We start from the raw sequence: 72089 nt of genomic DNA on the forward strand, positions 1-72089 counted from the left end.
GAATTTCCAAGAGTTGAAGGATAGATTGACAAGTGCCCCGGTTTTGACTATACCTAATAGTTTTGGGGTTATGACAGTCTATACTGATGCGTCGAAGATTGGTTTGGGTTGTGTACTGATGCAACATGGTAAGGTCGTAGCCTAGGCTTCTCAGCAATTGAAAGATTATGAGCGGAATTACCCCACTCATGATCTAGAACTTGCCGCTGTTGTCTTCGCTTTGAAGATTTGGAGACATTACCTCTACGGTGAGAAGATTGTCATTTTCACGGATCATAAGGGTTTGAAATAGTTCTTTACCCAAAAGGAGTTGAATATGAGGCAAAGAAGATGGTTGGAAGTAGTCTCTGATTATGATTGTGATATTCAGTATCACCCTGGAAAGGCAAACGTTGTTGCTGATGCTCTTAGTAGGAAGAATCAGAAGAAGACTTTGGATTTGAATGCTTTGAGTCTACCATTGTTGTCTTCTATTGAGAGTTTTGATTTGGAAGTTGTTCCTGAGAATTCTGATTTTGTTCTTTCTGCCATGACGGCAAGATCTAGCCTCAGAGATAAGATTGTTGCCCCGCAGAGTTCTGATCAAGAACTTAAGGACAAAGTTGAGAAGATTTCTTCAAATTCTGAGTTGGATCTCGACTTCGGTATATCCATGGATGGTGCTTTATTGTTTAGAGGTAGACTGTGTGTGCCAACAAATGAAGAAATTAAGAAGGAAATATTGAAGGAAGCACACCATTCAGTCTTTACAGTACACCCTGGAAGCACCAAGATGTACAAGGACTTGAAGGAACATTTTTGGTGGATTGGTTTGAAGGCTGATGTTGATAATTTTGTTGCCAAGTGTGAGACTTGCCAGCGTGTGAAAGCCGTTCATCAACCCCCATCTGGATTACTTCAACCCCTTCCTATACCTAGTTGGAAGTGGGAGGATATCTCTATGGACTTCGTGACTAGCTTACCTCGAACAAGTAAAGGCAATGACACTGTGTGGGTGATTGTTGATAGGTTGACCAAATCAGCCCATTTCATTCCTATGAAGATCACTCATACTCTGGATAAGCTAGCTAGGCTTTATGTGGACAATGTGGTTCGTCTGCACGGAGTGCCAATGAGTATTGTCTCTAATCGTGATTCTAGGTTTACCTCAAGGTTTTGGAACAGTTTGCAGAAGGCCTTGGGAACCCAGTTGAATTTGAGTACAGCTCATCACCCACAGTCGGATGGCAATCTGAGCGAACAATTTAGACCTTGGAAGACATGCTCAGGTCTTGTGTGGTGGATATGGGTGGAAATTGGGACGAACACTTAGCTTTGGTTGAGTTTGTCTATAACAACAGTTATCAAGCAACAATAGGTATGGCTCCATTCAAGGCTTTGTATGGTAATACTTGTAGGACACCATTGTATTGGACTGAGACGGGTGAAAGAAAGGTCTTAGGTCCTAAGATGATTGAAGCTACGAGTGCAATGGTTGATATGATCAGAGAAAGGATTAAGTCTGCCTCAAGACAGAAATCTTATGCTGATAAGAGAAGGACTGATCTAGAATTTCAAGTTGGAGAGAAAGTTTTCTTGAAGGTTTCACCAATGAAGGGTGTGATGAGATTCAATGTTAAGGGAAAGCTTAGCCCTCGTTTCATTGGACCTTTTGAGATTTTGGAGAAGGTTGGACCTGTTGCTTATCAATTGGCATTACCTCCGCCTCTTGCTGGAGTTCATAATGTGTTTCATATTTCGATGCTTCGGAAATACATAGAGAACCCTGGACACATTTTGCAGCAAGCACCTGAAGGACTTAGTGCTGATCTTACCTATGATGAAGAACCAGCCGAAATCATGGATAAGAAGGACAAGCAGCTATGGAATCACACCATTCCCTTGGTGAAGATTCGGTGGAAGAACCATACCCCTGAAGAAGCTTCTTGGGAGAAGGAAGAAGATATGAAGGAGAAGTTTCCTCACCTCTTTGGAAGCACATGTATGCTTTCAATTTCAGGGGCAAAATTTCTTTAAGGGGGGGAGAATGTGAAACCCAGCCCTAACCTTGACTCGGAAACCCTGTTGTTTGTAGGTCCGACAACCCGAAGTAAAGCAAGAAGTCAGCTTTGGGCCATTTCAGTTGAAGACTTCGTGACTGGCTTAGAATCCACGAGTGTTGATGTCAGTGTTCCATTTATGGAAACTACATCCTGATGAAGATTGAATTAGTTGATAGGCTTGGAGTGCTCTCTGTCTTGGTTCGAAGGCATTTCTACCTACTAGGTAAGTCACTTGGTGTGTGTGCAAAACCCCTTTATGTTTGGATTTGATCTGAGCCTTCATTTCCTTGTTTTGGACTTGCTGTTCTGATTGGTCGACTCATTGGTCAACTGGACCAATCGACCAATGGGTTCTGTTTTGCTAATTAGGTCATTGCTTGCTCTATTTAAGTCCAATCTCGAGTCTACTTCGTATTTTCTGCCTCCAAACTCTTTGGAACATACCAGAGCCCTCTGCAAGTCATCTCCCTTGAGTCCTTGGTGATTATCTTGACGGATCTTCGTCAAAACACGTGCTTTTACACAAAAAGGTATGTGATCATCCTGTTGTCACATCCACCCAGCCGGTACCCTATCTGGCATACCCAGGAATGTGATCCACAATCCAAGGATCAAGAATCGAGGGACCATGCCTCCCACATATGCGATAACACAATCATGAACAATAATAATCAAGGTAAAAGAAACTAATAATAGATATCATGAATAAGATAAGATTCAATAAAAAGAGTGCGGAAACTGGATAATGTCAATATGTAAGTGCAATTATAAATATGAGAGAATAAGTGAAAATCATTCTCTCGAAGCAGCAGAAAAGAAGTATAATCAAGTTAATTACAATCCCATGTTTCAAAAGATAATTCATAGGAAGTTAATTACATAACCAATTGTTCCATAATAAACCAGGGAAATGGGGCACTAGACTAGGGTTTCTTCTATCCTAATGATCATCTCCTCATAGGTATGGACGAAGAAAGCCCAGCTCTGCCACTCCCGCACTATCGTGGGGCTAACCCTGGTACGAAGAATAATCCTCTTCGGCACCAAAACTTTGATCTTCACTGAAGCTACCACCCAGAGGGTAGTATGCGGGATCAAAGTCCGTCTCGAAGGAGGCGCCATCAAGAATCTTCGGTACCGTAGGATAGTCTAAAAACATTGTACAAAAGGAATGAGTTCGAAGAACTTAGCAAGGTAGTTATTCCATAATTTGAAATCATACATATACAAGACATAACATAAATGCAGTGTGATATGAAGCATATGATGCAAATATGATTCTAACTCTATGAATGCCAGTCTATATGGTAGACATGCTTTAAGTCATAGCACCGTACTTCTTTGGGTTGTCAGTCACTCTCCCTCAACCTATTCCGTATCTTGGGAATGCCATGGTAATTGGGTAAAGTCATCTTAAATCATGGTAGGGGAATCGGTCACCACTCTCTCACATCACCATTTGGTATAAGTACTGGTGCATGTCACAATAAAGCCTAGCCCAATGCAAGTCATCTACTCAGTTGTATCAAGTCAGATCCAGATACGTCCATTCCTTGCCCCTGGCAATCCTTTCCGGTATCCTTCACACTAGAGTCAGCGTAATCCAGATTACGGACTCATCAACCCTATTGGTCATCCACAAATAGTAAACGGGAAGCTCTCACGTCCTCTCACGGATTGGTTACCGGTCTTGAGCGCCCGTGAGCCCAAGTCTAGCTATTTGCAACCCTACCAATAAATGGCCCCTTTCGGGTATCCGTAGCATGGTTTATGTCCCCTACCGGATTGGTTACCGGCCTAGAGCGCCCATCAAACCATACACTACCACGGGTCGTTCGGTCTCAATGCCCTTCCGATTCGGGTCTGACACGACAAGGACAATCCTAGCCACACAACTAGACAATCCTGTGTATGTCATCCAATAACCCGGGAAAGTGTCGATAGGCACCTTCGGAGAACATCCCATACTATTCCCTCCGATGCCCAAGGACAGAAGTGTCAATAGGACACTCCCCAATCCCAAGTTATATGTAGGCAATCACATATTCAAGTTCATCATTTCTCACGCATTCAATACATCTCATGATAAAAGTAAATTCATGATATTGAAATGATTCATCATAAACACAAGTAATCAAGAATAATAAATTAATATGACAAGAGTATATGAATCGCAATACTACTGTCCTAACACATGTATAACAATCTTATAATAAATAAAAGGAATCAAGAGACTATGTTCTTTAAGTATAAGCACAAATCATAAGTTTATGGCCTATATGTTTATGGAGATAACCATCCTTACCTTAGATTGAGTTGATGATGAATTGAGAATTACCAAGAAATGGTCCAAAAGAAATGTTAAGACCCTAAACAAACATCAATAATAAGTTAGAGAAGAAATCGGGAAGATCGGATGTTAAATAGGTCAAAACTGGCTAAGGTTGCTGTCAGCAACAACTTTGGTCGATGTCATTGACCAAAGAGGATCGACCAAAACTTCTTCGGGACTGAATAGTGGATTTTGGGGGTTTTGATCCGAAATTGGTTTTTCGGGGTTCGGATCGATCCGGAACTTGGAGGAATGCTTAATAACAGTATGAGGACACTACAAAATAAGAAATTAACATAATCCAATGGTCTAAATAGAAAGCCCCAAATTGAGCTATCAAGTTCAAGAGACAAGCATCATAGCATGATTTGGAATTGATTGCATTGGCATTGAAAAGGCATGCATTAGCTAGGGGAATTTATAGATTTTCGATTAGAATCATATGCTAGTGATAAACATGTACATAGCATACCATACAACTCAATTTTGTACAAAATGGCATGATGTTAAGAGGAAAATCAAAGAATACATATACTAGGCTTGAGATGGGGGCATAGCATCAATAGATAGCTAAGAGGATCATAGGTTAAGCAAGAGTGGACACTTGGAGTGATGGTTGCAAGGTTGCAGCACCATCTCCAAGGTCTCAACAGCAAAAGAGGGAAAGAAAAGAATAGAAAAAGGTAGAGTAGAGAGTGGAATGATGAATCATACCTTGTAGTTGTAGATGGAGACAAGAAACAATGATTAACAATGAGTTTTGGTGGAGTATCTTTCACATATGCCTAGGAGTTGCTTTGGGAAGCTCCCCCCACGTTCTCAGGAATGAAAATGATTGCAATAGGGCTCAAAACACGAGGCTTGTGAAACCCAGCCCTAACCTTGACCCGGAAACCTTGTTATTTGTAGGTCCGATGACTCGAAGTAAAGTAAGAAGTCAGCTTTGGGCCATCCCAGTAGAGGACTTGGTGTCTGGCTTTGAATCCATGAAAGTTGATGATGAGGTTCTATTTATGGAAACGGAATCCTGAGGAAGATCTAATTAGTTGATGGACTTGGAGTGCTCTCTATCTTGGTTTGAAGGCATTTCTACCTACTAGGTAAGTCACTTGACTTGTGTGCAAAACCCCTTTAGGTTTGGATTTGATCTGGGCCTTCAATTCCCTGTTTTGGCCTTGCTGTTAGCATTGGTCGACTGATTGGTCGATCGGGCACCGACCAATCCACTCGACCAATGAGTGCTGTCTTTGGCAATTAGGTTGATTCTTGCTCTATTTAAGTCCAACCTCGAGTCCACTTCGTATTTGCTGCCTCCAAACCCTCTGGAACGAACCAAAGACCTCTGCAAGTCATCTCTCTTGCATCCTTGGAGTTTTCTTGACGGATCTTCGTCGGAACTCTTCTTTTTGCATCAAAAGGTATGTCTACTCTCTCTTCTTCTCCTCCATCTTTGTTTTTCTTTCCTTTTTGAGTTGAGACAGTAGAAGAGATGCTGCATTCTCTGTTGCAAACATCTCTGAACATGTTCTCATGATCATCCTAAGGATTTAAGGCTAGAACAATGATCTTAACCATGATCATTGCAAGCTTTTGAAGGATTCATGATCAAACCATGATTTAATCTCTCGTTAATCTTCTAATCTGAATTCCGATCTCTTTGGATCTTCTTTCATAGATCATGTTAGTGGTTAATGGTTGTGTTTTCTTTCCATGATCCATAATCCATAGAATTCTAGTTGTTCTCTTCTACCTTACTATGTGATCTTCATGATGCATGATAGTTACATATATGGTAGGTTTTATTTCCTTATTTAGATTTATGCTTCTAAGCCTTATTCCATGAAGACCTATGCATGTTTTCATGTTTTCATTACCAAAAGCAATGATCCATCCTCCTATAGTTCTTGTCTTTGTTTTCTATTTCAAATTCATCAAGATCCATGTTTGAGTTAATTATGGTAACTTTTTGTTTCCTAATTTGGATCTTGATACCTTGATTTGATTAGTGTTTTGAGGTCCCCTATATGTTAGAATACTACTGATGTAGTCTACCCCTTGATTAGTACCCTTTTGAACCACCAAATTCGGATTTCATATCTTAAAAACTCTGATTTTATAAGCTATCGTCCGCATTGGTCGATCGATTGGTCGATCGGACCACTCGACCAATCCACTCGACCAATGAGTACAAAGAACTCCAATTGGTCTGCTTTGGATATTTTGATATATTTTCTGTTAGGGATCTTTCCTAATATGTTGTATATACTTGTTTAGGACCTTCTTCTCAAGTTTGCCAAGATCTTACTTGATTTCTTAGGATTCTTTGCGAGTTATAAAAGGTAAGGATGGTTATTTCCTTAATTACATAGATAGCATGAATCTAGTTTCTATATTTGAACATCATTAATATGTTTCCTAAATTAGATTTTTACAATGATATACTACTGTTGCATAACTTTGATTACGAGTAGCATTACTTATTCATATTGAATTGATTCATGTATGATTTACTTACCAATGTTATACAAGTGATTGTAATTATTGATTTCTTTCCATATATGTAGTTACCATATATGTGATGATATGAATTGATGCATGTGTATGCTTACGTATGGTTTGGAAAGGAGAGGTGTCCTTTCGACACTTCTGTCCTTGGACTACTACGGGAATATTATGGGATGTTTCCGGAGATGCCCTCTGGGACACCTTCCTAAACTGTTGGATGACATATCTAGGATTGTCTAGTAGTGTTTGGCTAGGATGTCCTGTTATGTCGACCCTAATCGGAGGGGTATTGAGACCGAACGACCCGTGGTAGCAATGGGGATTCATGGGCGCTCAAGACCGGTAACCAACCCGTGAGAGGACAGGAATCACATTGTGGGGGCCATTTATTGGTAGGGTTGCATATGGTTAGACTTGGGCTCACGGGCGCTTAAGACCGGTAACCAACCCGTGAGAGGACGTGAGAGCTTCCCGTTTACCATATGTGGATAACCAATAGGGTTGATGAGTCCGTAGTCCGAGTTGGTCGGTGCCATAGGATACGCCGACTCTAGTGTGAAGGATACCGGAAAGGATCGTCGGGACGAGGAATGGAAGTATCTGGATCTGACTTGATGTAACCAAGTAGAAGACTTGCATTTGGCTAGGTTTTACCCCGACATGCGCCAAGACTTATACCAAATGGTTGTGAGAGAGTGTGTTGACTTAACCCCCGCCAAGGTTTGTCCCGAGGGATGAAGGACCCATTACCAATCGGCTGCTCAAGACCGGTGAAATGATCCGTGAGAGAATCCAAGATATCTTAAATGGTTGAGGATGAGAGTGGACTTTCCTAAAGAAGTACGGTGCTATGACTTAAAGCATGTCTCGCCAATAGAGACCAGCATACATAGAGTTAGAATCATTCATTCATTGTTTGTCTCATATCATATTGCATTTATGATTGTTCTGGAATCCCGCCATTTATGTTATTATGGATTTTAATCGCCTTACCGAGTTTCTTTGAAACTCATTCCTTTATTGTACAATGTTGTTAGACTATCCCGCAGTGTACCGAGTACTATGACGGTCCCTATGAAGAAGCGCAAGGCGAAGAGGCATATCTCCGGGGAAGGTGATTGCGGTTACCACAATTACTCGAAGATCCCGCGAGTGGTTATGCTCCGTACGATGCTTAGTCCGACCATTGAGTGGAAGCGTCCTTGTGCTATTTATGAGATCTACACCTACAAGGATGTCGTCTACAAAGTGGAGAATAATTTAGTTACCCAATGTACTTGCTACTGGGATTAGATTTTGTCTAGTTTATTCTTTCGAGCTACTGTTCCGCTGGATGTAAAGTGGGATTTTTGCTTCACTTTACTTATCTGTTTGATACTCTGATTATATCTATTATTCCGATTCGGTTATGATTCATTCTTTCATTATTGGATCTATGATTTATCTTCCGCACTCATGTTATGATTGTTCATGATTATGTTATTGTTTATGTGGGAGGTTGATCACTCGATACCTGATCTTCGGGCTGTGGATCACACTCTCGGGTATGCCAGATAGGGTACCGGCTGGGAGGGCGTGACAAGGCTAGTATAAATAGATTAGGGAATATTCCAAAGAATCATTAACTTGGCTGACTGGGAAACTTTGGTCGATGGTCCTTGGTCGATGGCATCGACCAAAGAGGATCGACCAAAATATTTCTCAGCAGAAAAACAGGTATAGTTCATCAACTTCAAGCAGGGATTTGGAAAGCTATACAAGGTCAAATTGAATGGGGTTTTCTTCTACAATTCAATCAAGAAGTCTAGTTTCGGGGAATACCTTTGGATTGTGTACGGGAGGTCATTAGGTACTTCAACTAAATCAATCTTCTCTGATGCGCAGACTTTCATGAAACACCGATAATGTACTCAAGCAAGGGGTATCATCGTCAATGTCCATGGGCTCGGTCTCCGACTCATAGTTATCAATCAAAAGGGTCCATAAGTCTCTTCTACCACCGCTTCGGGTCTTCGGACCTAAAAACAATAGTGGATCCGGGTTAGGGTCAGGGTTAGAATAGGACTGGATATTACACCTCTACTGTGTTTCATCTTTGATTCTTCGTTGTTTTCTTTCCTTTTCTGATTGAGGACAGTAGAGAAGATGTTGTATCTATGTTGCAACTATCTCTTTACTCATTCTTTCTTTTCCTAAGGATCTAAAGCTTGGTGGATGATCTTCATCAAGATCATCACTCGCTTTTGAAGGAAAACTTGTATTCATTCACTTTCCTTATTTAGATTGTTGTTCTTTAATCTTAGATCTAATTTTCTTGAAGATCTATGCATGTTATTCATGATTCCTTTGTCACAATCAGTTATCCATCATCCTATTGTTCTTGTCCATGATTTTTACTATGAATTCTTCAAGAACCATGATTGATCTAATTATGGTAACTTTTTGTTTCCTAATTTGTAACTTGAAGACTTGATTTGATTAGTGTTTTGGAGTCCTCTATATACTAGTATGCTGCCATTGTAGTTTCCCCCTTGTTTAGTACCCTTTTGAACCACCAAATTCGGTTTCATATTCTAAAAACTCTGATTTTTGAAGGCCACTGTCTCTGTTGGTTGACTCATTGGTCAACTGAGGCAGTAGACCAAGTCAATCGACCAATGAGTACAATAACTTCATATTTGGTCTGTTTTGGATGTTTTGATATCTTTCCTTCTAGGTATCTTTCCTAATATGTTGTATACACTTGTTTAGGACTTTCTTCCCAAGTTTAGTCAAGGTCTTACTTGATTCCCTAAGATTCCTTTGCGAGTTATATAAGGTAAGGATGGTTATTTCCTTAACTACATAGATTGCATGTTCTAGTTTCTATATTTGAATCTTGTTAGTTTATTCCCTTAATTAGATGCTTACACTGATATACTACTCATGCATTACCTTGATTACAGTAGCATTACTTGTTTATACTAGATTGATTCATGTGTGATTTACTTACCAAATATATGCAAGTTGGATGTTATTATTGATTTCTTTCCATATAAGAAGTTGCCATATATGTGATGCTATGGAATTATGCTTGTGTATGTTTAAGTATGGTTTGGAAAGGAGAGGTGTCCTTTTGACATTGTCCTTGGACTACTACGGGAATATTATGGGATGTTTCCGGAGATGCCCCCTGGACACCTTCCTAAACTGTTGGATGACATATTGAGGACAGTTTAGTAGTGTTTGGCTAGGATGTCCCGTTATGTAAGACCCTGATCAGAGGGGTATTGAGACCGAACGACCCGTGGTAGAAATGGGGATTCGTGGGCGCTCAAGACCGGTAACCAATCCGTGAGGGGACAGGAATCACATTGTGGGGACCATTTATCGGTAGGGTTGCATATGGATAGACTTGGGCTCATGGGCGCTCAAGACCGGTAACCAACCCGTGAGAGGACGTGAGAGCTTCCCGTTTACCATATGTGGATGACCTATAGGGTTGATGAGTCCGTAGTTAGGGACTATGAGGACTCTAGTGTGAAGGATGCCGGAAAGGATCGCCAGGGGCAAGGAATGGACGTATCTGGATCTGACTTGATGTAACTAAGTAGGAGACTTGCATTTGGCTAGGCTTTGACCTTGACATGCGCTAGTACTTAGACCAATGGTGATGTGAGAGAGTGGTGACTTAACCCCCAGCCATAGAATGTCCCGAGGGATGCCGGACCCACTACCTAATGGCGTTGTGTGATGAGACCTTCCTAAAGAAGTACTGATAAGCATGCATTTATCATTATTTATTTGATTTAATTCCCCATACTTATTTAATTAAAGAGATCTAATTGAGTATTTTTGTGTATTTTTCAGGAATAAAGAGAATTTGGATATTAGAGATAATATGGAGTAAAGTTGGCAAATATATTAGATATTGGTGGATTTTAAATCATGGTATTCAATCTTGTTGCTCAAGAAATCATGAAAAGTGAGATCTTAGCCAAATTGGAAATAGGTGGAGGTCTAAGGAACAAAATTGGTAATAAATCTGAAAATCGGGTAAACAGACCTACCTTCATTATTTTGGGCATATCTCTCTCGTATGAGCTTGTATTTCGATGATTCAAGATTTTATGAAACGATATTGAAAATATCTACAACTTTCCAGTTTTGAGTTTTCCCAAATTTCGAAAGAATAAAGGTCGAACCTACGGGTAAAGAGAAGGGATTCATTGTGTACGGGAGACATAAAAGAGAAGCCAATCACAAAAGAAGACGGCGAATGCGGTTCTCATCTCTCTCATTGCTGAAGAAGAAAACCACATCTCTCTCTCTCTCCCTATGTTTCATCTTTATTTTTCTTATGAACTTTATGATAATGAGTAGCTAGTTCTTTTCTTTGGGATGTAGATGAACCATGCTTATTTCATTAATTTGATTGTTCTATCTCTTCTAGTTGATTGTGTTTGAGTTTGGCCAAAGATGTTTTATAACTCAACGAACTAAGCGTGCCAAGCTTCTGCGAAGGACGATAGTCTTGCGAAGATAAGGCATACCTAGGAAGACCATCCCTAATTTGCTTTGAAGTGTAGAGTTATATCGGTTAAAGAAAAGCATTGGGGATTCGAAATCCCAAAGATCTTCACATATTCATAGTTTAAGTTTTTGCATTAATTAATAGATTTAGTTTAAATTTAGTTTTGTTAAATTCAATCTTAGTAACTTAGCCTTTTAGTTCCCCATAGTTCGACCCCATACTTTCTGCTTGCTAGATTAGTATAGGATTTTATTTTTGATTGGTTAGCGACACGATCAAATTTTGGCGCCGTTGCCGGGGAACCAAAGCACAGTTGCTAGGATTGATTTTTGTCAATTAGGCATAATTTTTAGAGTAATTTTAGTGTTTTTAATTTTTAATTTTTCTTTGCTTATTTAACTAATCTCTTTTTCTTTTATTTTGTAGGTAACTGCAAAAGTAGCGATTTGATAAGTAGTTTAGGTTGTTATCTTTTCTTTCTTAGATATAATTGTATTTAAGACTTTTCAATTGTAATATTTGCATTAGATTGGGTTGTTTAGGTTAATTTTTAAAAATCCCCATCCCTCAGATCCCACATGTATAACTTTTGTTCGAAAGATCACGTGGATTGCGCTTCAGGTACGTCCTAAACTCTCCCTTTTGCTATAGTTATTTTATTTTAATTTTCCTTATTTAGCTTATTCTTTTTTTTATTCTTCTGTGTGCATGCATGGTCGTCGGTCCCTAAACCCTGAGTTGACTCCACTTGACTTAGAGTTAGAAGAGACTTTGGCCAACCTTAGAAGGCAAAGAACCATGGCAAACTATGAGCATCCAATGAGGCCCTTGAGTGAGCATTTCATTCCTACGATATATACTCCGGTTTCTTGTATTAAGTTGCCTAACATAGAGGCAGCTCAATATGAGATCAAATCTAGTGTGATTCAAATGCTACCATCTTTTTATGGACATGCCAATGAAGAGCCTTATAAGCACTTAGATGAGTTTTTAGAGGTGTCTTCCACGGTTAAAATTCAAAACCTCTCAGTTGATGCTTTAAGGTTACTTCTTTTCCCATTCTCCCTTAAAGATAAAACTAAGCATTGGCTTTAGTTTTTGGACAATGTTAAAATTTCTACTTGGGCAGAAATGCAACAGGAGTTCCTTAAAAAGTTCTTCCCCATTGGCCGTACCAATAGCATTAGGAGAGCGATAACGAGTTTCTCCCAACAAGAAGGAGAACAATTTCATGAGGCTTGGGAAAGACTAAAAGAATTACCTAGAACGTGCCCCCACCATGCTATTCCTAAATGGCAATTGGTTCAATGCTTTTATGATGGCCTTAAAGACTGACATAGGCAAATGGTTGATTCTCCTTGTGGTGGGACTTTCATGCACAAGAATGAGAATGAGGCATGAGAACTTTTTGAGACCCTTAGTGAAAACTCCCAACACCATGCTTCAACAGCTAGGAATGAGATTCCATCCATTAGGCAACCAAAGAGGAGCGGTCTCTATGAGATCAATCCTACCATTGAGATGAGCACTAAGGTTGACTTGCTATCAAAGAAATTGGACCATCTCTTGTCATTAGGACAACAAACCCCATCTCCACTTCCTACAAGTTTCTCTCCACCTAATCAGATTGAAGCATGTGCTTTATGTTCTAGCCTATCGCATCATGTCACTGATTGCTATTTGGCTACACAATACCCTGAGTTTGTTAAGGAGCATACACATCTGGCCCAAGGAGTCTCTAAATTTTGCAATGATCCATATTCCAATACCTATAACCCAGGATGGCGAAACCACCCTAATTTTTCATGGCGAAACTCAATGCCCAATCCCTCTAATCAAATACCTTATAGGCCACCTCCATTTAATATGCACCAAAATGCCTATATGAATGAGCAACCATCATCTTCACAACCCTCACATATTTCATCATTTGAGGATAAGGTACTAAAAGCACTTAGTGGATTAGAGCAAAACACTCAATTGTTGCATTCCCATTCTCAATCCATTAACAAATTGGAAATCCAAATTGGTCAACTAGCTGATGCCATCAGTAGGAGGGAGGTTGGTCAGTTACCTAGTCAACCAATAGGTAACCCTAATCATCAAATTGGGTCTAGGAAAGAACAAGTCCAAGCAATCTCTGTTGTGACATGCAGTGGGAAGGAACATTATGCACCTTTTCCTACTCCTAAGCCATTGCCCATTGATCTTGAGAGTTTAGAAGGTGTTGATTTGACCCATGAGACTGGCAATGATGCACACAAGCCTAGTAAAGAAACACCACCTGTGAGTATTTTCCATCAATTTCCTTGTAAGGGGTTGCACATTCCGATTGTAGAGGGTCCTACTCCGAAATCTTACACTCCCAAAGCCCCCTTCCCTGAAGCTCTTGAGTCCTCAATTCCAGATTCTAGAAAGAATGAATCATTAAGCCCAAATAGGGGTGAAGAGTGCTTTGCAATTAACTTTATTAATGAGGTAGTGGTTGATTATATTCCAAACATGCTTATTGATGATCCCCTACAACATTACTTGCCATTTGGGGAATCTAACCTAAATATTGAGGAAGTCAACACATTGTTGGACTCTTCCACTTCTTTGGAGCAGTCACCATTCACATTTAGATTTGAGCTTCCACCTCCATTGGCTGCTTCTTACTGAGTCTGGCTGAAGACTCTAAACTTAGCGCTTTATGGGAGGCAAGCCATATGTTTAGATATTATTTCTTGTTTTTTTTCCTTTATTTTCTTTGTTTGTTGTTAGGTTTTACTGTTGCGTGCTCTATCATGAGTTCAAACATCGGGTACACTCTTTCCTCTATTTGCTTCTATAGGTCATTGCATAATTTAAGTGTTGGGGGGGGGGGGTGTCAACTCAAGTAAGACTTGTTGATAGTTGGTAGAGCATTGTCACAAAGATAAAAAGTGCCCAATTTTTTCTGGCTTTGGTAAGATAAATGTTTTAATTCCTTGCTTAGATACAAAATGAGTGTTTAAGTGTTTTAGAAATCCCATCTGATGTAATGAACACCCTCTTGAGAGAATAGTAATGGGTTTTACATTTTGAGACCGAGGTTGAATCGGAAAATAGGAATTCCAGGTAGTCCAAAAGGTTTGACCATCTAGTTATCTTGTATTGCCTTGTGCTTATGGTGACAAGTTGAGATTGATTTTAGACTATTAAATGTGAAGTAAATTGAAGTATAATGTGAAAAAAAGAAAAAGAAAAAAAATGCTGAAGTTTAAAGGTTAGACCTCCTTCTTAGTAACCGGGTCTTGGTGTCACCAACATCGTGCTTCGCGTCAAACAGTTGGGGTGTCTTTGGTCTAGTCTTGGCCTGTAGCCTAGTTGGCTTGAGTAAGTAAGTTCGAGGGGTATTCTACACGTAGTCCCTTAAAGCCATCTGACTTGAGAGCGGCTGACCCAACACTCGTTACATAGGCCATGTAGAAAGCTTAAAAGGCAAGACATTGCACGGACTAGAACTGTGATAATTAAAGAAAGAAGTGAATTAATGTGCTTATAAAGGTGAAATGTCTAAGAAGGTCAATATTGCTTAGATCTTGAGTTCTTGGTATTATTTGGTATATAGTTTAGTCTTATCTGAGGGTGAACTGGTAGACTGAAGATAAGAAGAGACTTCTCGATTGAATTGTTTGCCTAGAGCTAGACTCAAGAGAGGGTGTAAGAGCTTAAGTGTGGGGGTGCCTATATTCCCTTTAATCTTTAGTGGAATGTCTTTGTCTTGGAATCTATCTTTCTACTCTTACTACTGCCAAAATAATTAGAAGAGCACTTAAGAATTTTGTGTGTATATTCTCTGCAAACACTCACGAGACACAACTCGTCCACTAGGGTAACCTAGGGGTTTAAAGGCTTGTTGCACATGCTAAGTGCAACCGTGATTCCTACGAAAGTGAGTTAGGTTTTTCTTTATTTATTTTCTGTATTAGTTTTTTTTTTTTGCTCGAGGACTAGCAAACACTCAAGTGTGGGGATATTTGATAAGCATGCATTTACCATTATTTATTTGATTTAATTCCCCATACTTATTTAATTAAAGAGATCTAATTGAGTATTTTTGTGTATTTTTCAGGAATAAAGAGATTTTGGATATTAGAGATAATATGGAGTAAAGTTGGCAAATATATTAGATATTGGTGGATTTTAAATCATGGTATTCAATCTTGTTGCTCAAGAAATCATGAAAAGTGAGATCTTAGCCAAATTGGAAATAGGTGGAGGTCTAAGGAACAAAATTGGTAATAAATCTGAAAATCGGGTAAACAGACCTACCTTCATTATTTTGGGCATATCTCTCTCGTATGAGCTTGTATTTCGATGATTCAAGATTTTATGAAACGATATTGAAAATATCTACAACTTTCCAGTTTTGAGTTTTCCCAAATTTCGAAAGAATAAAGGTCGAACCTACGGGTAAAGAGAAGGGATTCATTGTGTACGGGAGACATAAAAGAGAAGCCAATCACAAAAGAAGACGGCGAATGCGGCTCTCATCTCTCTCATTGCTGAAGAAGAAAACCACATCTCTCTCTCTCTCCCTATGTTTCATCTTTATTTTTCTTATGAACTTTATGATAATGAGTAGCTAGTTCTTTTCTTTGGGATGTAGATGAACCATGCTTATTTCATTAATTTGATTGTTCTATCTCTTCTAGTTGATTGTGTTTGAGTTTGGCCAAAGATGTTTTATAACTCAACGAACTAAGCGTGCCAAGCTTCTGCGAAGGACGATAGTCTTGCGAAGATAAGGCATACCTAGGAAGACCATCCCTAATTTGCTTTGAAGTGTAGAGTTATATCGGTTAAAGAAAAGCATTGGGGATTCGAAATCCCAAAGATCTTCACATATTCATAGTTTAAGTTTTTGCATTAATTAATAGATTTAGTTTAAATTTAGTTTTGTTAAATTCAATCTTAGTAACTTAGCCTTTTAGTTCCCCATAGTTCGACCCCATACTTTCTGCTTGCTAGATTAGTATAGGATTTTATTTTTGATTGGTTAGCGACACGATCAAGTACGGTGCTATGACTTAAAGCATGTCTGCCAATAGAGACCAGCATATATAGAGTTAGAATCATATTGCATCATGTGTTTCATATCATATAGCATTTTACTTTGCTTTGAAATCCTGCCATTTGTGTTGTTATGGAATAACTGCCTTACTAAGTTTCTTTGAAACTCATTCCTTTTGTACAATGTTTTGTTAGATTACTCTACAGGTACTGATGACTATGAAAGTCAATATGAGGAAGCACAAACTGAAGAGGCGTACTTCATACAAGGTGCTGGCAACCATGAAGATTACATTGAGGATTCCTCAAGTGGTTTTGCTTGTTACCAGGATTAGCCCTACTGTGGAGTGGGAACGTCTGAGCGTCGTTGATGAAGTCTATGTTTATGAAGACGTTCTTTATAAGATAGAATAGACTTTAGTTTAGTTCGTTATTTCTTTCTTATCTTAGAAACAATTGTAATCTTTCTTTTGATTTGTGATCTACTTTCCGCTGGTTGTAGAGTGGGATTCTGCCTCACTTTACTTTTTGATTTAGACATTCTGGTTGTCTTTCATACTCTGATGATATATGATTTAATCTTTCCTTATTTGGATCTTTTGTTTATCTTTCGCACATTGATTATTATTGTTCATGATTATGTTATTGTCTATGTGGGAGGTTGATTACCTCAATACTTGATCTTCAGGGCTGTGGATCACACACTCGGGTATGCCAAGTAGGGTACCGGATGGGTGGATGTGACAGATGAAATCCACTATTTTGAAGATGTCATCTATAGGATAGAAAACTCTTAAGTTTAGTTTGTCTTTCTCATTCTCTTTTGTTTCAGTTGTTATTCCTTTTAGACTTACATACTACGTTCCACTGTATCTGTGGAGTGAGTTTCCGCCTCTCTCTACTCTATTTTGATATCTTCGGATATCTGGTATCATTTTCCGCACTCTGATTATATTAATTATTCATTTCTTGATTTTAAATATTTTGTTTATAATATTTAAAACCTTGATTATTCCTGTTTATGATTATGTTATTGTACATGTGGGAGGATGATTTCCTAGATACTTGATCTTCGGGGCTGTGGATCACACTCCCGGGTATGCCAATTAGGGTACCGGCTGGGTGGATGTGACATCAACACAACCAGCAATGCTTATATGATGGGAATGATATGCAATAATATGAATGCTACTAGGATCTAACTATGCAAGTCTCTAGATAGTTGACATGCTTTAAGATATAACACCAGCCCTCCTCTGGGTAGGTCTAGTCACTCTGATCCCTCACGGACTGGTTACCTCTGTTGGGATCCTGAGTAAAGGGGTAAAGTCCACACTAGGTAATCCATGGTTGGGGATTAATTCAACACTCTATTACCACGACCATTGGCAATGAGTACTGGTGCATGTCGGGGTTTCTAATCCAATGCAAGTCATACTGGTAACATACTACATGAAGTCCAGATACTTCCCCTATGGCACCAACCAACTCGGTTCCATATCCTTCACAACTTAGGAATGAGAACCCTCATGGACTGGCTACCGTTGTTAGACTCTATTCCCTAACCCTATGGTCATTCACATATTATTGGGGCGGATGCTCTCATGACTTCTCACGACACCCGGTCCGCTCCTTGGAAGTCTATGAGGCCAACCCTAACATATGCAACCCTACCATCGCATGAACAATAGTGGACCACTGAATCCTTGCACGGACTGGTTACCGTTGTAGGATGAAACAGTCACATTACCATTGTCACGGGTCATCTGGCTCCAATTCCCCTACCGAAAGGGTAGTAGTATGTGGGGTACCTAGCCATGCAATTCTAGACTCCCTAGGTATGTCATCTAGTAGTCATGATAGTACTGGAGGCATCAGTGAGCATGTATCCCATACCACAACCCTCTAATATCTCAAGCTAAGATATCCCAATGGAACCCTTTCGATCACAACTACACTACATCATTCACCATCATACCACAACCAGTTGTTCAATATCATAAATGATAAAGTACATAAAAGAACATCACAAACAGAAAGTATACAATAGGATCAACACACTTTATACAGTTACATCAAGATACATGATTAAATAATCGTAAAGAAAGCAGCGGATTCATCATGTATATGTAATTGCGTAAGATAATAATGTATGTCCTTACCTGTAATTAAGTAAAAGCTTACTAAAGTGCAATCCAATCACAATTATAGGGCCTTCAGTAGACTCAAAGAACACCTAAATATAGGTTTACAAAAATACACAAGAGTCATGAGTCGAATCAGAGCAACAAACAACTTCACACAGCTACTATGAACCAGCCGGTTGCTTGGGTCAAGCGACCTCAACAAGCGACCGCCCTTGTTACAGATAGTTTTCCAACTCCGAAATTCAGACTTTTGATCATCTGATTTCAATCCGTTTTGGGATGATCTATGTTCGAATTTCATTCTTAATTAATCTATAACAAAGGTGCAAATCAACAACCTAAAATTGATACAGATACATAACCCAAATCATCTCCCTTGATTAGATCCATCCTTTATTCGAATGTAGGGATTCATTTTTGGAAAGGATCTTCTCAAACACATTGATTAGGGTAACCAGCCAATCATAATTAGGTCACTCGAACATGATGGAAATGAATCCAACACCAATCCAAATTTGAAAGAAGGGAAAGGAGTGAAGGCGATTCACTTACCATAACCAGATTTGCAAACAGACAAGGGAAATAGATCCAAATAGCAATCCACGCTTTCCTTACCTTCCAACACATGTTCTTTGCATCCAAGATGTCCATAGCAGCAATCCTGAATATAATAATGAGTTAAAAACACGGGATTTTCTATTTATAGAGGACAGGGGGCAAATTAGGGCAAAATCCCGCAAGCAGACCATGGCTGTTGCTTGGGGCGGTTGATTGGGCCAATCAACCACCTTAAGCAACCGCCCCCTAGTACATTATTGTACTTGGGTGCTTTGCTCAAGGGGTTGACTCCCAGCCTCAACCTAACCCTAATCAACGCATGGAAGAGGTCTTACCTTCATTCCGGACATCTCCAATTACCACTTTCCTTCTACCAGAGATCCCACTTCCCAGTAAGGCAGGTTCTTCAACAAGAGAATCCAGATCCATAGGTTATGGGTATGGATCATAGACTTCTATTCGGACACTCCACAACTTAACCCGGTTTGACCTTCGAGTTATCAGACCTGCAATACGGATTTCGGGTTAGAAATACGGGGGTTGTTACAATAGGTTTGGTAAAAGGGTCAGCTACCATTTGACTAGTAGATATGTGCTTAAGTACAACTTTCTTCATTGATATAATGTCTCTAATAAAATGATATCTTAACTATATATATTTGGTCTTTCTATGATACTTGGGGTCCTTGACATAGCTAAGAGCTGCCGTACTATCACAGTAGACAAGGGGAACCTCTTTGGATGTAATCACAAATCCAGTATGTTGTAGGAATCTCCTCAACCAAATAGCCTCTTGAACTGCAGTTGAGCAATGCCACATACTCTGCTTCCATGGTCGAGAGTGTAATACAAAGTTTGCTTCTTGCTACACCATGAAATGTCCCCGCCATTCAGCAAGAAACCATATCCAAAGGTCAATTTGCACTCATCAATGACTCCAGCCCAGTCAGCATCGCTATAGCCAATTACTGCAAATCCAATCCTTGGTAACACAACATGTAGTTACTCATTCCTCTGAAATATCTCAATATCTTCTTGACCACTTTCCAGTGCTCTATGTCTGGGTTTGATTGGTACCGACTAACCAAACCCATTGCATAACAAATATCTGGCCTAGTACACATCATAGCGTACATAAAGCTACCCACTGCACTGGAATATGGAACTCTTTCCATCTTGGTTTTCTCCTCTGGAGTCTTAGGACCCATATCAAGGCTCAAATGCAAACCCTTCTCCACTGGAGTATCAATTGGTTTGCAATTGTGCATTTGGTATCTAGTCAAGACATTGTCAATATAGGTCTCTTGAGATAAACCCAGTAATCTCTTTTGCCTATTTCTAACAATCTTGACACCAAGACATAGCTTGCTTCACCCATGTCCTTCATATCAAATACGGAGGACAACCATTTCTTAATGGTTTCCAATAGCTCCTTGCTATTGCTGGCCATGAGTATGTCATCCACGTACAGTGTCAGAATGACATAATTACCATTAGATCTCTTGGTGCAAACACAATGGTCTTCCTCAAGAAAGGAAAACCCATTTTCCATCATAGCTTGGTGGAAGCGTATATTCCACTGTCTAGATGCTTGCTTTAAGCCATATATAGACTTCTTGAGCGTGCACACTTTGCGCTCAAGTCCATTAGCTTCAAAGCCTGAGGTTCATTCATATAGATCTCTTCCTCAAGTTCTCCATTGAGAAAAGCAGTTTTTACATCCATCTGATAAAGCTCCAAGTCCAATTGAGCAACAATGGCTAGTATAAGGCGAATGGAGGCAAACCTAACCACAGCGGAAAAAGTTCCCTCATAATCAACGCCCTCTCGTTAGGTGTAGCCCTCAGCCACTAAACGAGCCTTGAATCTCTCAATAGTTCCATATGCCTTTCTCTTGATCTTGAGAACCCATTTGTCCCCAATTGCCTTTCGGCCCGACGGTAAGTCAACCAAGCCCCAGACATGATTAACTTTCATCGACTCCAACTCTTCCTTTATCGCTGTCAACCATTCCTTTGAGCTTGTCCCCACAAGAGCTTCTTGCACACTCTTTGGTTCATGCTCATCGATTGGAGTCATCTCATAGTTGGTCTCTTTAGGAGTTACCATCTAGGCTTCATCCTCTATGTCAAAACGTCGACGATGAACTAGCCCGCACCCACTACGACACAAGTGCATGTTAGATTTCTCACCGTCTGAGATAGCTATCACATATGTACTCCCACTCCTACTAGGATCTTCTGGATGAACCTCAGGTTCATTATCCAGAGTCTGAATCCCTGGAGTGACAAAATCACTATCTTGTATCTCAAAGAATTCTGATGATTCTTTGTTAACTCCTGAAAGAGATGGAAAATCATTCTCCAAGAATGTTGCATCCCTAGACTCAAGTTTCGTTCTCCTCTCACTCTCATCTAGTCCAATAAAGACATGGCCCTTTGAGAGTTCAGAATATCTTACAAAGATACACTTTCTTCCTCTGGGTCCAAGCTTCCCATATTGGTGAGAAGTAGAGTGAACATATGCTGCACATCCCCATGCATGCAAGTAACTCAAATCTGGCTTCCTTCCGGTCTACAACTCATATGGTGTGGAAGGAACCGATTTGGTTGGAACTCGATTGAGGGTATAGGCCATCAGCAAAGCATCTCCCCAATAAGAGATGGGTAGGTTTGCTTGCACCATCATGGATCTCACCATGTCTAGCAAGGTTCTATTCTTCCCCTCAGCAACCCCATTTTGCTGTGGAGTCCCTGGAATAGTAAGTTGCCTAGATATCCCCTTTTCATCACCCAACCCTTTGAACATATTGGAGAGATACTCTCTACCTCTATCCGTTTTAAGAGTTTTAATCCTTTTATCTAACTGATTCTCAACTAAGCTCATGAATTTCTTACAACATTCTAGAGCTTTTGACTTATGAGAAATTAGATAACTATGACCATATCGTGTATAGTCATCTATGAATGTGAGGAAATAAGCCTATCCTTTTCTAGTATGCACATTCATGGGTCCACGTACATTTGAATGAATAAGTTATAGAGGAAGAGAGGCTCTCAAAGCCTTTTTGAATGGTTTTCTAGTTGCTTTTTTTTGCTAGACATGACTCCCAGGTTGGCAAATCAAAGAGTGAACCTTGGCCTAAGAGACATTCTCTTGCCAACCTGTTCATCCTATCTAAGCCAATATGTTCTAGTCTAGCATGCCACATATTAGAATCAATACACGAGTATTTTGGCGAAAAAAAAGCATTACTAGAATTAGATAAATTATCAATTATATCCAATACAATAAAACCATTCTAAAGAAAACCATAACCATAAACTGTATCACCTAGATACAAAACCAAAGAATAGTTCTCAAATACAACTCTAAAACCATGTCTCATAAGAAAAATAACAGAAACAAGATTCCGCCGAATTTTTGGAGCATACAACACATCATGGAGTAACAGCGTCCGGCCACCTCGCAAAACTAATTTGCATGTGCCAATGCCATGAACCTTCACACTTGAGCTGTTCCCCCATCCTTATTCTTATGCTTCCTCTTGGAACACGGCGGTATTTCATGAAGCTCGAGCGTTCCCTTGTTATGTGTTCTATCGCACCTGAATCAACAATCCACAAAGGATTTAGTTCAACAAGCATAATAGAACTTGTTACATAACAAGATGAGGTATAACACACAATACATACCTCCTGCTTAGTGCAATCACAAGCAAAATCACCAGGCTTTCAATAGTTGAAGCAAATCAATGACGATTTCTTCTTGCTAACACTAGTCCCCCTTGAACGCTTGGGGCCACTTTTGTTTCTGTTCCCATGTTGGTTACTTTGCTTGGATCGCTGAGGTTGAACTTTCTCCTTCTTGTGCTTAAAGCCTCCACTCTTACTAGTGCTAGCTTCAGCAGCAAGTACTTCAGTGTGAGGAGCATTAGCCAACATCCAATCCTCCTCCAGCTCAAGGTGCTTGGCAGCCTGATCAAAAGTCTTGACCTCATCAGTATGAGTCAAGAAGATCTTCATATGCTCCCAAGTCTTAGGCAATGACCTGATGATTGCAGAGACTTGCTCCTCATCAGTCTTTTGGCGCCCACATGCACTCAACTCACTAATCATGTTGGACATGATGGTTATGCTGCCTCATAGTGTGACCCTGGTGCATCTGACAATCATCAAAAGTGAGTCCGAGCTGGTGGCCTCTTGTGGTGGAAGTCCCTCTATATTGGAACTTCACTACCTCGCACAAAGACTTTGCAGTCCTATGCTTCTCAAAACGAAGATCAGATCATCCCTCATGGAGCTTAGGATAGTAATCTTAACTACCCGGTCTTTCCTTCTTCCAGGAATTGTATAGCTCAAGGTCCCTACGATGTGCAGTGGTACCTTCCTCAGGTGGGGACATGGTCTGGTTTATGGTTTCCAGCATGTCCTGCTCTTCCAGGAGATATTGCACCTTTCGGTGCCAGAGGTCATAATTCCTCTCATTTAGTTTATCTCTTTTCATGACGTTAGCAACTATGCTCTTGGTAGCAGCCATTAAACTAGAGACAATATATACAAGGATGAGTTCAACTATTCTAGCATAAAACACAACACAAACAACAACAAATCACACTAGCATAATCAACCTATGGGATAAGCATTTCAACCAAAAGAGATGCTAACAAACATTCAATCAAATTCTCATGCAAACCCACATAGACTTATACACTAGTTTCATTCTGTGCTAGAAACATGATTAAAGACCCATAATTAAAACAGTTTTAATAAAATAAAACATCCAATCATGTTTATGCTATGAGGTGGTTCACACAGAACGCTTCTACCTCACTAGCTCCTACTAGGCCCCATTAGGCCCTCAATGCCTAAATATCACACAAATTGTCGGGCCACTGGTATCCAGTAAGTTAGAAACACATTCTAAACTGGACAGACCAAGAATCTCATAAAATCCATCTCCCAGATGGATTGCCGTATGGCCCAGACGGACTTCCGTCTCCCAAAAGGAAAATCTGTCTGGTCCACTGTGATCAGACGGACGTCCATCTGGTCCTTAGTGACCAAACGACATCTGCAATTATTCATAAACTACAGAACTGGTAAAAAAGGGGGAAAAAATTGTTTTTCACCAAAAATTTTCCTAAAAATCGCACGAAAAATCCAACAACCACTAAACAAAAATGGATTCTCATAGATTATCAATTCATGCAGTTTTTTACAGAAAGGAAATCACAAGGATCCTCCCACTTGGATTCAAACCCAAAAATTAGGATTTCTTAAAACCCTCTCAATTCTCCCATGGGTTTCCTATTAAACCTTGGATTCTCCACGGGTTTCTTTAAACCCTTGATCCTAAATGGATCCATTCAAGAAAACACAAACAATAGGGAGGAACCGAGAATTGTGGGAACTTGGCTCTGATACTAATGTTGGTAATATTCTATATATCTCTATTCGATAATAGAAGGGGAAAGATATTATTACCTGTATTCACTTTCCTAATAATATAGAATATCTTCAGTGGAAGTAATTTGGATGCACGTCCTCGTTCCTCCACAATCTTGTCACCAGTTTGATTCCACAATCTCTAAGAAAGGGAATAAATTCCACAACCCAAATGCCATGTGGAAGTATGGTATGGAGATCTAAAGCAAAGGAGAAGAAACTATCAAAGAATAACTCCTTCCTGTGTTTTCTTGGAGAGAGAGAGAGAGAGAGAGAGAGAGAGAGAGAGAGAGAGGGAGCTGTCCTTTTCTGCTGAACTCACGTAGTGCAATCACACTCACTTATGCGGTGGTTACCAAAATATATAACCCTATATTTTGTAACTGCTCTAAAAGTGATTCTCAAGTTTTATCCTTGGGCATATAATTATATTAATAATTAATAAACCCTAACAGGCTGAAAAACCATTGAAGGCTACTATACAACATTGGAGTTAGGTAGTTCTTGTTGTCCTCTACCTGATCATATCTCTTGCTTCAAAATCCTACTCGGTAGTGCAAGGGAATCAACCTGCAAAAATGTGCTCGACTGGTTTGATTGGGTAACGCCTCTAACAATTAAGTCAGTGAAACACATAGCTTTAGAATAAGAAAGCAAGTTGAAAATCTCAATGCTAGATGAAGTAACTCTAGAAGGCCTTCTTGTTTATGGTGAACGTATGATTATTTATAGACCCTGATGTGAAACCCCTCACAAACCTAACCCGAAAATCTATGTTGTAGGTCCAAAGACCTGAAGTCAAGGTAGAAGACAACTGTGGACCCCCTCATTTGAACCCATTGAGCCTGACCTAGAACTAATGGAGGTTGATAATGAAGACTCCATTATGGAAACCTTGAATGACTTTGAGAGAATATGTGATGCGTCCAAAATCTGCTCAACCCTTAGATCTCCTTAGAATGACCTGCAAAATGAAAGCGTCAGATGTGGCCCGACCACTGGGGTCTAGAGTCCACCTCCAAAGGCTAAGTCAGTCGATGAACTTAATCACAAACGGCTCTGCTAGAAGCGCAGAGCTAAGGAATGAATAACTGGAATACGATTTAGATCATAAGTGTCACATCCACCCAGCCGATACCCTATCTGGCATACCCGGGATGTGATCCACAACCCCGAAGATCCATAGTCCAGGGACCACATCATCCACATCGACGATAACACAATTATAAACAATTAATATTAAACTAACAATTGATAATAACAGAATTCGGAAGTGAGATACCAAAGATAATCAGAGTGCTGAAGTAAATATCTTATCAGATAAATTAAGAAGGTAGTGGGCGGAATCCACTCCTTCAATCAAGCAGAAAGTGAGGTCAAAACTGGTAAATTACAAATCCCAAGTTATGAAAATAAATTTAAAGTTATTACAATTCCTCCAAGTTTAACTGTCACAAAAGAAGGGGGTGGGCAACTACGCATAAGTCTCCTCCACAATAAATAAATTTTCTTCAAAAGTGAAGACCATAGAGATCCAATATGGCTGCTCCCAAACTATCCAAGGGCTAACCCTGATACGTCGAAGGATCTACTTCGGTACCGTCACCACAGTCTTCATTGTAGCTAGCCTCCGGATAGTAGTATGAGGTATCCGGGTCCGCCTCAAGGAACATACCATCAGAGTAATCACTTGTAGAGTAGTCTAGCAAATATTGCAACAGAAAAGGAATGAGCTCAAAAGAACTTAGCAAGGTAGTTATTCCACAACACATAAGCCACAAGATAATCATAAAATGATGCAGATGATATGAGACATATGATGTGATATGATTCTAACTCTAAGTATGTTGGTCATCTAGGGTAGACATGCTTTAAGCCGTGGCACCATACTTCTTTAGGTAGTGTTGCTTGTATCTCAAGATATCACGCAAGTATATGCATCGCAATCAAGTAATAAATGATAAGTAAAGTATTGATCCCACGGAGAATTATATCCTTAACTTTCAATGTAAAAAATAAAATTGATTTAAATGAAATTAACAAGGTTGATTGGTGTTTGTCTAACTAATTAACCAAATGACAGGTAAAGAAAACTAAGGAACTAAAATGTAGATTTGAGCAATGGAAGAAACTTAATGAGTGACAAGTGTGTTAGGAATCAAGTTTCCCTTCCCCTGAATTTTAAAACACAAATACTAAAGCAATACTACAACCCCAAGATAAATCAAGAACTTGGAATGAATGGCAATATGGTATTTTCCAATACACATAAGCTAGCATCCTAAATCAACATCAGCATATTCCTATGAAGAATTGAATTAAGAATGCAATTTAAAAAAAAAAAAAAAAAAAAAAAAAATATATTATTTTTTTTTTTTTTTTTTTTCTACTCAAAATAAATAAATAAATTTAATTATTTTTTTTTTTAATTAAATAAAAAAAAAAAAAACATTTTTTTTTTTTTTTTTTTTTTTTTTTATTATTTTTTTTTTTTTAAGAAGGGGGGGGGGGGAAAGTTTTTTTTTTTTTTTTTTTTTTTTTTTTTTTTTTTTTATGGGGGGGGGGGTTTAAAATAAAGAGAAGGTTTTTTTTTTGTGGGGGCCCCCCTTCTATTTGGGGGGGCACCCGATCTGTTTTGGGTCAAGTAGGGTTTGTTTAATGTTGACTTTGAAGTTTGACCGTGATTTCAGTTTTACTATCTTTGAAAATGAAGGAAGATGTCTTTGTGGGCCATCTCAGTAGAAGATATGGTGTTTGACCCAAAACCCATGGATATTGATGATGGTGTTTCCTTATGGAAACCTTATTTGATTTGGTGTTGAACTATTTATTTGTGAAGAAGAACTTGGTTGATGGACCTAAAGCTTAGTTGGACCTAGTTTGAAGACTTCCCTCCATACTAGGTAAGTAGTACGATGTATTGAAAGAAGCCCATCCAAAAATATTGAAGTTTGGCCCATTAAATCCTTTGTTTTGAATAAGCTGTCCAGGCAGTGGCATTTTGGTAAATATCTGTTTTGAAGGTTTTCAAAAGCTTTATTTCTTTTAATTTCGTGGTAAACTATTCCCACCATGTTTCTAAACCTCTAGATAGTGTGGGATCGACCTTTGAACTTCCTCTTTGGCAACCAATCAACTACCGGGGTCAGTTTGGTCAGTTTGGTGAAACCCTAGTAACTCTTGAACTCTTTGTGCTATTTAAAAGGGGGAACTCCATGTGTTTCACTCTCAATCTGTTTCTAAGCCTTGGGAGAACGTGGGAAGATCCCTAGAACCTCTCCTTTGAAGCCAAGAAAGATCCTCAAGCATCTATTCAGATTTCTTCATCGGTTCCTTTTCTAAAAGGTTGGTATTCAATTCGCTTCTTCTTTAATTCATTCTTTCTTCTCTACTTCTGATATTCTGATTTTGAGAAGGGTGTTACACTACTGTAATGACCTCTTCTTTAATTCTTTTAACCCTAGAGTGAATCCCCCAATTCACTCTATGATCTTGAAGCCATATGGCGATGATCCTTGATTTTGATTCCACCAAAGCTCTTAATGATACTTTCCCTAATTTCCTACCTATCTTTATTATTGTGGGGAAGGTCTCATATTATTACCATGACCTTCCCTTGTGTCCTCATGATTGAGGAGTTGATCCTTGTTTTTCTTTGGAACAATTGGCAACCCTTTTATTTTCTATTAATTCATTGGACCCTCCCCAAAACCTTTCTTGATTGTAAATTCCTTGCCCTAAGGGTGAATCTTTATTCTCCTTAGTCTTTTCGTGGGATACACGGATTCTTGTTAGTAAATCCCTAATTGTATGATTTGAATTTGTTTCCCTTCACTTTAATTGAGAACCTTATTTTCTCTCATTAGTAGACCATTTCTAATTCCATTCTTTATTTTGAAATACTAATGAGATTTTCCTTTATCTATCTTGGGTTGTTTTTGTGAGAATTAATTATGGGTAACTCTCATGAGAGGTAACCAACTCTTATGAGAGGTAACCATATATGAAACCCTATTGTTCTTTTATTTGTTGGAAACTCCCCAACACCTTTTTCAGATTGTGCATTCTTTGTTTCTCTTTCCCATGGGTGAATCTTGATTCGTTGTTTCTCTTTCCCTTGGGTGATATTTGTGTTAACCTAAACTTGATCACTATATTTTCTTCATGATCCATGTTTAACCTAATTAGGATTTCTAATTATTCTTTCTTCGTTCTTGTTCTTTTTGAGATCAGGAAGAAGATGATGCATTCTTGCAACCATCTATTCCATGATCTCATTCTATTCTTTGAGATCTATGATCATCATCATGATCTTAACCCTAGCCAAATAAATTCCTTGAAACCCTAACCCTTGAATGATCTTTCTGGAAACCTCTTGTAACCTTCCATGTGAGGGAAACCTCATGGGTAATGTTTCTGTTAACATAAACTAGATTTCCTATGATTTCTCGCTATTTTCTTGATAACAATCATTCCCTCTCTTTCCGTGATCATAACCTTTTCATGAGCCATATGTTATGATGAAACCCTAACCTCTTGGTTACAAACCTATTATGATTGATTTTTCGGACTATGATCTCCCCCATGTCTTCATTTGGGTTTGGTTGTACTTGGTCTTCAACCCCATGAGCAAAGCACCCTTGTATGACAAATTTCATGGGGGCGGTTACTAGTGGCGGTCGCTTAACCTAAGCGACCGGCCCAAGCGACCGCCCGGTCTGTTTTCGGGGATTTTGCCCTATTTTGCCCCCCGCACTTCTATAAAAGGCAAACTCCGTCTCTTTAACGATTACTTTATTCGTTATTTCTTATTTGGGAGTTAAGACGGCTGCGGGGAAGATCCGAAAGAGTCTCTGGAGTACTGATAGTGGTTTGGAGGATCAGTTCTCTTCTTCTCTGGCTTTCTGGTGTGAGGTATTGAACTAACCCTTCGTTCTCTACTCTTTTATCTCCGTTAGTTTGGTTTTACCCTTTTTCCTCGTCACTGTGATTACCCCTTGGTTATTCTTTACCCTTTTTTTATCTCGCGTGAGATGGAATAACCATAAACGGAACCCCGCTTCTGTGAGATGGAAAATTCAATAAAGGAGAGGGTTAGGGATAATCCACTGATGATAGGGGATTGCTTTCTCTTACCCTTTTGTCTTTGGGAGTGTTTAATTCGAGACTTAGGATGAGATTACTCGAAAACCGGATTGAAATCGAGTAATCAGAAGCCTGAGTTTCGGATTGAAGCTCATCATTTTAGGGGCGGTCACTAGTGGCGGTCGCTTAACCTAAGCGACCGGCACAAGCGACCGGCTGGTAAACAGTGACCAAATAGATTTCGGTTTTGATTCAATTTGGTTTATGTGACTTATACATTCTTGTAACCCTATGCCTAGGTGTTCTCTGTTTCAAATAAAAGTCTTATAATAGTTTTTGGATTGCAAGTTAGAGGACTTCTACTAAATTACAGGTAAGGACATGCATTCTTATTTATATGCAATTACATATACATGATGATTCTGTTGTTCTATTTACTATTCTTTGATCATGTAACTTGCTGTAATTGTATAAAGCATGTGTTTGTGGTATTCCTTGATGTACTTCATCTTTTATGATATTGCACAACTGTTCATGGTATGATAAAGAGTGTTGTAGTGTGATTGTGATGGAAGGGGTATTCCATTGGGATATCTTGGCTTGGGATATCGAAGGTCTGTGGAATGGGACACATGCCTGCTGATGTCTCCAAAGACTATCATGATTACTTGATGACATACTTAGGGAGTCTAGAATTGCATGGCTAGGTACCCCACATGCTATTACCCTTTCGGCAGGGGAATTGAAGCCGGGTGACCCGTGACAATGGTGACGTGACTATGTTTCATCCAACAGCGGTAACCAGTCCGTGCGGAGACTCAGTGGTCCACTATTGGTCATGTAATGGTAGGGTTGCATATGTTAGGGTTGGGCTCATGGACGTCCAAGGAGCGGACCGGGTGTCGCGAGGAGTCATGAGAGCATCCGCCCCAATAATATGTGGATGACCATAGGGTTAAGGAGTGGAGTCCAACAGAGGTATCCAGTCCGTGAGGATTCTTACTCCTAGGTTGCGAAGGATACTGAACCGAGTTGGTTGGTGCCATAGGGGAAGTATCTGGACTTCATATAGTATGTTACCATTATGACCTTGCATTGGATTAGAAACCCCGACATGCGCCAAGTACTCATTGCCAATGGTCGTGGTGAGAGAGTGTTGACTTAACCCCCAGCCACGGTTTTGAGAGCCGGTGTGGACTTACCCCTTTGCCCAGGATCCCTACAGAGGTAACCAGTCCTTGCCGGATCAGAGTGATGAGACTTACCCAAAGGAGGGCTGGTGTATATCTTAAAGCATGTCAGCCATTTAGAGACTTGCATAGTTAGATCTTAGTAGCATTCATATTTCTGCATATCATCCATATCATTTCATATGTGCATTCGTGGATTGTATTGACATATATATGAGAATTGCTTGTTCCTTACTGAGTTCGTTGGAACTCATTCCTTTCATTGTATGTATTATATAAACTGTACAGATGGTTGCACAACGTCAGAAGTTGGAGATGATTCGTATAAAAGAGCCTTCTTGTTTGAAGCTGATGTGGCACAGACAGCACTATACATGAACTTGCTGAGCATGAAGCCTCCTGAAGATGAAGACTATTTAGTTACTTATTTTGCTTCCGCTGAACTCGATATTACTTTTGATTCTTGATCTTCCTTCTTTGATTATTTCTTGGATATTTATCGGAGTATTTGGACTCATGTAACCTGTTTATTAACTATTGCACTATTCTTGCTCTTGATTATCTGTATTTGTATTTATTATTATTGATAGACTAAAACCATGGATCTTGTGACGGTTCACATCCGCGGGTTGTCGGGCGGTTAACCGGGCCTGGCGGGCGGGGTGTGACAAGTTACATATCAAAATTCAGGTTTAGGTACTACTATCATTCCAACACAGCTAAGATTTAGCCCATAACATAATTCAAATGCATAAAACCAAGTATAGTTCACATGAGACTAGAAAATAAGAAGATAGAGTTATAAAAACAAGAATAAACTAAGGCTTCAATGCTTCCACATGAGCTCCAGCTTTCTTCTTCAGCAAATCAGCAACTCCAGCAGCTCCTTGCTTCCACAAGAGCTCCAGGATTCGTTCTCTACCTCCTTCCTCTCAGCCGAGTCTCTCCTCCACCCCTTGGTCGAATTTCTCCTTTTGTCCTCCTTGCCTCTCTTCTCTTTCTTCCATAAATGTCTTCAATCATTAGGTTAGATTCTGGCCATAGGATTAGAACCTTCCTCCTGAGATCAAGGGCTGAAAACCATCATGTATTTACAAGAATTTAGTCCACTTAAGTTAGCCCTTTTTGGTCAATTCCATTTGAATTGGATCTGAGAATATTCTGCTCCGTTGTTGTAGCAATGCAGCAACAACTCTAAAACAAAGTTAGAGGACATGTTCTTCTATTATGAATCTTCACCTACATGTTCAAGAGAAAGAGAAACAGTCAAATTCATCCATAAAAAGAAGGGAAATTCATGCAATGTGACAAAAATGAACTAAACAAAATGCAACATGTTGAGACTAAATAAAACAACACCTAATGAATACTATCACTAAAACAAAGACAAAATACTCCTAAATCAAGCCATCTCAAGTATAAAAGTTATAAATCTTAACTCTATTTCATAGAGTTATCACACCCCCAAACTTAAGACATTGCTTGACCTCGAGCAATAAAGACAAATGAAAACAACAACTAACTACTAATGAAAGCATGAGGAAATCAAAAGAAAAGAAAAGCAAATAACCTGGCTTAAACATGCAATAGGATGAGTGTTAGACAGAAGTTGCCTCTCAATCTTTTTCTAAATTTTCAGATCCAACACATCTGGCCAATAACACTTAGATGTCATACTTTACTCATCAGGATGCTCTCAAGTGTGTGTGTGAAAGTTAAGGATCTTGCCCCGCATCACCCTAGTATAGCTGAATCATGGTCATCAAGTTTAGTTCATTGATCTAATATGTTGACCAAATGATTACCTCTCCACTAATTAGGAATCCATATCTTTTTACAACCCCAAGAACTTGTTTCATACTCTTTTGAGCATTTGACCCCCAAACTTATTATTTATGAACTTTTTTTTTTTTTTTTTTTTTTTTTTATGTTGTCATCTTGCCTTTTTACGCGAATATCGCTCATTTGTGATGAAGATACCCGGTTACTCAACAAGATCACAAACAAGAGTGCCTTGCATGCTCATATTTCGGGCCACTGTTGACGTCAAAAATACACATGGGTTACATGCATATTCCTGGTTACTAGGTTGCCCAAAACAAATGAACATTATTCTCCTTTTTTTTTTTTTTTTTTTTTTTTTTTTTTTTTTTTATTAATGCTCATATTTCAGGCCACTGTTGACGTAAAAAATACACATGGGTTACATGCATATTCTTGGTTACTAGGCAACCCAAATCAGCGGAGCATTATTCTTTTAGGGAAGGGAAGGGGTCAAACCTCAATCAATATTCACAATGCACAAAGTTCTTGGAAACAACCAAATGGGGATCCCTAATGTGTAAGTCTTGAGGTTCTCATTTAACCAATTCTAAAATCCTAAAAACTTTCACATTGATCCAGCTTTCCCCAGGTTCTCTAGAGCTTGAAACATCACGTGGTGCATCAATAGTATGGCATCACAAACATGAGTAAATGCAGACATCATATCATTATAGCAAAATTGTGCTAAGATTTCCAACAAAACCAAAGTAAGAGGCACTGACATTCACATTACTTAACAATCATCCAAATTTCATGAAAAGCCGATTAATTACACAAAACATCTACCCAAAACAGCTACTCTAAAACTGGACAAGCAACTTTAAACTATACAATCACAAAAAAAAAAAAAACTAAGAAAATTAATCGTTAACTGGGACATCCATATCATGAAGATAACATATGCAATTATTGGAACATTGCCAAACTTACCCCCAAACTAAAGATGAGCAAGTGTCCTCTCAACGAAAGAAAGGAAAAAAAAGTAAGGTAATAAAAGGAAAACACAGTAAAAGAAGAGAGAGAACAGAACTTCCCTGAACAAGCTAGGCCTCATCATCATCATCGAATGAATGGAACTCATCATCAGCAGCAGCTTCAGCTTCATCCTCCTCATCTATATTAGGAATGTAGTTCCCATCTTGGCCCCAAGGATTAGCGAAGAGGTAGTTGGGAAAAGCTGGAAAAGATTGGAACCGGTTGCTATTCATCCTTAAGTTAGACTCAAGGGCGCGATCACGGGCAGCCACATAACGCATATAACCAAGGAAGAGGTCACGAGAGATTTGATGTTCCAACATCATTTGAAATTGGGTGGCTTCTACTTGACTGAGGCGTTGTTCCAATTGAGTGTTACTAGAGGATGGAGCACCAGAGGTAGAAGAAGTGGGAGGAATGGCTGATGCTTTGCAGAGAGGTGGTGCACTGGAAGGGGGAGCTGAACTAGGTGTAAGCATGCGAGTGATACTTGAAGTGTGTAATGGCACCTTTGTTGAGTGTATGGACATCAGAAGCCTGCACATCAACATGGTTAGCCAAACATAAAGCAGTAATTAAACATGGAAAAGCTAAACTACCACCTTGCCTAGCAGCACAAGCACAAATGGCCTCATGAATGCGATGACCCACATTAACCTGACGCCCTTCCAAAATAGAGTGGAGGAGCAAAGCTCTATCCACTAAAACAGTCTGACTATGCGTGGAGGGCATCAAGTGGGTCTGTAAAAAATGGTACCAAATTTTGGCTGCCGGTTGCAAGGTGTGGCGGGCAATAGTTAATGCACCTTGGGTGGAGGAGGACCACTCCGTGCCATGAGAACATAAAGTCTGGATAATGTTATGCATGGCGGTTGGATCTGCTTGAAGCAAGATAGGCATTGTGCTCATCCTCCACATTGTCCAATGCATAATAGGCATTAATGGATGGTCCATCTATAGGTATGTGCATCCCCCTAACATAGACTTGATCCCGAGATGGGGCAAGTGAGATTGGCATAAAATTCGTAGACTAGGGAAGGGATGTAGGCACCAGGATGGGTGCAAAATTGTTCCCAATGATGCCTAGCTATAATGGATGGGATGAATGGAAAGGCTTGTGCTTCATTGGGTTTTAATTTGAACCCCTTCTCCGGAAGAAAGTTCTTGGTGGAGATGGATGTGAAGCGGTTCTCAGCTATGGGAGAGGCAAAATAAGAGGGACTCATTGAAGCACTAGAACTAGGGTCTGTTCTGCTCTTCTTCTTAGGGGCCATTTCGAATGGAGTGCACAAGGTTGGCCCCTAACAACCAATATTGAAGTCAAACAAACACTAAGACAGACCTTAGCTAACAAAAACACTACAACAACTAATCAAACAAATTGTAGAAAATAAAAAAAATAAAAATAACTAATCAAACAAACACTAAAACATACCTTATCTAACAAAAACAGAGACACCATAAAAAGTAGAAAACAAGAACAAACAATTAACAAACAATGAACTATAACTAAGCAAACAAAAACAAACACTAACAAACAAATTCTATGTTGTTTTAGGTGCAAATGGCAAGCACAAAAACAGAGGATATGAGCATAGGGTAACGATGACCCAGAAATGCTGTATTGGTGTGTGCAAGTGATTGTAGCTCCAAAATAACACCTAAACAAATAAGAAAAGTTGTATATACCCTAACGAAAACATACACTAAGACAGCATAAGAACAAACACATAACCCACAAACCACAAATTGAACATTCAACAAAAACACAACGAAATCGGAAAGTTCAAAAATATAGAATGAAAGAAAAGAAATGGGGAGAACACTTAGCTGATGTGGTGTAGGGAAGATGGAAGGTCGAAATACCACAAAAACATGCCCGAAACCCAGTACGGCACCGGTAGTCCTCTGAGAAGTGATTCGAGGATGGAATGGGGGAAAAAGTTAGGGTTTTTGTGAAAGATGGGCTATCGGTGAAGAAGAAGATTGCTTTGGTGGGTGAATGTAGGTAAATGGAGGTGTGAAAATCTTTGAAAAACAGAAAATGGAAGAGAAGAGGAGGATGAGTTGCAGTGGAGGAGACGATGGAGCCGTGAGAGTCGACGAAGTGAGCTGAGTGTTTCGTTGATTTGGGTTTGAAATGAGAGGTTTTATGGGTTTGGGTTGGTATTGGTTTAGAAGGGTTTAAAAAAAATGAAATTGGTTCGAATCAGTATGGGTTCAGCATGGTCTGATAGAAGTTTGAAGTGTATTTTTGATGGGTTGGTTGGGTTTGAGATGAAACCGGGTCGGGTGAGTGGTTTAATCGTTGTTGTAGCTTTGCTGCAGCTTTGCTATAGCAACGAACACGTAATGTAAGTTTCAACAGAGAATGGAATGTGTTAACAGAACATGCAAGACCCGTAGCTGAGGGTCAAAACTTTGTAGTAGCATTGTGGCCACATCGCTACTACAAAGATAGTGAAATTTGCTGGATATTGAAACATGCTCTGTTCAAATGAGTTTGATTTAATGATAAGTTTGGCAAAACACCCAATCACTCTCTTTTTGTTCCCCACACTCCTTGCACATCAAAATATACATGTTAGCAAATTATCTATCATTCATTTTTTTTTTTTTTTTTTTTTTTTTTTTTTTTTTTTTTATTCAACACCTAATGAACTAATAGCACACAATTAAACTAAAAATAATGAAATCTAAGTGACCTCCCTTCTTTTTAAGCCTCTTGAAGGTTGATTGAAGATTTGTCCCGCTCCAATGGTGCTCCCCAATAATGCTTGATTCTCTGCCCATTGACTAGAAATTTCCTGTTAGAGATGCCCTCTTGCAACTCCACTGCTCCATGTGGAAATACTGTCATTATTGTAAAAGGACCCGACCATCTTGATTTCAGCTTTCCTGGAAATAATTTGAGTCTGGAGTTGAACAGCAGAACTTGCTGACCTGGTTCAAATACCCTCTGCAAGATTTTCTTGTCATGCCATTTCTTCACTTTCTCCTTGTAGAGTTTGGCATTTTCATATGCTTGGAGCCTGAATTCATCAAGTTGATGGAGTTGTAGCATTCTCTTCTCACCAGCCAAAGTAGAGTCAAAATTGAATTTCTTAATTGCCCAGTATGCCTTATGCTCTAGTTCCAATGGTAGATGGCAAGCCTTTCCAAACACAAGTTGATATGGTGACATTCCAAAAGGTGTTTTGTAGGCGATCCGGTAGGCCCAAAGGGAGTCATCTAACCTTATGGACCAATCCTTCCTTGTTGGGCATCTTGTTTTCTCCAAAATCAACTTGATTTGTCTATTAGAAACTTCAGCTTGTCCATTTGTTTGGGGGTGATAGCTTGAGGCAACTTTGTGACGAACTCCATATTTAGACAATAGAGCTCCAAGATATTTGTTGCAAAAATGTGAACCTTCATCACTGATTATGGCTCTTGGAGTACCAAATCTAGTGAAGATATTCTTTCTCATGAAGTCAATAACCACCTTTGCATCATTAGTTGAACAAGCAGCAGCCTCCACCCACTTGGATACATAGTCCACTTGCTACTAAAATGTAAAGTTTGCCATATGAAGGAATAAAAGGCCCCATGAAATCAATTCCCCAAACATCAAACAATTCTACTTCCAAGATATTGGTTAAGGGCATTTCATTCCTTTTTGAGATGTTTCCCACTCTTTGACATCTATCACATTTTTGAATGAATTGATAGGCATCCTTGAACATACTTGGCCAATAAAACCCCGATTGCAAGACCTTTGCTGCTGTCCTATCTCCTTGATAATGTCCACCATATGGGGAGTCATGGCATTGCCTCAACACATCCTCTACTTCTACCTCAGGGATACAACGCCTCAATATTTGATCTGCACATAGCTTGAATAAGAATGGTTCATCCCAGAAATACCTTTTAACCTCATGTAAAAATTTCTTCCTTTGTTGAGTGGGCATCATAGGGGGTAGAAGTCCGGCTGGCTAAATAATTAGCAAAATCAGCATACCAAGGTGTTGAGAGGGAAACAACAAAGAGTTGTTCATCGGGGAAGACTTCTTTAATTTCAAATTCAGCTGCTTGGTTTGGATTTTCCAACCTAGACAGGATGGTCAGCCACTTGATTCTCGGTCCCCTTCCTATCTTTTATCTCCAAATTGAACTCTTGAAGCAATAAGATCCATCTAATCAGCCTTGGTTTAGCATCCTTCTTGTGTATCAAATATTTGATGGCTGAATGATCTGTGAACACAATGACCTTTGCCCCCACTAGATAAGCTCTAAATTTGTCAAATGCAAACACAACTGCCAAGAGCTCTTTTTCGGTGACAGTGTAATTCAGTTGTGCTCTCGATAGGGTCCGACTAGCATAATAGATTGAATGGAATACCTTATTCTTACGCTGTCCCAAAACTGCTCCTACAGCCCAATCACTAGCATCACACATGACCTCAAAGGGAATAGACCAATCCGGTGCCACAATGATGGGTGTAGAGATCAGCTGCTTCTTCAACTCTAAAAATGCTGTCATACATGCTTCACTAAAGCTGAACTGACTTTCTTTTTCAAGCAGGCTACACAATGGTTTAGATATTTGTGAAAAATCTTTTATGAACCTTCTATAAAACCCAGCATGTCCAAGAAAGCTTCTAATCCCTTTCACACTTGATGGTGGTGGTAATTTTTCTATAATGGCAACCTTGGCTTTATCCACTTCTAGACCCTGTTTGGAAACCTTGTGTCCAAGAACAATCCCTTCTCTAACCATAAAATGGCATTTTTCCCAGTTGAGGACTAAATTGGTTTCTTCACATCTCTGTAGAACTTTTGCCAAGTGAGTGAGACATTCATCATAAGTTTCTCCAAAAACCGAAAAATCATCCATAAACACCTCTACAAATTGTTCCACCATATCAGTGAAAATGGCCATCATACATCTTTGGAAAGTGGCTGGGGCATTACAAAGACCAAAAGGCATTCTTCTAAAGGCAAAGGTACCATATGGGCAAGTGAAAGTGGTCTTATGTTGATCTTCGGGAGCAATGGCTATTTGATTGTACCACAGAGTATCCATCTAAGAAGCAATAATACTCTTTTCCAGCCAATCTATCAAGCATTTGATCAATGAAGGGTAGAGGGAAATGATCTTTCCTTGTAGCCTTGTTGAGCTTCCTATAGTCCATACATATTCTCCACCCACTCACTATTCTTGTAGGTATCAACTCCTTATTATCATTCTCCACAACTGTCATTCCTCCTTTCTTGGGGACACATTGTACTGGACTCACCCACTTGCTGTCTGAAATTGGATACACCACCCGAGCATCTAACCATTTAATGATTTCCTTTTTGACCACTTCCTTCATAATTGGATTCAGCCTCCTTTGATGCTCCACAGAATTATTACAGCAGTCTTCCAGCAGAATTTTGTGCATGCAAATTGATGGGCTGATTCCCTTGATATCGATATGGTCCATCCTAATGCTTTGCTTTGTATTTCTTCAGCACTTTAATTAACATATCTTCTTGCTCTGCTTTTAGCACTTTGCTGAAATGATAACTGGAAGTGTCTTTCCTTCACCCAAATAGGCATACCTAAGGTGTCCTGGAAGAGGCTTCAATTCTAACACGGAGGCTCTTCAATTGATGGCTTAGGAGATTGAGTTGCATGCTCGAGATAATACAAGAGGATCAAATCCATTCTTTCTTAATGTCTCAGCTGGTCTTGCATCTAACCATTTAATGTAGCTACCTGCTTCATCACCCACTTGTGAAATTTCAGATGTTAATGAAAGCTCTAATGGATCTTTACTACCCTTTGTCTCAACTTCTTCTAAAACCAGCTCCTCTATGATATCTACCATTGAGCATTGCTCTATCTCATCTGGAGATTTCATTGCACGGAGAACATTGAAAGTGACTTGCTCTCCATTTACCCTCATAGTTAATTCTCCTTTATGCACATCAATCAAAGTCTTTCCAATGTGGCCAAGAAGGGTCTTCCAAGAATGATGGGCACATCTCTATCAGCTTCAAAATCAAGAACAATGAAATCAGCGGGAAGATGAACTTATCAACTCTTACCAAGACATCTTCAATTTTTCCTTCGGGATGAGCTAAGGATCTATCGGCCACGGTGAAGTGTTACTTGTAGTTGGCCTTGCTTCTCCCACACCAAGCTTCTTGAAGATTGACATTGGCATAAGGTTAATGCTAGCTCCAAGGTCACAAAGGGCTCTCCCAATATAATTTTCTCCAATAGCACAAGGAATGGTGAAACTCCCGGGATCCTTTAATTTTTGAGGAAGCTTGTTCAGCAAGAAGGCACTACTCTCTTGTGTCATGGCTCTTGTTTCAAACTCTCCAAATCTTTTTTTTTAGAAAGGATGTCTTTCATGAATTTCACATAATTTGGCATTTGTTCAAGTGCTTCTACCAATGGTATATTGATGTGGAGCTCCTTCAAAACATCCAAGAATTTCTTGAACTGATGGTTTTGTTGCTGCCTTTGAAATCTTTGAGGAAAGGGGGTGGTTTATAAGGCACTTTTTCTGGAGAACCCGTTGCAATGGAGCTGTAGCTGGTGGTTCAACACTTTGGTGTTCAAAATCAGATTGGTCTTTTTGAACAGCCCACTTTGGATCTTCCTTTTCCCTTTCTTCTTGGACAGGATTAGTTTCCTTCGGTTGATTGGACTTAACATGAGGTGGCTCTATATATTTCCCACTCCGTAATGAAATAACCTTGCAATGCTCTTTGCCTTCCCGCCTAGGATTTTCAGTATCACTTGGCAGTGATCCTTGAGGTCTGTTGCTTAAAGCATTAGCTAGCTGCCCAACTTGATTCTCCAAATTTCTCAATGAAGCTGCTTGGCTCTGAATAATTGCATCATTCTTTGCCATGTATTCTTTCAATAGGAGCTCAATTGATGAAGAAGGTTCTATAGGCTGAATCTTCACTTGCTGTGTTGAGCACTTGGAAGTTGATAAGGTCTAGTTGGGGTAGATGATGGGCCTACATTCTGTCCTTGACCATTCCAAGAGAAGTTAGGGTGCTGCCTCCAACCAGGATTATAAGTGTTGGAATATGGGTTATTAGCTTTGCTGAAATTACCAACATAGTAGGCTGATTCTGGGTTAGATGGACAACTATCAAAGACATGCTCCCCACCACAATATGTACAAGAGACTGCTAGATTTTGTTGTGGTTGTACGATTTGCAGCCAAGTTTACTGATTTTAACACACTAGTGAGAGATGAAACTTGTGCGATTAAAGGCTGTCACCTGCATCCAACTCATAAATTCCAGCCACCCTCTTACTTGCAGCAGACTCTTTCAGCTGGCCATTGGTAGTTGTTGTTGGCCATCCTTTCCAAAATTTCATAAGCCTCATTGTAAGACTTTGCCAATATAGCCCCATTGGCTGATGCATCAACTATGGATCGAGTTTGTCCACTTAAACCATTGTAGAAAGTCTCCATCTGAATCCAATGAGGAATGCCATGATGAGGACATTTACGCAAGAGCTCCTTAAACCTCTCCCATGCCTCATATAAAGACTCACTATCCAACTGTTGAAAACCAGTTATGTCATTTCTGAGCTTGGCATTCTTTGTTGGAGGGAAGTACTTCATCAAGAACTTCTCTACCAAGTCATTCCATGTAGCTACTGATTGGGGAGGTAAGGAGTTCAACCACGCTCTTGCTCTATCCCGCAATGAATAAGGGAATAGCTTCAATCTCAAAGCCTCTTCGGTTGCTCCGGGTATCTTGAAAGAGTCACTTACTTCCATGAAGAGTCTAAGATGGAGATGAGGATCTTCTGTTGAAAGCCCACTGAATTGTCCCACGGTTTGAAGCATTTGGAACATCACCGGCTTAAGTTCAAAATGTAAGGCTTGAATATCTGGCCGTACTATGCTTGGATTCAGCTCATGCAACATGGGGACAGCGTATGCTCTGATGGCTCTATCTCTATCATCACCCTCAGCTGCCATATTAGTCTCATTATTATTCAATCCATTTCTCACTGCTTCAGCCATTGTTGGAACTGCTGCTAGGCCTCGTTGCTCCCTTCTTCTAGCTCGAAATGTCCTTTCTATTTCGATGTCAAAGGGTGCCAACTCTTGATCAGGCAGCGTGTTCATACAAGGGTAAAAGCACCTGAGAATAAAAGGAAACTAATATCAAAGTAAAGAAATTTCAGTAGATAAAACAAAAACTTACTTCTACACTAATTATCAAAGACAAAATTCCCCGACAACGGCGCCAAAAACTTGTTGCTTGTATCTCAAGATATTACGCAAGTATACGTATCGCAATCAAGTAATAAATGATAAGTACAAAATCGATCCCACGGAGAATTATATCCTTAACTTTCAATGTAAAAGTAAAATTGATTTAAATGAAATTAACAAGGTTGATTGGTATTTGTCTAACTAATTAACCAAATGACAGGTAAAGAAAACTAAGGAACTAAAATGTAGATTTGAGCAATGGAAGAAACTTAATGAGTGACAAGTGTGTTAGGAATCAAGTTTCCCTTCCCCTGAATTTTAAAACACAAATACTAAAGCAATACTACAACCCCAAGATAAATCAAGAACTTGGAATGAATGGCAATATGGTATTTTCCAATACACATAAGCTAGCATCCTAAATCAACATCAGCATATTCCTATGAAGAATTGAATTAAGAATGCAATTTAAACCCAATCCAATCAATGGTAATGTGAGGTAATTGGGTATTCCTACCCAACCTACTAATTAACACAACCTAATTAAAGATGATGCTAACTCACACAATTCAACAAACACCTAGACTTCATTAATTTTCCAATTAATGAAATCATAACATTCATTCAAGAAAGATCATTCAAGAACTGAAATTAGTCAATATAACATGCTGAATTCATTAACAATAAAGTGGATTGCAATAAAACTAAAGAACACATGATTAATTACATATCAAAATTCAGGTTTAGGTACTACTATCATCCCAACACAGCTAAGATTTAGCCCATAACAGAATTCAAATGCATAAAACCAAGTATAGTTGACATGAGACTAGAAAATAAGAAGATAGAGTTATAAAAACAAGAATAAACTAAGGCTTCAATGCTTCCACATGAGCTCCGAGCTTTCTTCTTCAGCAAATCAACAATTCCAGCAGCTCCTTGCTTCCACAAGAGCTCCAGCATTCGTTCTCTACCTCCTTCCTCTCAGCCAAGTCTCTCATCCACACCTTGGTCGAATCTCCCCTCTTGTCCTCCTTGCCTCTCTTCTCTTTCTTCCATAAATGTCTTCAATCATTAGGTTAGATTCTGGCCATAGGATTAGAACCTTCCTCCTGAGATCAAGGGCTGAAAACCATCATGTATTTACAAGAATTTAGTCCACTTAAGTTAGCCCTTTTTGGTCAATTCCATTTGAATTGGATCTGAGAATATTCTGCTCCGTTGTTGTAGCAATGCAGCAACAACTCTACAACAAAGTTAGAGGACATGTTCTTTATGAATCTTCACCTACATGTTCAAGAGAAAGAGAAACAGTCAAATTCATCCATAAAAAGAAGGGAAATTCATGCAATGTGACAAAAATGAACTAAACAAAATGCAACATGTTGAGACTAAATAAAACAACACCTAATGAATACTATCACTAAAACAAAGACAAAATACTCCTAAATCAAGCCATCTCAAGTATAAAAGTTATAAATCTTAACTCTTTTTTTTCCTTTTCTTACCCACCCCCCCCCCCCCCCCCCCCCCCCCCCCCCCCCCCCCCCCCCCCCCCCCCCCCCCCCCCCAAAAAAACAAAAAAAAAAACTTTTTTTACACCCCGTCCCCCGGGTTTTTCCCACCCCCCCCCCCTAAAGGTATCTCGATCCCTCTGAGAGATCACCTTCTTGTCCTTAAAATATTCACTACTATAACACATACAGTTGGCGCCAGCAAACACTTTTTAGGGTGCAGTTGAATCAAACCTTTCCTTTCGCCCCAGACCATCACTACACTTAGGATTGACTCCTTTCCCGGTAGTGCCCCTTTAGGTCGAATCTATCATGACCATAGGTAACACCCCAAAGTAGCCACATCAACCCTTCGTTTCATGATGTCGTCGAAAGTCACTAAGAACACTAATGGACCATAAGGTCTAGGACTCACACAATGAGAGGAGCAGGATCCATCCTCTTATTTCCAATGATCGCTAAGCACACATAGTATGATATATGTGCTATAGTGGAGCATTCTATATACAATAGAACGTATGTCCATCTCAACACCATACGGGTCTTAGTCCAAATCACAACCCCTTGCGCCTAACCCGAGTTTCTTTATTGTCGCCACCCTAGCGCCACATAAAGTACTCGCACTGGCTCCTATAGGCAACATGAATAGTGGGAACATTCATGTCGATTCTCTTCACAATAGAGAAACTCATCTTGATTCCAAATCAAGGCGACATCATGATTATGAATTGACCTACACAAAGTCATTCACAATCCGTCTCATCTCTCGCTCGCCTCCAAGGCGCCGGAGGTGAATGCTCGTGTGAGTGAGCCATTCTCTTGCCTATTGACATATGTTGTTTTATGCTAGAAGAAACACAATCACACGGAAAGTGAATAAAAAAATGCTGGAATGAACTCATATTATTCATTAATAAGAAAGTCTCAAGACAAAAATAAGTCACAATCTACGCAAGCCCAAGGATTTTACATGAGAAATAAAAACATCCTTGGCTATAGGTTTGGTAAGAGGGTCAGCTACCATCAAACTAGTAGATATGTGCTTAAGTACAACTTTCTTTCTTGATGTAATGTCTCTAACAAAGTGATATCTCAACTGTATATGTTTGGTCTTCCCATGATACTTGGGGTCCTTGACATAGCTAAGAGCTGCCGTACTATTACAGAGACAAGGGCAGCCTCTTTGGATGTCATCACAATCCCAAGATGTCGAAGGAATCTCCTCAACCAAACAGCCTCTTGAACCGCAGCTGAGCATGCCACATACTCGCTTCCATGGTCGAGAGGGATATACAAGCCTCGCTTCTTGCTACACCACGAAATGGCCCCGCCATTCAGCAAGAAAGCATATCCAGAGGTTGATTTGCGCTCATCGATGTCTCTAGCCCGCTCGGCATCACTATAGCCAACTAACCGCAAATCCGATCCTTGGTAACACAACATGTAGTTACTCGTTCCTCTTAGATATCTCAATATCCTCTTGATCGCTTTCAAAGCTCTATGCCCGGGTTTGATTGGTACCGACTAACCAAACCCACCGCATAACAAATATCCGGCCTAGTACACATCATAGCGTACATAAGGCTACCCACCGCACCGGAATATGGAACTCTTTCCATCTTGGTTTTCTCCTCTGGAGTCTTAGGACCCATATCAAGGCTCAAATGCAAACCCTTCTCCACTGGAGTATCAATTGGTTTGCCAGGTTGTGCTCGGTATCTCGTCAAGACATTGTCAATATAGGTCTCTTGAGATAAACCCGGTAATCTCTTTTGCCTATTTCTGACAATCTTGACACCAAGCACATAGCTTGCTTCACCCATGTCCTTCATATCAAATACGGAGGACAACCATTTCTTAATGGTTTCCAATAGCTCCTTGCTATTGCTAGCCATAAGTATGTCATCTACGTACGAGTGTCGAATGACATAATTATTATCGATCTCTTGGTGTAAACACAAGGTGGTCTTCCTCAAGCATGGAAAAACCATTTTCCATCATAGCTTGGTGGAAGCGCACATTCCACTGTCTAGATGCTTGCTTTAAGCCATATATGGACTTCTTAAGCTTGCACACTTTGCGCTCAAGTCCATGTGCTTCAAAGCCTTGAGGTTGATCCATATAGATCTCTTCCTCAAGTTCTCCATTGAGAAAAGCAGTTTTTACATCCATCTGATAAAGCTCCAAGTCCAACCGAGCAACAATGGCTAGTATGAGGCGAATTGAGGCAAACCTAACCACAGGGGAAAAAGTTTCCTCATAATCAACGCCCTCTCGTTGGGTGTAGCCCTTAGCCACTAAACGAGCCTTGAATCTCTCAATAGATCCATCCGCCTTTCTTTTGATCTTGAGAACCCACTTGTTCCCAATCGCCTTTCGGCCCGGCGGCAAGTCAACCAAGTCCCGGACATGATTAACTTTCATCGACTCCAACTCTTCCTTTATTGCTTTTAACCATTCCTTTGAGCTTGACCCCGCAAGAGCTTCCTGCACGCTCTTTGGTTCAAGCTCATCGACTGAAATCATCTCACAGTCGATCTCTTCAGGAGTTACCATGTAGGCTTCATCCTCTATGTCGAAACGTCGACGAGGAACTAGCCCGCCCCCACTACGGGCGCAAGTGCATGTCGATTGCTCACCGTCTAAGGTAGCTATCACATCTGCACTCCCACTCCCACTAGGATCTTCTGGATGAACCCCATGTTCATTATCCAGAATCTGAATCCCTGGAGTGACAAGACCACTATCTTGTATCTCAAAGAATTCCGATGATTCTTTGTTAACTCCTGAAAGAGATGGAAAATCATTCTCCAAGAATGTTGCATCCCTAGACTCAAGTTCCGTTCTCCTCTCACTCTCATCTAGTCCAATGAAGACATGGCCCTTTGAGGGTTCGGAATATCTCACAAAGATACACTTTCTTCCTCTCGGGTCCAAGCTTTCCATATTGGTGAGAAGTAGAGTGAACATATGCTGCACATCCCCATGCGCGCAAGTAACTCAAATCTGGCTTCCTTCCGGTCCACAACTCATATGGTGTGGAAGGAACCGATTTGGTTGGAACACTTGTTGAGGATATAGGCCGCGATCAACAAAGCATCTCCCCAATAAGAGATGGGTAGATTTGCCTGCGCCATCATGGATCTCACCATGTCTAGCAAGGTTCTATTCCTCCTCTCGAGCAACCCCATTTTGTTTGTGGAGTCCTTGGAATAGTAAGTTGTCTAGATATCCCCTTTTCATCACATAACCCTTTGAACATATCGGAGAGATACTCTCTTCCTCTATCCGTTCTAAGAGTTTTAATCCTTTTATCTAACCGATTCTCAACCAAGCTCATGAATTTCTTAAAACATTCCAGAGCTTCTGACTTATGAGAAATTAGATAAATGTGACCATACCTTGTATAGTCATCTATGAATGTGATGAAATAAGACTGTCCTTTTCTAGTATGCACATTCATGGGTCCACACACATCCGAATGGATAAGTTCTAAAGGAAAAGAGGCTCTCAAAGCCTTTTTAAATGGTTTTCTAGTTGCTTTTCCCGCTAGACATGACTCACAAAGTTGGCAAATCGGATAGTGAACCTTGGCCTAAGAGACCTTCTCTTGCCAACCTGTTCATCCTATCTAAGCCAATATGTCCTAGTCTAGCATGCCACAAATTAGAATCAATACACACAATATTTTGGCAAACAAAAGCATTACTAGAATTAAATGAATAATCAATTGTATCCAATATAATGAAACCATTATCAAGAAAACCATAACCATAAACCGTATCACCTAGATACAAAACCAAAGAATTGTTTTCAAATACAATTCTAAAACCATGTCTTAAAAGATAAATAACGAAAACAAGATTTTGCCGAATGTCCGGAGCATACAAAGACATCATGGAGTAACAGCATCTGGCCACCTCGCAAAACTAATTTGCATGTGCCTATGCCATGAACCTCCACGCTTGAGCTGTTCCCCATCGTTATCCTTTTGCTTCCTCTTGGAATACGACGGTATTCCACGAAGCTCGAGCGTTCCCTTTGTTATGTGTTCGTCGCACTCCGAATCAACAATCCACAAAGGATTTAGTTCAGCAAGCATAGTAGAACTTGTTACATAACAAGATGAGGTATAACACACAAGACATACCTCTTGCTCGGTGCAATCACGAGCAAAATGACCAGGCTTTCGGCACTTGAAGCAAATCAAAGCTGATTTCTTCTTGCCAAAGCACTAGTCCCCCTTGAATGCTTGGGCCCACTCTTGTTTTTGTTCCCACCCCGGTTACTTTGCTTGGACCGCTGAGGTTGAGCTTTCTCTCTCTTGCGCTTGAAGCCCGCACCCTTACTAGTGCTAGCTTCAGCAAGCAAACACATCGCTTTGAGGGGTATCGGCCAACATCCGATCCTCATCAAGCTCAAGGTGCTTGGCAGCTTGATCGAAAGTCTTGACCTCATCGGCATGAGTCAAGAAGATCTTCATATGCTCCCAAGTCTTTGGCAATGACCCGATGACTGCGGAGACTTGCTCCTCATCGCTCTTCCGGTGCCCACATGCGCTCAACTCACTAATCATGTTAGACATGATGGTTATATGCTGCCTCATGGTGTGACCCCGGCGCATCTTATAATCATCAAAAGTGAGTCCGAGCTGGCGGCCTCTTGTGGTGGAAGTCCCTCCATACTGGAACTTCACAGCCTCCCACAAAGACTTTGCAGTCCTATGCTTCTCATAACGAAGCATCAGGTCATCCCTCATGGAGCTCAGGATTGTAATCCTGGCTACCCAGTCTTTCCTCTTCCAAGCATTGTATATATCAAGGTCCCTGCGATCTTGTGCGGTGGTACCTTCCTCGGTGGGTTCATGGTCCGGTTTATGGTCTCTAGCATATCCTGCTCTTCCAGGAGATATTGCACCTTTCGGTGCCAGAGGTCATAATTCCTCTCATTCAGCTTATCTCCTTTAGTGAGGTCAGCAACAATGCTCTTGGTAGCAGCCATTTTTCTAGAGATATTGCATACAAGAATGAGTTCAATAAATCTAGCATAAAACACAACTAATGCAACAAAAAAATCACACTAGCATAGTCAACCTATGGGATAAGCACTTAAACCAAAAGATATGCTAAAAAAACATTCAATCAAATTCTCATGCAAACCCACATAGACTTATACACTAGCTTCATTATGTGCAAGAAACATGATTGATAGACCCATAATTAAAAAAATAGTTTTATTAAAATAAAACATGCAATCATGTTAAAGCTATGAGGTGGTTCACACAAAACACTTCTACCTCATTAGCTCCCACTAGGCCCCAATAGGCCCTCAATGCCCAAACATCACACAGATCGTCGGGCCATTGGTGTCCAAAGAAGTTAGAAACACATTCTCGAATCGGACGGACCAATAAAAAAAAATCCATCTCCCAGACGGACTGCCGTCTGCCCAGACGGAATTCCGTCTGCCTTTTATGCCCAAACGGATGATCGTCTGCCCAGACGGAAATTCTCGGTAATACATCAAAAGTAATTCAATTCAATTAATTGATGGGGGAAAGATTCCTTACCTGGATTCGCTTTCCCTTACTTGAAGTATTCGCAGCGGAAGTCTAGATCCACGTTCTCGTTCCACCACCAAAGCTTTACCGGGGAGATTCCACAATCACTGGGAAAGGGAATAATATCCACAACCCAAATGCCGTGGATTAATGGAATGAAGATCAAATACTAGGAAAGAAGAATTTCTAAGCCTGCGATTCTAAGAGAGAGGGAGAGAGAGATGGAGCCACCGTTTCTCAGAGATTCGCTCGTGCGAATGAATCACTCAGTTACTTACTCACTAATGTGGTGGTTACCAAAATATATAACCCTATTTTGTAACCGCCCTAATAGTGAGTTTCCAATATTGCCCTTGGGCATTTAATTTATTAATCAAATCAATAAATTCCAACACTTATTATCTAAATTGCTGTGCGTACGATTCTATTATGTCCATTTTGTGCAATATGGCTTCATTCACGAATTCCTCTACTCATGGTCAGATGACCTTCAATATTTAGTGTGTTAATAACCAGCTATGAGTTTTGGTTGTTTTTCGACAAGTTTTTAATTCTGGATTTTTAGTTTCTTTTTTCTACTTGTGCTTTTTCCCAATATAACTAGTATTTTAATCATGTTGTAACCCAATTTTGGCCTACATTCTGTATTAGTTTGATCTCCATCAGTTCTGGTCTTGTTAGTTCTAAATCTATTTAGTTTCTACCAGTGTTTCTCAGTTTTCTGGTTCAATGCGATTCTCGTCTCTTAGTTTGCTAGTGTTTGTTACTTTAGCTTAGCTTACCTCATGAATGTGTTTAAAATGATTCCTTTATTGGAAACCAGGAGCAAAAGTAAGGGCATCAAATATCTTTTGAGTTGATACATAAATGAAAATAAACAGAATAATAGCATGTAGAATATACATCAAATATAATTTCGAAACAAAGAAGCTTTGCAAGTGAAGTAAACACTTTATAATAGCCCTCGGGAAAGAGAAGTAACTCCACTGATGAACAATTCTGGGAATGGGTGTATAGGGTGGCAATGATTTTGTACTTGTATATGTCAAATTAAGTAATAGACCATGTGGTTCAACAAGGTGTTCAAGGTAGGGATGTATGTCATCCCCTGCATTGATACTTATCACAAGTGCCTCTCTCATTTCTCTTTTACCTTCCCTCATTCCTGCAAAGACCATCCTCTGTCCACTAGTGGCATTTCTATGGTCAAAGAACTCTGTTGGGTTTGCTCATGGCCCACCAAGTACTAAATAGGCAATGGAAGAAAGGTAATGACAGAACCATAGATGTTTTTAGGTATTAAGGAGGAGCGATAGGACTATAATAAACCAAATGGGAAACAGTTCACTTGAGAGGATGAAGACAAGGTCCTAGAATTTTGGGGTTTGAATTGCCCTTGAGATGCTATTCAATCCCTAGATTATGGGACTGCTTGAGTTGTCTTCCTAAAACCTAATGAGAACAACCAAGTTTCAGGTACTGTTAAAACGGAAAATCAACTTTTGAACATGTTGAGTTTGGTTCTTGACATGGACTGGATATATTGCTTGTATAAGAGAATGACACAAATACTGTATTAGGGAGATTAAAAGAATAATAATCATGCATAAGAAGGAATTCATTGATAATTGCTTGCACCATTAAACAAGTTGATCTATAGTTGAATTTTTAAGGTTTCATGCTTTGAGGTTGAATCTGGAAGTTTTAGTTTAGTGATTATCATGAGATGGTTTAGGTTTGAACTTCTCATTGTGTTACTGGTTGTTGAGGGTAGAGACTTGTTAATCTTTGATTGGAAGGAAATGTTACACTTGGAGACCCAATTATCCTATGATGTTTTTTGAGGTGTAATGCACATCTTGTAGCTTCCATTGCCGTATTGCATGTTGGGTCATGTATGAATTTAACCCAAATTATATATTTTTTTCGGTAGAATTTTACCCAACTCATATGAATCCTGTACTAACTGCCCAGTTGAGTTCTGGATGCTTTTAACATGAAACCACCATTCAAGCATGTTTTTTCTGTGTACCAGTCTTGATTACAGATGTAAAAACTGTCATCACATTCCCTGTTCTTTGTTCATGTTGTGGAAAGCATCTTGCCTAATCTTGTTTTTTTTTTTTTTTTTTTTTTTTTTTTTTTTTTTTTTTTTTTTTTTTTTTTTTTTTTTTTTTTTTTTTTTTTTTTTTTTCTTTTTTTCCTTTTTTTTCTTTTTTTCCCCCTTTTTAACCCCCTTTTTTCCCCCCAATCCTCTTCTCCCTTCAGCCGGTTAAACCTGCACAGATGAGCTCGACCGTGGAGGTCGAGTTTTCACCTCCGACGATCTAGTTAGAAATCCGACTCAGGAAGGCAAGAAAGTAATGAACAATAATAATACGAATAGTGATAATTCTATTCAGCGTACCTTTCTCTTGTGCCTCCTTACCTTTTTATAGATTTTCTATGTATGAGTTTGAGCGAGACTCAAACCCTAGTTAGGTTGTGATCTGACTCTTAGTCATTGAGTCCTACTCAAACACGAGTAGTTGAGTCGTGACTGAATACTGCTTCTTTGGCTAGAATCTTATTCAGATTTACCTTGTTATTCAGCCTTATATTTATCCAACCGACCTTAACTTGGTCGGTCTAACTTGGTCCGATCTGGTCGGACTAAGTTTGGACCGAACTGGTCTAATTGTTCTGACCGAACTGGGTTTACACCGAACTGATTCTGGTCTATTTATTCTTTCCTCATCATAAGCCCCCCAGTCTCTGGAGTCCGAGCTTTGTCTTGCTCGGGCTTCAGAGATTTGGTGACCGAGCACGTTCATACTTCCGACCTCTGTCACTTGTGTGTATTCACAGTCTAGTGTTTGGAGGTTTTATGGCTGACGTCATCTGACAGGGTGCTGCATCGTAGAGTGTGAAATGACTACGCACGTTCTTCTGCACGTATTCTCTTTAACAACACGTGGCCTGGAAATGATGGCCCTTCATAATGACTTTTTGAGATTTTTAAATCTGAGAAGACGAATCGTTCTGGTTCCAGATTGACAGCGTTGGATTGGAATCTTCCTGAAGAATCTTTATACGTGGTCGTTGAATATGGACAGCTTTGAAGTCAATAGATTAAAAACTCTTTGTCTTCCTTCATTTTCATCCGTTAAATCTGGATTTCTTTGGGAGTATATAGGTTTGAGCTTCGTTTTCTTTTTTCACTTTTTACTGTTTGCCTTGTTGCACCTGTGGAGAAGACGGAAGTTGCAGTTTCTCTGAAGTGCCTTTTTTCGACCTTCATAGGAGTTCTTCCTTCTATTCTTGCCACAAGTAAGTTCGTCTGTCTTTTCTGGTTATTTCTATCTACTTTATTCTTCATTTAGGGTTGCACTCTGAGCGTGCCTTTCCCTTTCTGTTTTTATTTTCCTTGAACTTAGCTTGTCAGTTCTTTCATTTCTGCAATTCTAGCCTTAGTATAGTTTCTTTGTTTGTGATGGGTGTTAAGAAGAAGGCTTCTAGGCCCTCTAGATCTTCCCCTATCCCCCCTTCTTCTGGGAGCTCTTCTGTTCGTTCTGGGAACAATGGAGCTACTTCTTCCCGGGTATAGTGACACAGAGAGTGACACTGAACTTGATCCAACCTTGTCTCCTGGTACTCGTCCCAACTTACTTAGTGATGCTGAACTAAGTTCATTAAGTATTCGTAGTCGGTTTAGTACGAACAGGACACGTTGGTTGCTTAAGCTTTCTTCTTCAGCCTTAGCTTTTGAGAGAAGTCGTCCTAGGACCTCCGAACATATAGATTTCGACCCCAGTACTTCGGGTCCCAGTTTTTATCCGTCCGAGCTCACCGAGAATGATTTGAAAGACATCCGAGCTCGGTACTCCATTCCTGATAGCTTCATACTGAGGGTTCCTTCTTTCCATGATTGGGCTCACCGACCTTCTCCTGGTGAGTTTGCAGTTTATGAAGATGCCTTTGTCAGTGGTTTCAGACTTCCCGTGCACCCAATTTTTTCTGATATGCTCAATCATTTTGGGATTTGTCCAGGGATGTTGGCGCCAAATAGTTGGCGCAACATAATTTGTTTCTGGGGATTCTGTAAACAGTCTGAGGTCGGTGTCATTCCGACCTTACCTCTATTTCTTCAATTTTTTATGTATAAAAAACAAGAGCAGAATCGTTGGTTCTACCTCTCCAAAAGAACTTCTCTGCAAACTGGGTGGGAGGGTAATTTTGTAGGATCAGGTACTCTTCCAACCAATACCAAGGGTTGGAGGTCTCGTTACTTCTTTGTTCGGTTTGCCTCTTCCCCAAGCTTTCCGACCTCCTGGCCCAAATATCCCAAGGAGGATTCAAATGCCATTCCGCCTTTATCTCATTCCGAACAGGAAGCAAGGGATCGAATTCGGATGATCCCTACTGAAGATCGGAACTTGCTTGCTGTGAATGGATATTGTCCGGAATATCCGATTATCCTTCAGTACTGGGGGTTCTTGACTGGTAAGAAGAGTTTCTCTTTTTGTCTATTTGTTTCTTTATCATTTTTGTTCCAAGTTAACTTACTCGGAAAATGATGTAGTGATGCTCGGAGAGGATGACTTTGAGGAGGTTGCTGCTACTATGCAGCAAGTGGAGGTGAAACATCCGACCAAGTCGGATAAAGCTTCAACTGGTCCTGCGTCTTCCCCCAAAGGAAAGGCAGTGAGAGTTCGAAAGGAGAAACCTGGGGACCTGGCTCCTTGTCCTTCGAAGAAATCGTCCAACTCAGATAAGACTTCGGATTCTGAGCTTCCTCCCCCTTTGGGAGATGATGTGTCTTTAAAAGACACTCTCAAGTCAAAGGCTGGAGCTTCACAGTCATCCAATATTCTCCGGCCTGATTGGTCGTTGGATTCTAGCTCCTCGGTATTTGAGGGAACTTCCTCTGTCATTTCCCGAGTTGCTAACGAGTGGATGTCCGGAGTGCTTCTCCCTGCCGATATGGCTTATCTGGAGAGTTTTGGTCGTCTCAAAGCTCATGCCATTACTATTAGGTAAGTGATCTTCCTGTCCCTTTTTGAAATTTCTGTCCCTTTCATAATTGTATCTTTAACCAGTTTTTTCTTGGTTTATAGGATGGCTTGCGCTATGGTTCAATCCGTGGGTCAGAGCATTCATTCTGCTCGGGAGGATTATTTTGCGTTGCAGAAATCAGAGCAACGTGTTAAGGAACTGGAGAAAGAGGCATTATCTTTGAAAACGAGCAAGGATTCTTTGATAGCTCGGGAGGCCGACCTTCTAAGTGAAGTAGCTGCTCTGAAAGGGAGAAAATGAGGCTATGGAACTTGAAAAAACTTCTCTTCAAACTAGCCTGGAAGAAACCCAAGGCTCCTTAGTCGGGAAAGATGCTGAGATTGCTAGCCTCCGAGCTAAGTTGGAGAACTCGGATCACCAAGTGGCAAAGCTGATGAAAGCAGTTGAGGAGAAAGCTCCTTACGTTTTTGAAGATATCCCCAACGAGCTTTGCTATGAGGTGATCAAGAGGTGGGTTAGGACGTCTAGTTGCAAGAAGTTTATGGCCAAAGTAGCTGCGCCCGGGTATATTTATGCTCGGCGTCATGCCTACCAGGGTATTATTGCAGCTTTCAAAGACTTGGATTTGGAACGCTTTCAAGAGCTGATCGATCCTGGAATCTTTGACGACCTTAAAATTCCCCGTCCTTCATGGTGTGCTTCCCGAGCAAGGTTCCCTAAGCCGCAACCGGTTGAAGTGGCTGAGTTTTTGGATTCCAACTGGGATCCCTTGCCAGAGGTTGGTAGCTCGGGAACCTCTACATCAAAAAAGGTGTCCGATCTGAAGAAGCCAGAGATTAAATCTTAGTCTTTCTGTAAACTTGATTTATTATCATCCTTGAAGGAATGTGTATGGATAACTTTGTCAAAATTTTATTTTAATCTCCAAAGATGTTTTTGATCAATCGTTATTCCTTTCTTGATTTATCATCTTCTTGTGCTCGAGGGACTTTTACTTGTTGACCTTAGTAGGTCGGTTGCCTAAGTACAAATAGACTTTTGTGCCTTGGTTGCTTAGGGCTTCAGGTGCCTAAGTGACTTAGGGCTTTTGGTTTTCCGACCTTAGTAGGTCGGTGGCCTAAGAGACTTAGGGCTTTTGATGCCTAAGTGACTTAGGGCTTTTTGTGCCTAAGTGACTTAGGGCTTTTTATGTCTAAGTGACTTAGGGCTTTTGGTGCCTAAGTTGCTTAGGGCTTTTTATGCCTAAGTTGCTTAGGGCTTTTTATGCCTAAGTGACTTAGGGATTTTGATGCCTAAGTGACTTAGGGCTTTAAGTTTTCCGACCTTAGTAGGTCGGTGGCCCAAGAGACTTAGGGCTTTTGATGCCTAAGTTGCTTAGGGCTTTTTATGCCTAAGTTGCTTAGGGCTTTAAGTTTTCCGACCTTAGTAGGTCGGTGGCCTAAGAGACTTAGGGCTTTTGATGCCTAAGTTGCTTAGGGCTTTTTATGCCTAAGTTGCTTAGGGCTTTTTATGCCTAAGTGACTTAGGGCTTTTTATGCCTAAGTTGCTTAGGGCTTTTTATGCCTGAGTGACTTAGGGCTTTTTATGCCTAAGTTGCTTAGGGCTTTTTATGCCTAAGTGACTTAGGGCTTTTTATGCCTAAGTGACTTAGGGCTTTTAGTGCCTAAGTGACTTTAGGGCTTTTGTTTTCCGACCTTAGTAGGTCGGTGGCCTAAGAGACTTAGGGCTTTTGATGCCTAAGTGACTTAGGGCTTTTTATGCCTAAGTGACTTAGGGCTTTTGTTTTCCGACCTTAGTAGGTCGGTTGATGAATTTCAGTTGTTTGTTAATACCCCCATGATCATCTTAGCTAAGTACTATAGCTTAAGCTGTAATGATATGTAGAAATTTCAAAAACTTTATTCAAATCAAAATGTCTGAATCACCGATTGTAGTGAGTATCTAAACAATTTAAAGACGAAAATTGAAAGAAAATTCCAAAATTTGTTGAGGCTTTTATACTATTGATAGTACTTCCTCAAGTTGTTTGAATTCCAGGTCCGAGGTATAAGTTGGCCAGTCTCTGGATCGCGCAGCTTGTATGCTCCTGGGGCAACTTGTTGTACTATGATGTATGGTCCTTCCCAGTTAGGAGCAAGCTTTCCTTGATTTGTAGGATCAGAGGCAGATGATTTGCGGAGGACCAGATCTCCAGGAAGATACTTTCGCATTTTTACCCTTGCATTGTAATGTGTTGCAATGCGTCTATGGTATTCCTCCAATCGATATTGTGCTTTATCTCTGATTTCCTCAATGAAGTCTATGTTGGCCCTCATCCCTTCGATGTTAGCTTCTTCATTGAATTCTTCTTCTCTGATAGATCCGACCTTAACCTCTACGGGAATCCGTGCTTCGACTCCATAAGCTAGTCGGAATGGAGATTTGCCGGTGGTCGTCCCCGGCGATAGTTCGGTAAGACCACGTAACTTTAGGTAGTTCCTCTACCCATCTGCCTTTAGACTAGTCCAATCTTTTCTTTAATCCTTCCAACATTGATCTATTAGTCACTTCCACTTGACCATTGCTCGTGGATATGCTACAGAAGACCAACGGTGCTCTATGCCTTGCTCTTTACAGAATCGTTCGAATTCAGCATTTTCGAACTGTTTACCGTGGTCGATGACTATGATTTTTGGGATACCATACCGATACATGATATTATGCGTGACGAATTTTTTCATCTGATCGGTATTTATGGATGCCAGTGCTTCAGCTTCCACCCATTTAGTAAAGTAATCGACCGCCACCACCAAGTACTCTCTCGCTTCTCGTGGCCTTTGGTAGTTTTCCTACCAAGTCTATCCCCCATCTAGCGAATGGAATCTGAGAGAGAGTTGATGTTAGAGGCATTGCGGGAGCATGAGGTATGTTGGCGTGTACCTGGCACTTGTCACATTTGCAGATGTGAGCCTTCGAATCTTGTTGTAGTGTGGGCCAATAATATCCTTGCCTTATTATCTTATCTCGCTAAGGCTCGGCTCCTATATGACCTCCGCAATTTCCTTCATGAATTTCTTTTAGGATGACGGCTGCTTCTGGAGCCCCCACACATCGTAATAATGGTCGGGTGAGAGACTTTTTGTACAACTTGTCATTTCTGACAGTGTATCTAACTGCTCTATGCTTTACAGTTCGAGCTTCTTTTGGATCTTCTGGTAGTAAATCACCTTCAAGATAATTGATTATTGGAGTCATCCAACCGTGCTCGGACTGAATGTGCATCTGGTCGGTCAGATTGATGCTCGGAAATTGTAGCTCTTCCATATATACCACCGGGTCTGCTTCTATCTCATCCGTAGCCAACCTAGATAAGGCATCCGCACTGTTCATTTTCTCGCTCTAGGGACTTGTTGGATTTGGATGTTTTTGAAGAACTGTCTGTATTGGTTGACCATGGTCAGATATTTATTCATCCTTTTTTCTTTTGCTTCATATAGCCCGTTCACTTGATTCACAATTAGTTGTGAATCGCTTCTAACTTCAATATTCTGAATGTCGAGGGCTTTTGCTATGCGAAGACCGGCTATCGGTGCTTCATATTCTCGCTTCATTATTTGAGGCCTTGAACTGGAAGCGTAGGGCATACCGGATGTGGAATCCTCCTGGGCTGATTAGGAGCAATCCCGCTCCACTCCCCTGTGCGTTGCTGGAACCATCCACTGAAAGTATCCATCTCTTGATGTTTTCGGAAGTGGCCTCTTCCTCTTGTTCATGCTCTGGCTCAGAAGTTTCAAGGATGAAATCAGCTAGGACCTGAGCTTTAATAGTTGGCCTTAGTCGGAATTCTATTTGATGCTCACTTAGCTCGACTGCCCAGGATACCAATCTTCCGGCCAAGTCTGGTCGGTGCAGTATTTTCTTCAAGGGAAAATTTGTCAGTACTGCAATAGGATGTGACTGAAAATATGGTCTCAGTTTTCTGGCTGCTATGACCAAGGCCAGAGCTTGCTTGTCCACTTCGGATATCTTGTTTCAGCATCAAGGAGCACATGGCTCACATAGTAAACCGGGTTTTGCTGTTTTCCTTCCTCTTGTACTAATACCGCACTAACAGCCAGGGGTGAAGTTGCCAAGTAGACGATCAGTTCCTTTCCTGTGGTTGGTCGTACGAGCAGAGGTGGAGTAGTTAGCTTTTCTTTTAGGTGTTTGAAAGCTTGTTGACACTCCTCGCTCCATTCTGGTACTCCCTTTTTGGATAAGTTTTTCAAGGCTTGGAAGAAAGGTGAACATCTCTCTCCTGACCGGGCTATGAATCTGTTTAAGGCTGCTACCCGACCAGTGAGACTTTGTATTTCCTTGATGCTTTTTGGCGGTCTCATCTCTTGTATGGCTTTTATCTTCTTTGGATTAGCTTCTATTCCTCTTCGGGATACCATGAACCCCAGAAATTTTCCTGAAGATACTCCAAAAGCGCATTTCTCTAGGTTGAGCTTCATTTTGTATGCTCGGAGTACCTCAAAGACTTCTGCTAGGTCCTTCAGATGGTTGATTTGAGATGTGCTCTTTATCAGCATGTCATCAACGTATACCTCCATATTCATGCCTATCTGCTGTTCGAAAATTTTGTTGACCGCTCGCTGGTAGGTTGCCCCAGCATTTTTTAGACCAAAGGGCATTACTTTATAATAATAACTATCCCTGTCTGTCATGAATGCTGTGTGTTTCTGGTCGTTTGGGTTCATCAAGATTTGGTTGTATCCTGAATAAGCGCCCATGAAACTGAGCATCTCGTGCCCGGCGGTTGCATCGATGAGCAAGTCTATCCTTGGTAAAGGATAACAATCTTTTGGACAGGCTTTATTGAGGTCGGTATAGTCTGTGCACATTCTCCATTTTCCGTTTGTCTTTTTTACCATCACCACATTGGCCAACCAAGTTGGGTGGTCGATGGGTTTAATGAATCCGGACTGCTTCAACTTCTGAGCCTCTGTTCGGATTGCCTCATGCTTTTCCAAAGAAAAATTTCTTCTTTTTTGTATTATTGGAATTGCATGCGGGTCAATATTCAACCTGTGCTCGGCTACTTTTCTCGTCGATTCCGGGCATGTCTTCGGCGGACCATGCAAAGACGTCAATATTTTTCTCGTAGAAAGTTGGTTAGACTATTTTTAAATTCTTCTTCTTGTTCTCGCTCCAATCATAGTTCCTTGATCTTCCCTTGAATTCAGCATAATCTTTTCCAATTTTTCTACCGGTTCGGCTCTTTGCATGTTTTCTTCATCACGATCATCTCTGACTTCAACCGCCATGGTAGAGCTTGTTTTTACTCTCTTTCGCATGTAATTGGCGTAGCTCTGCCTGCTTCCCTTTTGGTCGGCGGAACATTCTCCTATTCCCTTTTTTGTTGGGAATTTCATCTTCATCTGTAAGGATGATACTACCGCCTCCAAGGTACAAAGGGTTGGTCATCCTAAGATCATATTATAAGCTGACAGATCTCGGACGACCATAAAATTTGTTTGGACGACCCTGTCTCTGGGGTGTTCACCAATACGAAGATCCAATCTGATAGTGCCCTCTGCTCGGGTTGAGGTTCCTGTGAAACCGTACAAGTGCGTCCCACAAGGGATCAGCATTTTCTCATCTAGCTGTAATTTTTGGAAAGCTTCTAATGACAAGATATCTGCTGATGACCCAGTATCTACTAGGACTCTATGGATCTCTGTTCCGGCCAGAGTGACTTTGATGACAAGGGCATCGTCGTGGGGAGTATTTACCCCCTGCTTATCTTTGGTTGAGAAGGTGATTGGTTCTGAAGTGATCTTCTCACCTGGTTTTTCAAGCTCGGCATTCCCCACATATCGTGCTTTTCTTTTGGCTTGCCTACTAGACTCCTCAGTTGGACCACCAAATACAATAAATATTGGTGGTCGTTTTTGATTATCTCCTCCTTCTCGTGGTCGGGACTTGTTTTGGCGTCCTTCTCTTCTCGGAGATCTATGCCTCTTCCTACCCCCTTCTACTTGCTTTTGATCAGGCTGGGTAGGTTTGAGGTATTTTACGAGTCGTCCTTGATCGATGATTCTGTCAATTTCTTCTTTTAGTTGTCGACAGTCATCTATCCAGTGTCCATGATCTTTGTGGAAGTCGCAATATTTGCTTTTGTCCCGATTTCCTGGTCGAGAATGTAACTTTTCGGGTTGTTGGAGGATTCCTCGATCTTTAATCTGCATCAGGATTTCCGATCTCCTCATGGTCGGTAACCTTTCCTGTTCAGGTCGACCATCCCTGGTCGGGTTTATGGTCGACCTTCTGACAGGTTGGTACTTTTCTTTATATGTTCGTGTCTCCATGTTCGGATGCTCCTTCTTTCGAGATTCAATTGTTTCTGATATCTCAGCTTGCTTGTGACATCGCTCACGGAGATCGTTATATGTTTCTGGCATGTCATTCAAAAGTCTTTCAAGTAGGCCTTCATGGCTGAGCCCTTGGTACAAGGCGTGAAAGGCTATCTTTTCATCCGCATTCTCAATCTGCATGGTCAGTTTATTGAATCTCTCAAGGAAATCTCTAATGGACTCCGTTCGCCCCTGTTTTACGGCAAACAGGGTATCTTCTCTCTTTTTGGTTTCTACTCCGCTTTGGAAACGCAATAAGAAAGTCCGACCTAGATGTTCGAAACTTTTTATTGTGCCCCGAGGCAGAGCTTGGTACCAATCTAAAGCAGCTCCGGTCAATGATGCTGGGAAACTACGGCACATGGTTGCTTCATTATGTCTTTGAGTAGACATGACAGACTTATAATGGGTGATGTGGTGCTTAGGACACTTCGATCCATCGTACGCCTTGAAGGTCGGACATTTGAAGCCTTTTGGCATCTCCGCCTCCGAGACGCTTTTTATGAAAGGGTCCTCCTTTAAGACGGCGTATAACTCTTCCTTGCCGAGTTTTAACGCCTTTTTGATTGTTTCGTCAAGGTCGGCAATTTTCTTATTCATCTCGTCATCACGCTTCTTTGAACCATTATGATCTTTTTTGCCCTTTGAGGCCTTTGCTGGATCTGTACTGCTTCCTCGATCTTCATCGTTGTTGACTGGAGGATTATCCTCCTTCGATGCTCGAGATTTTGCCAGCTCTTTTTGAGATTGTTGAGGGATCTGGTCGATCACCGGTGGTCGGTCACGCCGCTCCCCTCGAGACTTTTTTGTTTTTTCTGAGAATCTGCCTCTGGAGCAACTATGTGTTGTATGGCCATCCTGATCAACTCGCCTAAGGATGAGATTTCTTTTCTCATCTCAACTTGTTCCTTTTGAACTTCGACAATTTGATGTGTTGTCGCATATGGATTTGCTGGTGTGTCTGGGAGAATTGGAGAATCTTGCTGAATCTGGAGTTCGGGAATTTTTTCCATCCCACCCTGGTCGACCTCCTTTTCTCCACCAGACAACTCTTCGATTACCAAACCTGATCTCGTCTTCATAATAGCCTTTTGATCAAGTTCCCACAGACGGCGCCAATTGTTGCTGCACAATCCTGTTCGTCCCTTCAGCCGGTTAAACCTGCACAGATGAGCTCGACCGTGGAGGTCGAGTTTTCACCTCCGACGATCTAGTTAGAAATCCGACTAAGGAAGGCAAGAAAGTAATGAACAATAATAATACGAATAGTGATAATTCTATTCAGCGTACCTTTCTCTTGTGCTCCTTTACCTTTTTATAGATTTTCTATGTATGAGTTTGAGTGAGACTCAAACCCTAGTTTGGTTGTGATCCGACTCTTAGTCATTGTGTCCTACTCAAACACAAGTAGTTGAGTCGTGACTTGAATACTGCTTCTTTGGCTAGAATCTTATTCAGATTTACCTTTGTATTCAACCTTATATTTATCCAACCGACCTTAACTTGGTCGGTCTAACTTGGTCCGATCTGGTCGGACTAAGTTTGGACCGAACTGGTCCAATTGTTCTGACCGAACTGGGTTTAAACCGAACTGATTCTGGTCTATTTATTCTTTCCTCATCACCGGTTTTTTATATCTTTTTAAAAAAAAAAAAAAAATAATAATTTTCCCCAGCCCCCCTGCCCCCCCTTGCCCCCCCCCCCCCCCCCCCCCCTTGCCATTCTTGTTTCTTTTTTTTTATTCTTACTGTTTCTTTTTCCCCCTCCACCCACCCCCCCCCCCCCCCTCCTGGTGGCCTTTTTTCTTAAAGTTTATGCTCCTAATCTTCCTTTGTCACCATATAGGTGTACACAAGTGTCACAGTATGTCCAAATTGTGTCTCATCTGAGGGCTAATATGTACATTTGATCATGCCTAATAATCATAAAAATGTCAAAAGAGGCAAAATGCCAACAATATTCCAATTTAGTTAGTTTTTTTTGAGTTGAAATTGGTCACTAAAATATAACACGAGCTTGTCATTTTTTTTTATTTTTTTTTTGGAAAACTATAATAGGTGCTTGTCATGAAGATTAACAATACAATATTGTAATTCGGTTGTGTTTATGTCAGTAGTCATCTTTCTCTCATCCAAATGATAGGCTCACGTAGTACCCACAATAGAACATTCTATTAACCTTGAATGAAAATGAAATAAACTGAACCCGAGGGTTAAAAATGTGAACATGAGGTGCTTTAAGAGTGTTTATTTCATGTTTTTTTCATAGTGAATTGAAACCCCTTTGTTCATTAACATAGCATGATATTTTTTTTTTCTTGAAATACATCATGCATTATTGAGCACAATAAATAATCATACAAAATCCGCATATATTGATAACCAGGAATATTTGTAGTTATTGTCAATTTTGATAGTAATATTTCTCCGGTTATCTTTTTTTAAATAATAAGTTTGAGATACTGGAGGCAATTGAAATACTATTAACATATAAGAAGAAGAAAATTTGAGGTAAATTTATTTTCTTAATTTCACAACACTATGAACTAAATTAGACTATTTTTAATGAATTAATGAATATTCAAATATTTTCAATTCAATATTTTATATATTTCTATGTACATATTAGGTGGATTTTGACATTCTTTTTATTAGTTTATTACAAATTGTAAACTAAAGTTATAATTTTGCAATTGTTGTAGAGTAAACTTGTATTGTAATCAGGTATGTATTGTTCTCTTCCATTGCAATGTTTAAGTAAGTTATTTTATCTCTATAATTGAGGAGGGATAGAATAGTTGATTAGTGAAATAAAACTAGGAGTGTCAATTTGTAGTCTGAACCGTTAAAATCGAATCGCACAAGCCCGTAATAGCCCAAACCGGCCCGAACCGAAATTTAATGGGCTATGTTTGGGTTAAGGGTGGCGGAACCTACACCAAGCCGAAACCGAACCGCAACTCGTTATATCCCGTTTTACAACCCGTTTTGTAATTTTACATAAAATAGTATTTGAATCATTATATTACCACTAGGTTGTTTGTATAGACAACTAAAAAAATGAGGATTTTGCTTCAGTGTTGCGTAATAAATGCGCAACACTGAGCTGCCTATGGTCCTGATGAAGCCATTTCACCAAATAAAATATCAACTGTTGAAGATCACATGTGCTCTTGTAACCCATTCAAGTAAGCAAACCGTTTGGCTCAACAACAAACCCAACCCACCTAACTCGACCCGAACCCACTCTCCTAGTATCAGGCCACTTACCGACAGCGGGGAATTGATTTCCAAGGAAGATGAGACCCTTCAAGGCTTCAAACGCCTACAGGCAGCCCACCATTCCCATTCTTGTCTGTGCTGCAGTTTTATTCTCTCTTTGTTCTACTTATTCAATCTTCTTCTTTCACTGGTAATAGATGGGGCTCACAGACAAATTCTCTTTTCCCTTTTCCCGGTTCTGGTTATTGCCAATTTTTAGATCTCTGAGCCCGTATACGCTGTTTGCAGGAAAACGAAATTCCGATCCTTACCGGGAAGAAGTTCGAATTTTATCTGATTTTCAGTCCAATGTTCAGCAATGCATGGTAAGTTTTAATTTCTGAATTTAGTGTGCTGCTTTTGGACATGGAACCTTCGTTTAGTACTCTTGCTGATTCATATATGTTCTTCTATCCATAGCAGAAAATGAAGCACGATGCATATCCCCCTCCCATAGTTTTCTTACTACGGTTGTGTTTATTGTAGTTTTCATTGTTATGTACGCTTATTAATGTCTTCATCCTGCGGAGGAGACGATGCTCATCCTCCAGACCAGAAGGATTCCTGCGTTATGAAATTTCTTAGAGAAGCAGAAATACATTTAGCATAACAAAGAATGGAAGTTTCAATTCAAAGAAGATGGAAGCGCATGAAATCGGATCAGAAGTTGTAAAAGAAATGAAGAATTGAGAGTTCCATTTAAGATTGTAACCATACCTTGTCAACTGGGTCAACTACTGCAATTTGTTCCGTCTCAAGCATGAATCCCTCACTCCTCCTGGATTCTTCCTCAACCAGAATTTCGTTTCCATTACCACTCGCCATTTCACTGTCAAAGACCATAGTTACCTGCTGACTATCAGAAGTTTGTTCAGTTTGGGTGCTTGATTCTTCCTCGGGTGAAGCAGGCATTTCAGCTGTGAGGTTCTGCTGGTTCTCCCCATCAACGGCCTCAGAGATCTCAACAGAACAGCCTACACCATCGCCGAATAACAATCTTGGATCTGGAGAGGCAGTAGATTCCGAAGAAAGCTCTGCAAATCCAGTACCTACACCGTTCCCATCCAACCCTTGGCTTCCAGTGGGCGCAGACCTGTTCCGAGTTCTCAGGAATTTCAGACATGTTGATCAACCATACTCGGATTGCACTACTAAGTTAGAAGATTAACCAGATCACCTAACAAAACCCTAGATTTTCTCGCTTGTTCACGCTCGGATTTCGACAGGATAAATGATAAAGATGGAAAAGCTCGTCAAGGAAGATCAAACAACTTCGTACAGACTAAAGAAACTAGAAGAGTGGGTTCGGTCCGGTCGAGTTAGGCTGGGTTGGGTTTGCTGTTGAGTCAAACGGTTTGCTTACTTAACTGGGTTACAAGAGCACATGTGATCTTCAACAGTTGAGATTTTATTTGGTGTGATGGCTTTATCCAGACTATAGGCAGCTCAGTGTTGCGCATTTATTACGCAACACTGAAGCAAAATCCAAAAAATTAAGCATGAATTCAAAGATCAAATAGTCATTCTACTACTTAATATCTAGGTTCTTGATCTGTATAGGATTGGTGGATTTTTTTAGTGGAAATTGACCAAGAGCAACTTTGCTTTCCATATAATTTTGGCTTTTGTTGTAAGATGCTCAATTATTTTTTCTTGTTTTTTTTCTTGCACATATAAACTTTTAATTTACCAAATCTAAACCGTTAGTTAGCTTGAACCCAAACCGCACCAAATCAAAACTGGCCCGAAACCGTTATTTTGCTAATGGACCGTGTTTGGGCTAAGTGTTTTTCAACCTGAAACCGTTAGGTCCAGCCCCAAACCGCACCGTTGACACCCCTAAATAAAACATTATCAATATCATACTATCGTACAGTTAATATAAAAATATGAACTTAAGAGACATGGTTATATTTTATTTCCTTAAAAGCCCTCATTATAGACATAACTAAATGATGTCCACAATTGTCATTAACTCATTTTAAAGTATGAAATGAATTAATATTAATAACATCATAACTTTCTTTATCAGAAAAACTAATCATTTATTAAATGTTGGTAAATAAAAAGTCATAATTAAAGAACATTTATTATTATTTTTTTTTTTTCCTTCATTTTTTTTTTTTTTTTTTTTTTTTTTTTTTTTTTTTTTTTTTGGGGATTATTTGTTGCCCCCTTTTACTGATAATGTTTTTTTTTTTTTTTTTTGTTTTTTTTTTTTTTGGGTTTTCCCCCTCCGATTTTTTTTTTTTTTGTTTTTTTTTGTTGGGTTTGTGCCCCCCCTCTTTATTACTACTTTATCCCCTCTACTTTTTAAAATTGTTAATACAACCTTTAACTTTGTCTAAAATTACTAATGCCCCCTTCCGTTAAGCTTAGTTAGTTTACTAATGATGTGGCATCTATATATTTTTTCAAAAACCTAAAAATAACCCTACAATTATCTCTTTACTTATTTACTCTTTTGCAAGTTATAATACTATCCTTAATTAACTATGGAGAAAAATTAACTTTAAATTAATTTTTCTTTTCTAAAAAGAAACTACCGAATAAAGAAAAGACTTGATTTTTCTTGTCTAAAAAGAATTCGCCTAATAAAGGAAATATGTGATTAAATAAAACTTAAAATAGAAACTAAAATATTAGGAAATATCAAATGTAATTCAAAGTTGAAAATTGAAAATCTCCTAATATATGCTAACCATTGTACAAAGTGTGTGGTCCCATCAAAGCCAAAATTTATTGTAAAATATAAGATTTTAAGGATATATTTGACATTCAATATAGTTTCTAAAAATGAGGGTAATGTCATATTTTTTAACTTCTTAATTTTAATGAAAGGTGAAATAGACATTACATATTTGATGTTAACAACCACTTAACACCGTTAGAAGTGAGGGGGGCAATAGTAATTTCATAAAGAAAGGTTTGATTAGTAATAAAACCAAAGTACAATTGGGGGGGTGTTTTTTTTTTTTTTTTTTTTTTTTTTTTTTTTTTTCTTCCCCCTACTCCCCTTCCCTCCCCCCCCCCCCCCCCCCCCAAAAAAAATTTTTTTTTGTTTTTTTTTTTTTTTTTTTTTTGTTGTTTTTTTTTTTTTTTTTATTTAAAAAAAAAATTTTTTTTTTTTTTTTTTTTTGTTTGTTTTTTTTTTTTTTTTTTTGGTTTTTTTCCCCCGCATTTGTTATCTACATATTTCTTGATTCCGCGGTTCGTTCTTCTCCTCAGTGTTTGTTATCTGCAAATTTCTCATGATTCCTTAGTCTTTGTTCAACATGTCACCTCTGATAGTAAGGAAGTTATCTCATATCGAGAAAGTGCCAGTAAAGATTATCAATTTTGGAACATCAGCATTTTGGAAGCTTTCAAGACTGATAACACCACATGGGACGATAAAATATCATGTATTCGACATTCGTTGCCTTCTTGATATACAATTCTCCATTGGGTTTATTGCAGATATGCTAGGCGAATGAGGATTGCCTTGTGAGGAGGTTGAGAAAATCATTGCTCTCCAGCCAATGATATGCTCCAAGATCGTCAAATCCTAGAATCCAAGCAAAAAGTGTTAGTGAAGATTCTGCAGTGGCAATACCTTGTTTAAATGACCAAGCAAAATTCTTTGGCTTGGATGAACATGAAGAGAGGACTTGTGAAAGCACGGGGTCTAGCCCTAACCAGATGGAGATATGCTATTAAGTTCTGGTAACTTAGAAATCGAAACTTGCGGTTCTAATCAAGCCTCCAATTGAATGTGAAAAGAACAAGAAACTGAATTAAGTAACCATAGCTTTAGAGTCAGCAATATGCAAGAAACTGAATAAGTAACCATAGCTTCAGAGTCAGCAATATGCATTGTAAGCATTATGAAAAACTATTCAATGTATTATCATAAAAACATTAGTAATAAAAGGCATTGTCAAGGTACTCGGTGAAAAGTATAGTCTATATAAGTAATAGACAGTTGTTTGAGATATACAATTGCAATGTCCAATTAAGTTATCTCTATAATTGAGGAGGGAGAGCATGGCGGACCTACTAAGGGGCTGGGACCATGCCCCCCGAATTTTTCAAAATTTTAATTAATTCCCTTAACTTTTGGACTTTTTATATTAATTTTCTTTATTTTTTCACTTTTTTTTCTTGTCACATGTGAAATGTCAATATTTGCCCCCCCCCCTAAAATATTGAGAACAACTTTTAAATGTAAAATAATGGGTATAAAAGTCATCTCTAGTTAAAAATTAACTACTCAATTCCTATATTCTCTCATCTCTCCTCTTTTTTTGCTATTTATTCTCTTATGTTTCTTTCTTCCAATTTATTTTTCCCTTTTTATAAGCGTGGGTGAAAGAAAATTTGGGAAAAAAATCTTCCCCACAATTAGGTACTCTTTTTATTTCTCAATTTATTTATCGTTTTTTTTTTTCAATTTTTTTTTGATTTTATATTCTTTGTTTCTTTATTTTATCTACAATTTTTTATATTTGATTTTATATTATAAATGAAATGTCTATAGTTAGTAAGGTAACTAAGTACCATTGGTTGCATTTCTTACATTAAAAAAATTTTTGGTTTGATCTGACATTTTAGGGTTGAAACCATTTTTTTTTGTTTGTACTGATGCTTTAATTTATCTATATTTTGTTGAAAAAAACTATCATTATCAATAATTTACCTATTTTTATCAAATATGTGGGTCCCACAAAATATATGTGAATTTATTCTTTAATATAATAAAATAATTCATACATGGGACCCTCAATATGTCTTAAGGACCCATCCAATATGTGTAGCAAAAAATCATTGGTGCTTTCTCAATCTGCACTTCCATTATTCGGCCCCAATATTGAATCCTGGTTCCGCCCTTGAGGGAGAGAATAATTGATTAGTTAAATAAAACATAATCAATATTATTAATTATTAATATTATAAAAGCATGAACTTAAAGAACACGAGTACATTTTCATTTCCTTAGGGCCTGTTTGGTTACTTGAGTCTGTAGATTTCAAAAATTTAGAGATTTCAAATCTACAGACTTCAAATCTCTAGAGTCATGGTTCATAAAATTAACTGTTTGGTTAGTTTGAATTTTTGGAATGAAATTTCTAGATTTATCCTAAAAAAATATTTATTGAATTATGGTTCAAATCTTTAACGCTTTGATAGTATGGGTGAAATCTCTGGATTTCACCTCATACCCATAAATCTACAGATTCACGTTTTTAGTGTAAAAATATGAATCTCTAGATTTCATGAATTATAGATTCACACAACCAAACAGGTAAAAATCTCCCATTTGTGAATCCAGAGATTTCAAATATCTGGATTCACGTAACCAAACTGGCCCTTAAACATTCTTATCTATTCAATCAATTAGACTTTTAAATCACAAATAAATAATGTCTAAAATTGAAATTTTCATTCTTAAGAATGAATAATTGTTAACTATTAATGAATAACTAGTTATTCATGAGCGGGACACAAAAGACAAAGTAGCCGTTGTAATTGGAAGGTTATGTAAAATGCTTGTAATCCTTTCATATGTTATCGGAAAATGGGTAATTGGGATCATCTTTTGTGATATATAATAAGCCGCCGTATCTTCTTACATAAATATGTAATGGAACATCTTTATGTTTTAATTCTTTTTAATCGTTTTATTTATTTATACTTATGTTATCAATTATTAATATTAGGGTAATTTTCATTTGCACCCTTCGAAGTTTAGTTCTATCATTTTTAGTCCCTAAAAAAACTCTCTTTTGCATTTAGTTCCTATGTGGTTTCAAACAATGACCAACCAAGAACAAATCATATTTTTTTGGGATAATTACTATTGGCTCCCTGTACTTTGATTTTATTACTACCTGATCCCCTGTACTTTTCAAAATTAATAATCCAACCTTTAACTTTGTTTACAATTACTATTGCCCCCTACCGTTAAGTTCTGTTAGTTTACTGATGATGTGGCAACTTTATATTTTCTCAAAAACCCCAAAATACCCGTATACTTATTATCTCTTTACTTGTTTACCCTTTTGTCAAGTTACAGTAGTACCCTTAATTAACTGTGGAGAAAAAAAATAACTATAATCCATTTTATTCTCCAAAAAAAAAAAAACCCACCAAATAAAGAAAGAATGATTGAATAAAACTCAAATAGAAACCAAAGAGGAAGGAAAATCAAATTCAACTCAAATTGGAAACTGAATATCACCTAAAATATTTTCAAAATAAATGAAGTTTATCGGATTTGGATTTTGCCCATTTCATTAATTCAAAATAAATGAAGTTTAGGGTAAAATTGGCATTTAGTCTGCTTTTATAAATTATGTAGCATCATTTTTTGATTTCTCAATTTTAATGAAGGGAAAATTAGACATTACATATTCAAACTTAACGGCAACTTAACACCGTTATAAGGAAGGGGGGCAAAAGGAATTCCATAAAGAATAGGATTTTATTAGTAATAAAATCAAACTACAGGGGGGCAACAGTAATTATTCCTATTTTTTTTGTCAAAATATTTTTATTTGTGCGACGGTCAAGATTGTACCATGTATACCCACTTCAATCTAATGTTTATATTAAAACTGTCAATTATAGTTGTAATTATAATATTTTATTTTGTATTGAAGGTCTTAAAATATTAAATTTACAAAATTATGCCCTTCGTTGAAACTCTGAAAACTTCATTCTCATCCCAAAACCCTAATTTGTAGAATACCTAAAAACTGAATTTTCAGAAAAGAGAACCAGCATTACAGAATTCTAATTCAATCAAGTTGATCATTTTAATATGATTTAGGGTTAAAGTTCTAAGGTTGAGTTTTTATGGGTTACATTTCTGTTGGCATCAAGCATTTAACCCTAAATTAAAATCAAATGACGAAGACAGAGTGGAGTCCAATGACAAAACCGGCGGCAATTCCAATTTAATAGTGAACTATGTCAAAAAAAGACGCAACACTGACAAGAATAAATCCACCACTCATTATCGTGTCCTCTTAACCATCACCTACATATCTCTGTTTCTAGGTTTTATATCTGCAAGCTTGCTTACAAGATTCCACTTCATCCATGGCAGTTCAAGTAGGTGGTTTTTACTTGGGTTCAATCCGCTGGTTTGCCTTTTCATTCTTTGCTTTTGTGATGGGTTCCATCACTAATTTAAGCAAATTCCTCATCGGAGCATTTCTTACCTCCCTAGCTCAACTTCATCTCTCATTTTCTTTTCCCAACTCACCTTCATTCTAACCTTTTCGGTGCTCGTGGTGAAACAAAGAGTCGTCTTCACCAACCTCAATGTTGTTATTCTCACTAACCAGAGTTCTCTTAGCACTTGGATCCAACCATGACAAACCAAAAGGGTAACACAGGGACAATATTTTTTTTAGGAAAATGTGATTTTAGTATTCTCAAAAATAGAGTTTTCTTGCAAGATGGAAATGAGATTTCATCGAGTTTCAACTAAGGGCATAATTTTGTAAGTTAAAATTTAAGATCCTTAAATATAAAATAAAAATATTACACTACAGCTATAGTTCACTTTTTTAATATAAACTGTTGGATTGGAATGGGATACTGTATACATGGTAAAATCTTGACTGTTGCATAAATAAGGATATTTTGATTAAAAAAATATATAATTTTAAGATATTTTTCAACAAAAAAATGATTTAAAGAAAAACAAAGAGACACACAGGAAGCATTTATGCATAAAAAATAAAATAAATAAATGCTAAGCTTGTCAAAGATGAACACCGTGATCTTGTATGGAAGCTGAAAAAAGGGGGGGGGGGGTTCTTCAGTGATTGGTTAGGCTTATTTATAAGATATGTTTCAATATTTTCCGTGCAATTTTATCAAGTCCAGTGCAGAACTCCAAATTGCCCTGGATTCAGCTAATTTGTCGTGCAGAAAATAAACATTTTCTAGGTGGAACATCCGGAGAATAAACCTAGACAACTCTAAGTATTGAAATAAGGACAACCCATTTCAAATCAGAAGAAATAATTCACTTCTCTCCTTTTTGATCATATATTTTCTTTGCTGTAATGAAAGACGAAACATATGTGGAAAATCACAAACACAGCAAAGCAGAATTAGTGATTAATTGCATACAACCAATCATGGTTCAGAGATTGTCATTAGCCAACCTGTTGGAATTTTAAATTTATTTTAAATTATAAGATTCAAAATATTTTTTGTGTTTACAATGAAGGGTTAGAGGTAATGTTATTCCCTATTTAGATACCTAAATAGCCAATGGGTAATCTATGAAAAGTCTTGTTTGAATGGCTAACAAACAAAACTTAAGGAAAAAGACATGATCTGAGAGGTATCTTTTAGAGATACCCTTTATAGGTGTCTCTTCTTCTTCTATATAAAGAGGAGTTGATTCCTAGGAACTCTAACGATTTTAACACCAAATATTAGTCTTTTAGTTTTCTATAAAGTGTGAGTGTTTTTGACAAGTTTGTGAGTACTACTTTCG

The 72089-nt window shown here is 39.3% G+C and overlaps 2 non-coding genes and 1 pseudogene across 2 annotated transcripts; 1 reads left to right on the plus strand and 2 right to left on the minus strand.

Moving 5' to 3' along the window:
* Positions 1 to 12571: 12571 nt before the first annotated feature.
* LOC149018753 (small nucleolar RNA R71) lies at positions 12572 to 12678 on the minus strand. Its single transcript, XR_016173235.1, has one exon. It is a non-coding gene; the product is annotated as a small nucleolar RNA R71 (small nucleolar RNA).
* A 21045-nt stretch (positions 12679 to 33723) lies between these two features.
* LOC149018754 (uncharacterized) lies at positions 33724 to 39123 on the minus strand (annotated as a pseudogene).
* A 2020-nt stretch (positions 39124 to 41143) lies between these two features.
* Positions 41144 to 41250, plus strand: LOC149018755 (small nucleolar RNA R71). The gene has a single exon (XR_016173321.1). It is a non-coding gene; the product is annotated as a small nucleolar RNA R71 (small nucleolar RNA).
* The last annotated feature ends 30839 nt before the right edge of the window (positions 41251 to 72089 follow it).

This window comes from Hakea prostrata, chromosome 4, assembly GCF_041222555.1.
Source record: "Hakea prostrata isolate BN-2017 chromosome 4, UWA_Hpros_2, whole genome shotgun sequence".
In the NCBI taxonomy this organism is placed as follows: domain Eukaryota; kingdom Viridiplantae; phylum Streptophyta; class Magnoliopsida; order Proteales; family Proteaceae; genus Hakea; species Hakea prostrata.